The sequence below is a fragment of the Onychostruthus taczanowskii genome, unplaced genomic scaffold, assembly GCF_017590055.1.
Source record: "Onychostruthus taczanowskii isolate IOZ18803 unplaced genomic scaffold, ASM1759005v1 scaffold8, whole genome shotgun sequence".
Lineage (NCBI taxonomy): Eukaryota > Metazoa > Chordata > Aves > Passeriformes > Passeridae > Onychostruthus > Onychostruthus taczanowskii.
Window position 1 is genome coordinate 9,236,416 of NW_024505892.1, and position 71,587 is coordinate 9,308,002.

The 71,587-nt window shown below is 41.8% G+C and overlaps 2 protein-coding genes across 6 annotated transcripts; one reads left to right on the plus strand and one right to left on the minus strand.

Annotated features, from left to right (window-relative positions):
• The first annotated feature begins 7,008 nt into the window (after positions 1–7,008).
• On the plus strand, positions 7,009–21,231 carry TBPL1 (TATA-box binding protein like 1). 4 transcript variants are annotated; one of them, XM_041423792.1, is made up of 8 exons: positions 7,537–7,648; positions 9,318–9,417; positions 12,746–12,932; positions 13,561–13,643; positions 14,545–14,608; positions 16,343–16,446; positions 16,546–16,640; positions 19,535–21,231. In XM_041423792.1, exons 3-8 carry the CDS (start codon positions 12,798–12,800, stop codon positions 19,603–19,605), a joined length of 552 nt encoding a protein of 183 aa, XP_041279726.1. In that variant the 5' UTR covers positions 7,537–7,648; positions 9,318–9,417; positions 12,746–12,797; the 3' UTR covers positions 19,606–21,231. The 4 variants fall into 4 exon arrangements, with proteins under 4 accessions (XP_041279727.1, XP_041279723.1, XP_041279726.1 ...); XM_041423793.1 differs by lacking the exons at positions 7,537–7,648; positions 9,318–9,417 and adding an exon at positions 7,009–7,177; XM_041423789.1 differs by lacking the exon at positions 9,318–9,417 and having other exon boundaries at positions 7,370–7,648.
• A 5,344-nt stretch (positions 21,232–26,575) lies between these two features.
• SLC2A12 (solute carrier family 2 member 12) lies at positions 26,576–57,055 on the minus strand. Of its 2 annotated transcripts, XM_041423891.1 has the most exons (5): positions 56,775–57,055; positions 48,037–49,353; positions 30,541–30,663; positions 28,212–28,344; positions 26,576–26,945 (listed from the first exon to the last, which is right to left on the minus strand). In XM_041423891.1, exons 1-5 carry the CDS (start codon positions 56,887–56,889, stop codon positions 26,849–26,851), a joined length of 1,785 nt encoding a protein of 594 aa, XP_041279825.1. In that variant the 5' UTR covers positions 56,890–57,055; the 3' UTR covers positions 26,576–26,848. The 2 variants fall into 2 exon arrangements, with proteins under 2 accessions (XP_041279825.1, XP_041279826.1); XM_041423892.1 differs by lacking the exons at positions 26,576–26,945; positions 28,212–28,344; positions 30,541–30,663 and adding an exon at positions 40,528–41,635.
• Positions 57,056–71,587: the final 14,532 nt, after the last annotated feature.

The following is a 71,587-nucleotide window of genomic DNA, read 5'->3' on the forward strand; positions in this document are numbered from 1 at the left end:
ACCTTTTAGGCTTATCTTATTCTCTCACTGGGATAGAAACCTGCCAGTCTGAAGCAGCATAGCAAGAATCCCACTTTGCAGACACCTGCAAAATGCCGGGCTACTCTCGGTGCTGACTGGGGCAGCGAGGCCACAGTGCTGGTCGTGCCCTCAAACGTCAAGGTGCATAAGGAGAACATGTGCAAGATAGCCTATTCTTTAAAGTGACTCTGAGGTCAAAATTCCCAGCTCACCTTAGAAAATAAAAGACACAGAAAATTTGTGTGTTTTTTTTTCTGTAGGGAAGCTGGTTTGAATCCTAGAAATAATGATAAGATCACAAGCACAGCTTTGCTTGACGTATTTGTATTTGCAATCCCTCAGTTGTGTCTGCCTGAAAAAAGCTTGCTTCCTTTTAACAAATCACATATATTTTTCAAAAGGCAATTTTTGCCAAAACCCTGTTGTCTTTTCCTCTCATTATAATTTTTAGTTAAAAATTTTAAAATATGCAAAACATTGGCTAATTGCAGGTTATAAACTTCCTAAGAGAGAACAAAACTTACACATATCTGGTGGAGTGGAGAGTATAATCTGATACAATTAATGGATATTTTAATTTTTGCCTGGATATCTGAATGCAGATTAGCATTCACAGTCTCCAAAAAGGGACAGGATTACAAAAGAAATTTCAATTACATTGACACAAATTTTTATTTCAATGAAATTGAAGTTTGTAGCAGCGAACAACCAAGCATTCTGTAATTGCCATATATACACACACCTGGAAAATCCTCCATACAGAATTTCTCTAACAGTCAGATTCAAATTGTTTGTGTTCATTGCTGGCCCATGTAGCACTGACTATTCCGATATTAAGGCTGTGCTATCAAATGCAGGCCCACAGGGTAAATACCATCTTGTGCTCACTATTCAGCCATAGATTGCTTTATACTCTTCAGCCCAGCATAGTTCATGGATGGGAAGTGGCACAACCAGAAATAATGGCACTTTTCTGTTGCCAGTGCTGCAAAGCTACTGATGTGTTATGGCTTGGGGAATTTCTGCAATTCTGAGATGCCATAGGTCTGACCTAAGTTATGCTCCAAGAATTTATGCTCCAAGAAGGACGGGGAAAATCCATTTGGGATTTTACCTTTGGGAGGACTGTTGCCAGAAGACTGTGAAACCAGCAAAATTCTGCAAGTAACTGGTTTCAGTTTAGACACTGGTGTCTCCGAGTATAAAACTGACTTTGAGTAGGTCCAGGCATGGAAGTCATCCCATTTCCCAAATGCAGCACGGATATACCCTAGGGTCACAACAGTCCAGGGATGACGCATTTTCTTGCCTTAGGGTTTTGCCCTTAAACTGAAACTTGTAAACAGATGAAACGCTTTTTTAAGCCAACGCGCATGCGTGCACTCAGTTACACCATCCTCAAAGCCTCCTTGCAAGGAAAAAAAAGATTATAACAAAAGCAAGAAAATAAAAACCAGTGCAAATCTTTCCTTCACTTTAAAATTTAAGAGGTCCTTCTCTTTGAGCAAAGAAAAAAACCCAATCCTTATTTAGACCTCAGGCTGTTGTGTAAACTATTAGACCATATCCAACTGTAAATATGGATTATCTACAGTCTTGAGTTTTCTCTCGGTTGTTTACAAGTTGTTTAAGACACAAGGATCAGAAACACTAGGGAAGGAAAGCAAGGGTATAGCTACACAGCCAGGAGACAGGAAGAAAAGGAGAAAAAGGCATAGAATGATTCCTCTTCCTCTGATCAGTATAGCTCAGTCCCTGCAGCAGGATGGGTTCAGGGAGGGAGGAACTATCAGCAGCTCCATCACAGACGGGTGGAGCCAGACCACCGGGGAGATGGAAACCAGGAGGCTGAGAGCTGCAGCTGCCTTTTCCTGGGAGGAACATCTGTGAAAGCCTGAACGGCAGCAGCAGGGGAGGAGGAGTGGGCACATGCAGAGAGCGTTCCCAGGGATGTGCTCACACAGATAACTGTCCCTGGATGGTTTCCCAGGCTGCTGCAGCAGCACTTCCCTCCCCTGTCAGGGAAGAGGCAAAGCAATCGAAGTGTCAGCATGGCCTCTTGCTGCAGCATCCTGTTTCCTGTGATGCTTTTTGATGGCCGAGATGACCAGAATGGGAACAGTTCTTCCTTGCTGATAACATGTTTTTTTCTTACATAGGGACTTTTACGCTTTTGGCATCTCCGAGTCCATACACAAAGTACACAGCAGACAGGAGTCATCTTGCAGCATTTGGCTGTCCCCTCATGACCAAATGTTTTTCTACAGGAGGCTGTTGCTATTGTGATAGAGATGGGAAGAAAAAAAGATGACAAATGACTGGCTGAAGGCTCACACCGAAGTTTGGAATAGGCTTGCACCAGTGCACAAACCTGTGGGCTGTTCTCCTAGGCACACTGAAATCAGCAGGGATGTTTGCTCTTTGAACTCAGTACAAAGATAGGAATCAGTAAGGTGTGAGGAGTGATCCTCTCAGGTTGGATATCTGTATCTATATCACTTACTAGAACAGATAAACCAGGTTATTGACCAGGCTCTGCCTTCAGCAGTCAGTGCTGTGGCTGGGCGCACATTCACACACACCTGAGTTTTATTCTACTCACCAAAGGTTAAGAACAGTCCCTAGTATATGCTATCCCAAAACCATGCTTGGATACTTTGTGGGGAAAAGTCAGACAGGCCAAAGGCATAGCAAGGACCTTACTAAAACCCCAGCACAAAGAAAGATAAGCCTCAGCCTTGTTTTATTTATCAGTGTTACTGCAGCCTTAGAAACTACAGCAATTGAGATACTTGATGCCTTTTTCTCACTGTAGTCTCATGCTCTTCTCACTTGTTTTCTAGATCAAACTGCTTTCTTCTTTTATGGGCCAAAAAATTATTTGTGGGGACCCTCTTTGCTATTTGTATTTCATAACTAATATACATGAAGACTAAAGGTCACTGGGAGCAAAAGGCCAAGTTCAAGAACAAGCATAACATGAGATTTAAATATTATACCCTAAATTACAACATTGAAAACCTCTGTTCATTTGTTACCTAACTCTGCAGTACTTTTACTACCTGATTTGTGAGTTGCCTGACATCAACATTTGAATATATGCTCTCATAGTATCTCTTTCTCACCATTGCCAATTAGCATCAAGTTAAGCTCATTCCAAGATCTGCAATTGAGATATTCCTCTACTTAAATCCATGGGAATAATCCAGAGAGCAGTAGGTGCTGTCTGCACATGCTTAACATCATTCTGCTGGGGTAGGAAGCAAGCTGGACAGGGGGAGCAGAGGCCAGCACCCTCAGTTTGGCTGCAGATAGACACAGCACTGTAGGGAAGCTGCTGAGGAACCAATGTTACTGTCTTCCCACAAATTTTTCTTCCTCATTTCCCTCACACTCCGTCTTCTGATTCTGCTTTCACCACGTTTCTCTCTTAACTGCCAGCAGAAGTCAGCATGCATAATCTGTAAATACCATTCAGTCATAGAGGCTGAAACGACAGATATGCATTAAACTATTGCAAAGTTTACTAAAGAGAAGCCTCATTCTGATACTTTGACTTTTATGTTGAGGTACTTTACTGCCATTTTCTTAATATGCTTATTTTATATTTAAAAGTATACCTAGCAATATGCAATTATGCAATATACAGATATACACACTATGCAATACATATATACACTATATAAAAATGTGACATAAATATTTACATACTATGTAGTAACTATATTTATCTCTTCTATAAACAAACATAAAATAATACATATTGTAAAATTAAACAACGTTTTAATATTGTGGCACTAGTTTAAGTGCCACTTACAGCAGGGAGGTAACTGTTCAACAGAGCTGGCATGAGTTATCATGCTGTACATCATCAGAGAGGTGTGAGAAGGCACAGCAGAATTTACTGTTTCATCTGATAAACTAAGCCCTGGAGCAAAGGATTCCCTCCCTGACTGACTTCTTGCTCATTCCCTTATGGCTGCCAGCCTGGGAGATATCTCATAATTAACCTGCAGTATCATGTTTGCAGCTGATGACCATTTCACACAAGGTCATTTCCATGGAACATCCATGACACTGGTTGCTCCTGGTTACTTCCTCTTCAAACACGAATACTTTAATGCAGTCTTCCACTGAGACACCACAGTATTACAACACAGCTGCATAAAACTCTCCAGCCAGCCTTCATTGTGGGCTGCCTCAGGGGGCCATCCAGCTTTCTTCTCTCCCCCCTACACTTTTCCATAGTCTACTTTGCACAGGATTTTATCTGATTGATAGTTAATCCTGTAAAAATAGAAAAATTCAGATAACAAAGCATTTGCTTCAGTCTGAAGAGTGATTTCCTTTTACAGGAACCTGAAAATACAGCTGAACAACAACATAATGAAAATGCATCTTCATTCAGCCTTGCTGCTGTAATTACTGAACAAAAAACATGCGCAGTGTCCTAAAGTTCAGCTACCTTGGTTCTACTGCACTCTTACTGACAGTCCCAAGCAGCCCACAATTCCATCCTGCAGATTGTCCAAGCACGGGAAACACCCTCCCCACATCTCCATCTCCTCTTCATTTTCCAAACAAGAGATTGCAAAATAAAGGCATAGGAGAACGAAACCATGTAGTAAGGAAGTGACAGTATCAGAAATGGCCTCAGTGCCTTCTCTGTCTGATGTCATACAGCATCTGGTAAGTTAGAACCTCATGAAGATCCACATCCTTGGCATCTCAGTCATACTAGTGAAGGAAGCCATGCAGCCAAGTTAGAGTTGCCTGGAGGAATGGAGACCAGGAAGAGGAGAAGGCAAGCAGAGGACAACCAGTTTCGTAAACTATATAAGTACAGAATAAAATTGCAGCACAACTGATAAACTTACAAGTCAGGTGCCAAATCACCTTATTTGCATTCCACGTTTATGTGATCATAGCTACTTGCTTATATTTGCACATTTGCCAAATATATATCTAAAGATGCAATCTTCAAAACATGTCCTAGTCTAAACAGGAAAAGCTCAGGCTGACAAAGCAGTCAAAACTTTGAAATTATAAGGGTTCATCTCTTCATCAGCAAAAATAATTTTCCCAACATCCAGGAACGACTGCACTATTCTGAGGAGTATGTGCTAGAAAAAGTTATACCCTGAAAAGAGCAAGCATGTGAAGACTTGTGTGAAGGCTGTGGTAGTGTGTGCTTGCAGACATTTTGTTTTGAATTTCTGTAGACCTTTAAGTTTATGCTGAAAAAACATAAGCTTAATCAAAATTCAAGCAAAATCAGGGTTTATAAAGATTTTCTCCATAACTTGCCGATGTGATCAGATATTCAGAAAACAAAAAATCAGCATCTGTTGTGATACAGCCATCCAGATCCTGAAAGAACTGTCAGAGCAAAGACATCACAGCACTCTACCCCACTTTTGCTGTGTGATTGTAATGACTCAGAGCCTGAAGCCCATAAAGAACAAAACCAGCCTTAAGGCACTCTGTAAAAATGCTGGAGATACCGTGCAGAGTTATTGAACTATGGTAAATCAGAGCCCTGGTTTCCAAGACCATGCCTTGCTTGCCTGTGTTCACCCGAAGGCGGGGGATCGGTGTCTGTAGGAAGCCACAGGGTGGCAGCGCTGCCCCACGCCGGAGTGCAACCAGCCTGGGAACAGCAGACAAAGCATGTCCCCGCAGCCGATTCGAAGAACTTGAAATACTTATTTTTGACAAGCGAACCTAGTCATGCATTTCAAAGATTAAACTGAATCTAGCAGAAGAAAACACGCCAACTCTAAAGAATTCAAAATTTAAATTTCATAGTGTTCCTTCCTTCTATCCTAATTAAAGCTATTTTGCTACCACATCACATGAGCAAAGTACATAATTACAGAATCTCAGTTGCAGAAAATTTTCAATTCGGTGAATACTCTGCAGGTCACCCATATAAATATACAATTATATAATTTTCATATAAAGACCAATATTCTTTCTAAATTTGAAATCAACTTGACATCTGTTTCATTTCTCAGCCTGGGTGGTGAGTCCTTAATGGGACACATTGCAGGCACATTCCTGGGCTCCCATGTGAAGCACAACAGCTTTTCCAAGAGAAAATGTAAGTGTAGCTGAAAGGTAGCTCATCACAGGCTCTACTCCCTACAGACAGCACAGGTGGGACAGTGCCAGGTTTAGAGGACTGTCCTGGACAGAGAGAACCAGTGCTATCCAGGCACGCACACTGCATCCACATGTCCCATTCTGTCTGTTCTGTTCCTCTAAGTGTGCACCATGCAGTGACCAGAGTCCTGCTGCAGTGCAACGTGCATGTTCGGAGCAGCAATTGCTGCAGTGAGCCCTGCTGCCTGCTGGCTCCTGTCAGACCAAGGCTGACCGCTCGGGTCACTCAGGGTGTGTGCAGCGGCCAGGCCAGAGACCAGGGGGCTGCAGCAAGCTGAGGAGGGGCCAAGGCCAGCGCCCACAGAAATGCCTGGTGCGTGCCACGGGTGTGCACAGCGTCTGAGCCGAAAACTGCATCAGCTCCCCCGCGGCTCCGCTGGCAAAGGCGCTGCCTCGGACGTGGTCGACCCGAAGCCTATTATCAGTTCTACAAGCTTTAGGGCACGAGACAATGGCGGAAACTGATGCACAGTAAGTTCCAGCTGAACATGAGGAAGAACTTTACTGTGCGGCTGATCGCGCACTGGAACAGATTGTCCAGAGAGGTTGTGGAGTCTCCCTCACCGGAGATACTCAAGAACAGTCCGGACACAATCCTGTGCCATGTGCTCTGGGACGACCCTGCTTGAGCAGGGAGGTCGGACCAGATGACCCACTGTGGTCCCTTCCGACGTGCCCCGCTCTGCGATGCCGTGCGGAGCCGCTCACGGGGGCCCCGTCCCGGGGCGTACCGCGGCTCCGGGGGCGGCGGACGACAGCGGAAGCGCTGCAAGCGCGGCCCCCTCCGTCCCCTCCTCCCTCCCTCCCTCCCGCCGCCGCGACTTCCGGCGGCCGCTCTAGCCGCGCCGCGTCTATGCCCGCGGCGCTGGGGGATGTTTATTGTCGCGGGGAGTCGGCCCAGCACCCGGAACGCCGCCGGGCGACCGGCACCCACTGACCGGCACCGCGCCGCGCCCTGCCCTGCCTCCGCCGCCGCCCCTGCCCGGCCGAGGTGAGGGAGGCGGCGCGGGGCCTCCCCCGCCTCGTCGCGGCCCTGCCGGTGCCTCCCGCCGCGGTGCCGATCGCGCCTGGGGCAGGAGGGCGTGCGTGGCCGGGGCCGCCGGGGCAGGGAGAGGGAGGAAGGGGCAGGGCATCCTGCGGGGGAACGGCCCGTTCCCCGACCGGCCCGGCCGGCCCGCGCCCGGCCCCGAGGGCTTTGTGGCGGCCCCGTGCCCTGCGGCGGCCGATGCCCGCGCCAGCCGGCGCTGCCGAGCGGCGGAGCTCGGCGTGGCCAGGCCGCCTTGCTGCCTGCGCTTTGTTTGTGCCGTGCTGGTCGCAGAAGTTTCGGCTGGGGTTGAGGGGGGAGAAGAAGTAGTTGTTGGCCAGAGCGTTGTGACACTGGCGCATATAGGGCTTTGAGCGAGATTCCCAGCAGCGGGAGTAGGAAGGGTGCTCGTGCTTCTTCAGCTGGGACGCGCAAATGGTAAAAATGTTTGACTGGGAGGGAGTGAGAGGCTTACCCGTTGCCGTAAAATATTTTGTTACAGCTAGACATTTTTACTTTTCTTACGACGTTTTATCATGTTGGAATGGCCACCGAACTTGTTGGTTCAGACTTTTGTCGTACTTACGATGATTTTCCACACATTATAAAGACCGAAAGGATTCCTCTTAATGCCTGTCAATCAAGTATTCCTGGATGTTCTAAGGGAAAGATGGCACAAACTTGAGTTCAAGTGCATCTTGCTTTGAATATGAATGGACCTTTTAATGAGAGAAAGATTTGAGGAAAATGGCATGTAATTAATTATTTAAAATATGCTTTCTTGTCTTGTTTTATATACTCTTTGGTTTTATTCTTGCAAATGGATTTGTGTTGGACGACCCTACCGAGATGCAGTAGGCTTATCCAAGAGCAGGATTGATGTCCTACTTGCTCACGGTATAGCTGGTATTATCACTCTGTGCATGGATCTAATTGAACAAATCCCTGCTTTGATACTGGCTTTGCACGTATTTGAAAATTTTCTCCCCCAAAATATAAATAATTATGACTGCTCATCCTGAAAGATGAGAATAGTAGCTTCAAGATGGCCTTTTGCTTTAGGCACAGTTTAACTTGCCATTGCGACAGAAAGTAAAAGCATGCACCACTAGCTCAGTGCCTGGATCGAAGAAAGTTTTTTGGAGCAGAGGATGTTCTGCACAGACAATAGTAACTGTGTTGCTCTTGTTTTCGGAGAGTCATTCACCAGCTGTTGTGACCTTACTGTGTCTAAGGATTCAAGCAGATTTCAGAGGTGTGTCACCTCCAGCTTTCCATATGGACCTGTTTCCTGAGGGGCTGAACACAAATCTTTAAAATTATATCTTCAGTGGGAGGATGTAATCATCTCTCCCCATTCCTACTAGCAGACTTTATTCATTCTCCATTCTCATATGGAAACGTCCTGTAGAGGTTCATGTTAACGTCTTTAAAGATGCCTTTCAGGCTTTAGTTTGATAAACATCTACTGACACAGTAGTGGTCAATATCCCTTCAGCTGGGCTGTTGGAATTGTTTGTGGAGTTGGTCAGTTTGTGAACTGCTTTGGAGAAAGGTTAAAAATAACTAGTAAAAGTTGCTTATACTTAGGCTGATGGTGAAAAAGGTGTTTATTAAACTGTTCTGACATTAACATAACCATTGTTACATATCCCCCATCTACCTTTATAGCTCTTGAGTTTCTTGGATCAAAGGTAGTCAAGAGCTTAAAATAATACTTTGTTTATATACCCCATCCCAAGTGCCTTTCCTTTTTCTTTGATGATGGTACTGTGGTTGGTTTGGAACTTTCTGAAGATAGACTGCTGGCTGTTTTAAGATTGTAAGATTTCTGTGCAGGGTGTTTTGTCTTCACGTGTGTTTATAGAGTATCTAAAATAGTATGTCTGTGATTCTAACAGTGGATGTAGAGGTAATGCTTTAAGAACTTGAGTGTTCATTCCTCGTTCCAAAGTATTTCTTATTCTGTAGAGTTTCTCTAGTTTCAGTGTAGGATACATTACAGTGTCAAATATCCTTGCATTAGCTTTTGTTGTTGTTTTTATTTTTGTGTTATCATGCTTAATCTATCTACTTTCTTTTTTCCTTCATTTTTTTTTTCTCTTAGGGTAATATTCCAGATATATCCTGAAATCTATGTTGAAAAGAAAGAACAATCCTCTAAAATTTCCCTGATAAAACAAAATAATGCAAACTTCTGCAGAGAGGTATTTCAGCTTGTTTCCTCTGTTGGGATAGATTGTGTTAAGCTGGAGAAAAACAATTTGAAATCAAAGTTAGCTAGTTTCTTGTGTTGGAGAAAGTCAAGTGAAGTACATAATCTAAAAGAAATGCTATACATGTAGACAAATTATTTTCAAATTTAGCCTATTATTAAATTAGCATTAGCTGGCAAAGCATAATTTTAGAAATGAGTTTCAGACTGCCAAAATTCTACAGTTCAGATGAGAGAACCTTCAAAGGACAAAATTAATCAACAAAACCTGAGATGAGCTCAACTTAAGCATTTGCAAATCCAGAACTGGAAATAACCTGTTGTTTGGTTTCTACTCAACCTCTCTGTTCTGCAAGTGTAACTGCATAAGTATGGAATATTAATAGGCTTATAAGTAAGGAGCAGTGTTTTCCCCACTTTGCAGAAAAGATATGGAAATGCAGAAATTCAGGTTTTGGGAAATAACAGTCAGTGCTATGGTAGTGTGTATGAAGAGCAGAGAATACAAGAGACAGCTGGGAAAGAGGAGGATCAGAATGTTCCAGCTGGTCATGCTTGCTGGAGATATGTGTAAATAAGAGCAACATCGTTCTTTCTTGGACACTGTTAGTCCTTTTTTGCAAATATGTCCTTCAGATGATATTTTTTATGTAGCCCACGTATTTTTATTTTTTAAGAAAGTTTAAGTTGCTTTTGTTCTCGTGGTTCCTCTGAATTTGAAGTTATTCAAGGCTTCCAAAAGAAAGGTAACAGGACATTGTCTCTGTAGATTATTTTTTCCTTTGTTGTCAGTAAGGTGTGAGACATTAGTATGAATGCTTAAGTCAAAGATTGTGATATGTTAATGCTTGCTGCTTGATCACAAGTATCCAAGCCTAGAAACATTTTGGTTTTCCCAATCTTTCCAAACAATGCCTTGGAAGAGTTTAAACATTGTATTTGTATGCTTAATAGGAATGGGTGTGTTCACAATCATTGACATAATATATACAATTTCAAATTAAAAAGCCCCTCCCTTAGTATCTGCTGTCTTGAGCTTTCAGAACATTGCTAATTAAAATGGAGGCACACCACTGTAATCTGCGTAATTTTTCTTCTCTTAATATCTATGCAAGTAGATTGTACTTCTAACCAAGATACATTGTAATTGCTGGAAACATCCTTACTGACATCTCCACAGCCGCCTTTTTGCCTTAATAATAGATCTTTTCCTTTTAAATTGTAATTTTCCTCTCTTTTCAACCACTTTTGCCTTTGTTCTGAATGAGCATGTGACTTTTCTCCCTGGATCTTTTTAAGATAAGCCATCTTTTATGGGGACATTATCATACAATACTATGGTTTGCTTAGATGTTAGCAACCTTTCAAGGGTGTTATGCTCGACACTGATGTTCTTCCAGAATGTAGAGGCTGAGTGTGCCAGCAAATGCTTGCTGATAATTGGGAGATGCTGCTGATTGGAGGTAACTTGTTGACAATCTTTCCTGGGTTCCAGTAAGAGCCAGGAGTTGGAGCCAGGGTGGAAAACAAATGCCTCTCTGAAGATGCCACGAGTTCCAGCTCCGTGCTGGCCCTGCCTGCATGCCATTCAAAATCTGCACATGTGCTATCTTTGGATCTGGTGCCATAAATTACTTTCCCAATCTGTAGTAGTCCATCAAAACCAGATGGGATAAGTAATTTCTAACTTTGAGGATTCATGTAATTTTTAGTTCAATAAAAAGGATTAAAAAAGGGATCTGGGAGTACTAATTAGTCACTGTTTGTTCTCTTCTTTGCCTGCATTCCCTCCACCCCCACACATAACCTTTGGTTTTTATGTTTTCCTCTTGCTGTTTCTTCATCTCTTTTCTGTATTATCATCCATCTTGCCTTTTCTTATATTGGACAAGCCAACAATTACAGAATAATTCTTTCAGCAGGGAACAAGCTGCAGAGTGTAAGCAGTAACCACCACAGCAGCTGACGCAGTGCATGTGCACATCTGCTGGGTAGTTTGTTACTTCTGTGTTGTCAGTGCGCGCTAGTCGAAGGTGCACCTTGAGGTCTCCGTTACCGACTATGTCATGATGTTTAGGAAAGCATAGTCAGATGAAAATACTGATAATAGCATTAATGTTGTGTCTTGAAGATTTTTAATATAGAACATAGGGCTAAAACATTTAAAGTGATAAAAATACATCATAGTCTGTTAGGTATGTCACTGTTCTTGATGCACAGTGTCCTGCTTCTTCCATGGCAATGACCATGTGGAGCATTTCATATATGTGACAGTTTTTCTCTGGTTTTTTTCTTTACTTTCCTTTATTTTGGATGAAATACTGCTAAAAGATTTACATAAAGTCCTTTCCACTGTATACCAATGATCTTGCTCTTGTCCCCTCCCATTTCTTCACCTGAGATCTATTTGAGATGCCTGCTGTCTTGGCTTGGTATGGTTACAGAAGAGATATGTCGGGTGTTCTTGGGCTGGGATGAGTGGTAGCCCAGCTGCTGGTGTTAGGATTCTCTTTCCCAGCTGAGGTGTGTGTGAGGAGTGTCGCCTTTGATGAGCACGGACAGCCTGGATGCTTCCTGGGTGCCATAGGTTTGCAGTGCACACACTAGGCGGCCATCCTGTGCCTTCACAGTTAGCCATGCTTTTCCTCAGGAACATTGCATCTCACTCTGCCAGTGCAATGCCTTCCTGTGGGCAGTGCAGGCAGTCAGCCCAGGCTGCTGCTGCCACCAGGATGTTTTGTGTAGTTTGCTTTGAGCTATTATTGGGAGAGATAGGCCAAGAGTGCTGGATGAAGATGGGAAAGCTGTGGTAGCAGGCTGTCTACAGACTGCAGTTTGTGTAACCGGTGTTAGTTCAAAGTTACTCATAGGCTCATCCATTCCAACACAACTGTCAAACTGTTCAGAATTATCAACTTCAGCAGTCAGAGAAGTGTATTTTCCTGAGGTGTCTAATGACATCCTCAAACGAGCTGAAGAAAGATTATCCACTGGAGCTATGGAAGAAGTTTCAGTAATCTTTACAATGTCGCAATATACGTAGTAAGCATTGTAGCCTATTTAACTGGCAATTTAAAAAACTCTTGTATATGTGTGTGTATATGCACTTCATTTCTCTTAAGTCTTGCAATGTGGCTTTGAACAAGTTACATCCTATTTTCTAGCACAAAGGTACAGACCTCCCCCTCCCCTCACATTGTTAAATGAGTCAGAGTGTAGTGACTTCTGCTTCTTGTGTCTTTTAAGGGGCAAATGTATACAATGGCATTAACAGGCAATTTTCTATTGGTATGTTTAATTTTATCATTTTTGCTTCTCAGGATGTGATCTTCGTGGTGAGCTGGTGGGAAAATTGAGTTGTAAATCACCCCAATGGATGCGGACAGTGATGTTGCACTGGACATTTTAATCACAAACGTAGTGTGTGTTTTTAGAACAAGATGTCATTTAAACTTGAGGAAGATTGCATTAGAGGGAGCAAATGTGATATACAAGCGTGATGTTGGGGTAAGAGATTCAGCATACCTCAATTATATGGTTTTAGAAAGGTTCCTTAAGCTAAACATTCTTCTGCTTAATACCTGTGAATGGTGGATAGAGAGAAGCAGAATTTTCTTTCTCTATTTCTCTTGCTGTAGGTATTTAGTTACTAATACATTACTTGTACAGAAATAGGAGTGATGAAATGCTGTCTCAGGAGACAGCACTTCGTGAGGTGAATATTGGGTACAAGGTATGTGATGACGCTTCTTATACCTCAGAGTCTGTTTTGCCTCCCAAAATGTGATGGCTTTGTCAAGAAAATGTATCTTGATACAGAGTCAGCAATGTCAAATCACTGTAATAAGAAAAAAACCAGCATGGTGCTTGTAGTTTTCAGCTTTTTATTCAGTGAAAAATACTTTCACTTAATCTGTTTTGTGTACACTGAATCATTGGCTATTTCATGCTTATTTTGCTCTTCTCAGGAGCTAGGTTTTTTAATTAGTGAAAGAGATGAAGGAGCAGTTCAAGCCTATCAAAACTAAAGGGATTTTAGTGTAACTTTAGTTGATTTGGGTAACAGGGTTTTTTTTTTTTCAAGTATGAAATTTAATTACTGGTAATTACCAATTTTTCTACTTTTCTTTTTTAGAAGGTTTTAATGAAGCTTAGGAAACCTAGGATTACGGCCACAATTTGGTCCTCAGGAAAAGTTATTTGCACAGGAGCCACAAGGTGAGTTCATGAAGATTCTTTCTCTAGCTCTAAATCCTTGTGTATTTTAAAATACAACATTGTAAATGAAGAAGAGGTAGTACTTACTGCTGCTTAAATTGGCTCACACTGGATCATATGCAGATCCTTGTCATACTATGTATTTGGGAGTAAGTTTGCTATGTGAAGTTTTTGTGTGAATCAGTGTTGAAATCTTAAACAACATCAGTTTAGCCTTCTTGTAACAGCAGCAGGGAAAACTGCCTTGTTAAGAAAATCCTAAAGAGATTTGAGAAGCCTTTAAGAATTCTGTGTGTTTAGCTAGAAGTTGAGACTTGGGAAGGGATGACCTTTCCTGAGGCTATCTCTTTATTTTTTCACAAAACCCCACCTAAATTTAATCAAGTTTTACAGTGTTGAGGGACTGGAAAGAAGCAAAAGCAGACTCTCAGTTCAGAGACATCTCACACTCACTAAACTCTTAAGAGCTGAAATCCTTTAAGACATGTCTGCATTTCGAAGTAAGGATAAGGTAAGGTAAAATAGTAAATTTGCATACTTTCTGTGTCTGATCTCTGTTCCAAAATTAAAGAGGATTGTTCCGGATGTTAACTCCAGACTACCCATGATCTTATTTATCTGTTACGGGTACTTAAAATGAGGTATGATTAAAACATGTCTCTCACTTCAGCTTGAGCCAAGTGCCAAGATACCTGCAAATAGGCCATGAAGGACTCCATTGGAATGTCTGTCTAGTTAAAATGTAATACTTACAGTAGGCTGTCCATGAGATCATGGTTGATGTGCTACATTATATAATGGTTCATTTTGTAGTCTGAGTAGCTGTTGTGGTGTGTGTGTGTGCGCACAACTATATACTCTATTTCTGTTAATGCTAGATCCTTTTCTTTCTCCTTTATAGTGAAGAAGAAGCTAAATTTGGTGCCAGACGACTAGCTCGTAGTCTACAGAAACTAGGTTTTCAGGTAATTCTGATGGAAAAGGACTTGCATGACTCAAGCAATGCTAGCAGTTTATTTTTTAGAAAGAAACAAAGAAGAGGGAGTATAATGATTTAGCAGTTAACGTGTTTTCACTCAAATGGCCCTTTTGTGTAGGAATACATTTTCCAGATGCTGGTTAAAGAGAAGCTGTTTTGTTTTGTGGATTTGAGTTTTGTTTGGCAGCTCAAAGCAGTGCTTCTTCACTGGATAATGAACAAGAAAATTAGTTTAATGTATGAACAGATGTGTCTTAGATAGAATTTACAATATCTCCAAAGATTTATTTGGAAAATGCTGAAACTTTACTGTAATTTGAGCATAATTTTCACTCGTTTCTATTGGAATAGCAGATACATTTCCATCTGAATAAGGGCAAGTTTGAGCTTCTTAAATTAAAGAGAAAAGTGCTCCTGCACTGTCATGTTGCACCGCTGGAAATATGCCAAATAAAATACTTAGGACAGGAAACACTCTCTTTTATCTGGGTTTGGGTTAACATTACCAGTCAGAAACACCACTTGCATTTCATAGTAAGGGTTGAAAAACAGCAACATGAACCACTTAAAATTACACGATTTGGTGCTCTAAAACTTCCTGATAGTCTGTTGTGCTGTTTACACACAGGTTCAATTTAGGGACAGACAATGAAATAGACTCAGTAGCTGTCATTTTCAGGGAAAGACTATTTTTGATTATAGTATATAAAGGTAGTGGTGACAGCCTATGCTGGTAATGCTGAATCAGACCCCAGCAAAAATGTGACACGCTACTGTCACAAATGTGTACTTTGAACCCAGCCCTTTAAAGTAGGAATGGAATGTTAAGTCAGTAAGGTGCACTGTACTTCCAGCGTGGACACACCAAGTTTTGTCATAAAGTGAGCAGTTTGTATTTTGAAGGTTAAGTTGATTTAAGGCTGAGTTGCTTCTTTCTAGCTATCTTTCCAACTATCTTTCTAATACCTTTCTAAGAAGTATAGATTGAAGAAAAATGGCCATTTAAAGTTCAGGCAACCTGAGAAAATGAGCAAAAGTTTCCCCAGTGACATTGTCAACACTGACCTGTCAGCAGTGTGGTTTCTTTGTGTAGCAGTTATCTGTTGGCTACTTTGCTGTCATCTAAAGTATCTGTGGTAGAGAATAACTGAGTTATTCAAATAGTTTGACTTGGGTTTCAGAAAGTTACGGATTAGAAAACCAGTTTCCTCTACTGGCTGCTGGACATTTAAAGCAAAACAGTTGTCACCTTTTTTCTTATTCTTAGCTTTAATACAAATGGTATATAGCAACAAGGCATTAAAGAAGTTTGCAACAATATTTAAGCTTTTTATCTGCTTACTTTGATATTCCATGAGCTCTTAAATTTAGTTTATTTTCAGTGGGGAGGTGTTTAGTACAACAGTTTCAGTTGTTTCTGTGTCTCATCCTTAAACTGTACTCTAACCATACTGTGATAGTGACCATGATACAACTGTGAGGTATCTAGTTCAGCAGATAGTCCACCACAGAAGGATAATGTAAATGTTCTGAGTCCATTAAGTACTCTTTAGATGCCTATTAGAAAAGCATCAGACTCAACATTCTAATTTTGACTCATCAAATCATCAAAATATTCTATGTAGTAGCCTTGTTTTTTGTTGGTTTTTTTTTTTTGTAACCCATGCATCTGACTTGATGTAAATTTCTAATGTCTTTTTTTCCCATCTCTTTTGAAAAGGTAATTTTCACAGATTTTAAAGTTGTGAATGTTTTAGCAGTGTGCAACATGCCCTTTGAGATAAGATTGCCAGAATTTACGAAGAATAACAGACCTCATGCAAGGTACGTAGGATTTTAAAGAATTTTAGTCCTGGAATACTTCTTAAGATTTTATTTTTCAGTTCTAGATCTCTCGTTTTTACTTTTCATTTTGTTTTCTAGTTATGAACCAGAACTTCATCCTGCCGTGTGTTACAGAATAAAATCTCTCAGAGCTACCTTACAGATTTTTTCCACAGGCAGTATCACAGTTACAGGTATTTTAATGTCAAAAAATAAATATTTAACTTGTTGGGAATATTTAACTTCAGAGCCAGTAGTTTTGGGAAAGCAAGATTTTTAAAACAGTCAAACTATTATGTTGAAAGGATTTAGTTTCCCCATGCTAGCACCTAGTTTGTTTTTGAGTGAAAGTGCCAGAAGAGTTGTAGAGAAAGTATTATTATTGGTAGGTTCAAAAAATTAGTTAGACTGAGTGTACACAGTCTGGCTTTTTTAATGAAACCAAAAGTAAGGTGGCACTTAAGAATGCAGGCAATTATTGTTTATTTAAATATTTGAATTTTCTTACATTTTTCTTCTGTTTGCAGAGATGTTAACTACACTGCATTTAGTATTAACATCCCTTTCATAAATACCTATTTCCAAACTGCAGATTTATGGAAACTCTTAGGATATATAGCATTTTGTATAGTATAGCATAAATGAAGCTGACCAATATTTACAGTTCTTCAGACTTGTGCTCTCTTCTGTTAAAGCTCAGCTAAGAGAACCACCACTGAATCACAGGCATCAGTGATTTTTCCCATGTAATCAGAGACATGGTTGTCCTGGGTCTTGGAGAAGCCAGTCATTTTTTTCTTCTCTCTTCATCATTTTCATTTTTCATTCTCTTTTCTGTTTGCTTGTGAGATGTCCACCATCAGTGTCCAGATACGAGAAGTCAGTTTTTCAGAGTATACATGTTAAAATGCTATAAAACCAAAAAAATAATTTTGTTTCACTTTAGCAGGAATTATGTCTTGCAGTTGCTAGAGCTCAGCTACTGGTTCAGAAGCTGGGTAAAGATTTTTTTCTTTTCACATCTTAATTCAAATGCCTGTGTTTATGCAGAACATTTCCCACAAGATATTGAAAGCAGTGTTTTCTAAAGAAGACAAACTTCCATCAGATTCAGTAATCTAAAAATGAAGGGGTAAAAAGTATTTCAAGATTGCACTGTATGTTTGAAACGTGCAACTGGCCTAGCCAAAACTAGAAACTAAATTTAAAATAAATAAGAAGCAGTATCACTGCAGTAATAAAAAGCTCTCAGCATGTCTTGTGAGACTCCTAATGAGATTCAGCTTCTCTCTAAGATTCTTATTATTTCATTGCTTACAAAATCACTTCCATATTTTTAGAATTTTCCTTTCAAATAAGAAGGCAAATATGGTAAACATAGAAGTTTCACATCCTTCTAGTTTAGTTGTTGCAGTGAGTTTGAAAAATTAACTCAGACCTCTGTTGATTTTCTAGGCTTCTGCTTTGCCTCTCTTCTAGAGGAAAAAATGTCCTGAGTCTTATGCTTCTTATTCTAAAAATTATTTAAATTACTTTTCAGCCATAGTGCACTCCTTCTCAAATGTGTTCAGATGAAGTTTCCTTTAAAGATTCATGTTTCTGTAGTACTAGTACTTGTAATACCTCTGCCTCAGAGAATTTTGAGATACATAATTAGAAATGTTACAAAAAACCCAGGAAGGTGAGTTCTTTTCATGAGACAAGTATAAAAAGATTTTGTTACTTTCGTAAAACATAATAAAAATCACTAGCATGTAATAGAAAGAAGTATTGCTTCTTTGACTCCAAAATGAAAAATGAGGGGGTTGTTTAGGGGGGTTGTGTTGTTTTGGTTTGTTTTTTCCTTCTCTTATATGCCCTAGAATGAGGATCCCATTTTTACATCTGTTCAGCCTTAGAGAGAGTTACATTTTTTTGCTGGAACGATTTGCCTACTCAAAATCTCTCTATTTGAAGGCTCGTCCTTTCCTGTCTACTTTCTTTTCTAATAGCAGCCAAATTTAAGGAGGGTGCAATATCTACCCAGAAGACAGGTATCTTTCACTAGGCTTGTTTTAGCTGGATGCTTCACTCAACCAGTTTGAAAATACAGGAAGAATCCTATTCTTGTCCATTTGCTTTCTGACTGAGCACGTAAAACAATAATTACTTAAGCATCTTATGCTTAAGTTATTGGTTTTGGGAGTAATTTTGAACAGTTCTCTATACTTGGAAAAAGCTTTTGAAGTCTAAAGTGGGGTTACAGAAACCTTGCGTTCCTACTCATCAAAGCATGTGAGAAATTGCTGTTCTCCTTTACCTGCATCACCAAGCTTCTATCCAGAGTTAATATCTTCCAGCATGTTACTGCTCACTTATTTGCAAACTTAATTTTTCAGTGTGTGAAGTGGTCTGATACCACCAGCAAGCATTGCTAGGTCATTTTTCCTTTTCTTTGCCTGGATACTCACAGATCATGTTAGATAACCTTCATATGCTTCATCCTGAGATGATAAAACCATTCCCTGGCTTGCAGGTTTTGTCCTCAGATCAATGATGAAGCTATTTGCAAAACCCAGGATAGAAAGTAATAGTCTGTAATTTTCAAACCTATAATAACCTTACTTGAAATGTACTTCAGTTAAATCCAGCATTATTTAACAGTAGCTTTTGTTGGTAGGTTTTTAAAGCAAGAGCTATAAGTGGCTAGGCTTGAAGAAATACGAATTCCTAAAAGATTGACATAAGTAAAAGAGCTAATTTTACCTCTGCCACTCAGCCCCTTCTCTGGGCTGTTTAAGCCAGTAAATTGAAAATCAGCCAAGTTGTTATGAAATTAAATTACAGTATTATTTAATTGTAATCTGTCCATTGACAAAAGTAGAACATCTTCCAGATTTACAAGAAAAGACTTTCACATGAAAAGTGATGAGAGAAAATTTGTTAAGTTAGGAGAAATGGGGGAAAACTTGTTATTGTCTGTGGTATGAAGTTGTGATTGCTAATAATATTAAGGCTTTTTTTAAAGGTACTGTTGTTATTTTAATTTCTGATTCCCTGAATTTTCTCTTCCTACTGCCTTTTTTTTTTTTTTTAAACTGTGTCTTAGGGCCAAACGTAAAGGCTGTTGCCAGTGCTGTGGAACAGATTTATCCATTCGTGTTTGAAAGCAGGAAATAAATTTTGTAATTCACCACTTGATGGTTAGGGAACCTAACCAAGCACCTTCAAAGACTGCTGCACATTGGACTAAAAGCAAAAAGGAAAACTGGACCAACCATAGCAGAGGAATACAGACTCTTTTACTTGCTCATGGCCACAGTATAGACTCCAGTTCTTTTGGATTTTACTCTTAACAGTGCTGTATTGTAAAAACGGAAGTTTACAAGATATGAAATTGCTGCTTTTAAAAAGACATTCTATTTATTTTTGCAGTAATTTCTGTGTATTCATAAGCAAAGCTGTCACGATGTGCACTACCTTTAAGACATTTTTTTTTTAGCTTGAGCTTGTGTTTTATTTGTGAATAGTCTTTTACATTTTTGTATGCTGAATATTGGGCACCAAAGAAGCTGTAAAAGTTATCTTTTTCACCTGATGAATGTGCACAAATAAAAGTTTGGAAAATATTTCTCTTCATACCTGTTCTGTTATATTCCTTCCCTTTTTATATTACAATTAAAATTGTATAGTTGCAAATTAATTTGAAACAATGTAAGAATAGTCTTTTGCTGATACCTTCTGTTTCTGTTTGTAGTATGTGTAAAACTTTGTGCTTGGGCTAGACTGAAATCTATAGTAAATCTATGTTTATCTGAGGATGAAATTTGGTTTGTTCCCAGTTCTCTTAACTACATGCCAGACTTGAAGTATTTTCTTGTTGTTACATGAAGAGATGACATTTCTAAATATAAAGGTCTACAGCAAGTGTTTTCCTGTAGATGAATTGTAGAATATGCTGAGTTGGAAGGGAACCATCAGGATCACCGAGTCCAACTCCTGGCCCTGTGCATGACACCCCAAGAGTCACACCCTGTGCCTGAGAGCATTGTCCAAACGCCTCTTGAAGTCTGTCAGGCCCATGCTGTCACCACTTCCCTGGGGAGCCTGTTCCAGTGCCCAACCACCCTCTGGGTGAAAAACTTTTTCCTGATACCTATCCTAAACCTCTGACTCAGCTTCACGCTGTTTCCTCAAGTTCTCTCACTGGTCATGAGAGTGAAGAGATCAGTACCTGCCCTTCTGCTTCCCCTCGTGAGGATGTTGAAGACCACAGTGAGGTCTCTCCTCAGTTTCCTCTTCTCCAAGCTGAACAAACCAAGTGACCTCAGCCCCTCATAAGGCTTCCCCTCCAGACCCTTCACCATCCTTGTGACCCTCCCTTGGACGCTGTCTGATAGCTTAATTACGTTATCAACTTATGAAGCTACTGTAGAAAAAACAACTGCCTTGTCCACCTACTCAATGCAAAAGAAAAAAATTTAAATGTGAACTTCAGGAAAATTGTTGTGCTTCAACTGGAGAAGATGTTGTGGTCACTCTAATGCAGCCCCAGCCTATTGTTGAATGATTAACACAGACCTTTTCTACACTTCTTAATGTATACTGTTTTGTATACTGACAGGAGCTGCCAACAAGCAGTGAAGCTTGATTCTGGCATGTATTATTATTGGTATTAAACTTGGACTTGGAAGCCAGTAGATGTTTCTCTCAGTAAGTGCACATTTGAAGCAGAAGAGAGATGAATGCTTAAAAGTAACTGCAAATGCTACTTTTAAAAAGATACAATAAATATGTATAAATGTATGTATGTCTTTTTTCCCTATCTCACTGAAGAGAAATGTAACACTGCTCTTGCATGCTGCAGGTAATGTTCAGTCCTAGGGGGTGCTAAAAATAGTAAACTGAGCTGTTACTGTACCAGAAATCACAGCTTCCAAAGAAAGGTGGAAGAACAGCTGGAGGAAGCAAATGCCTGGCATGACGGATTTCATCTGCCTGATGGGGTGATGTAGAACTTGGGGCTGTCCATAGTGATTTTGTGCAGAAAGAATGTAAAGGAAGGAGTAGTATGGGAAATGCTTCACCAAATCCTCTCAGAACAAAAAGAAAGAAAACTTTGCCATAAGTTGTAAGTGGTATGTTCATAAAGGCCTTTTGGAACTCTGTGTAGGTGTTAGAGAATGGTTTGGGTTAGAAGGGGTCTTCAGGATCATTAGTTCCAACCCTTCTGCCATGGGCGGGGACACCTTCCACTACGCCAGATTGCTCAAAGCCCCATCCAACCTGGCCTTTAACAAATCCAAGGATGGGGCATCCACAACTCCAGGCAATCTGTTCCAGTGCCTCACCATCCTCACAGTAAAGAATTTCTTCCTTACGCCTAATCTAAACTTACCCTCTTTTAATTTAAAGCTGCTCCTCCTTGTCCTATCACCACATGCCCTTGTAAAAAGTCTCTCTCCATCTTTCTTATAGGTTACCTTTGGGTAGTGGCAAGTTGCAGTTAGGTCTTCTCTTTTCCAGATGAACAATTCCAATTCTCTCAGCCTTTCCTCAGAGGACCTTTCATCATCTTAGTGGCCTCTAATGGATTCTTTCCAGCAGGTCTGTGTCCTTCCTGTGCTGGGACCCCAGAGCTGGATGCAGCACTGCAGGTGGGGTCTCACCAGAGCAGAGGGACAGAATCCCTCACCCTGCTGACCACGCTGCTTTGGATGCAGCCCCTGGCCATACAATTGGCTCTCTGGGATCCAAGTGCACATTGCTGGGTCATGTCCAGCCTCTCAGCCACCAGAACCCCCCAGGTCCTTCTAGGCATGGCTGCTCTTGGTCTGTTCATTCCCAGCCTGTGTTGATACCAGGGTCTGCCTGGACCCAGGTGCAGCACCTTGTTAAACCCCTTGTTAAACCACATGAGATTTGCATGGACCCACTTCTTGAGCTTCTAAGAGGACTTATAACCATGAAATTATGAGGTTGAATTCAACAGTCAGGGAATTCAATACAGCACGCTATATGTAGCAAAGCTTGCTACACCTAAGTTTTCCAGTTTTTGTCAAATAATGTGGACCTTGGCACTCCTGACATAAATAAGGATTTTTGTGCATAGTCAAAGAGCAATGAACAAGCCACCATTAGGGAACACTAGTTATTATTATTATTACAATCTTAAAAAGGGAAAGGGGAAAAGCAGCAGGTATTTGAACAATGAACAAAATTGTAATGGGTTTTGAGGGACAAAATGTAGTCCCAAACTGATGAATGAGGATTTGGCCATTACAACTACAATAGCTGTCGTAGATTAGGCTTTCCTCTTTGAATCAAATTACAAAGCTCTTGAGTGCTACCAGTGAATATCTGGAGCTTTTATGAAGCATATGTGTCTCCTAAATTTATCTGTGGAGAAAGAGGAACATTTTGCTTTGTTAGTACTGTCACGTAGTGTGAAATCTGTCTCTTAGAACAAAAATGAAAGCTAATAATGAGCTGCAATACATTAAAATGGGCACTGGTTCTTTTGAAGTGCTGCCTAGATCCATGCTAGCAGTTTGAAGCCTTTGTAACAATCCATAACAGAGCCAAAAAGCACACCACCAAACTTGCAGGGTAGTTTTGAAGAGAATAATAGCAAATAAAAGATCCCTTGAAATGTGTGCCCACCTGTCCTTCTAGCTCTAAGGGAGCCTCAAACTATGAAAACTGCATTTGAAAACCTCTGATGATGAAGGGCATCTGGTGTATGCTTATTCTCAGGGATATCACTCCTTTTCCTACTGCTCTGAATAGGTAGGTCCCCACCTCAGTTTGGAATAGGCTTTGCTGCTGATGTTTTCTCCCGTGTGCACACACAGCCCCACTTTCCCATCATCACCAGTTAGCGTTTGGTCCTTTGCTGTGTTGTGCTGCCTCTACCCAGGCTCTTGCTACCAGCACCTGCATGCTCAGTAGGAGATCCAGGCCAGACAGTGTGTCCCAGCAGGATGGCTCTCACCTGCAGTGCGGGGAGCAGTGCTCTGGATAGACTTACCTGTCAATCAGTCATCTCTTCCTCAGTGGCCATGTTTCCTGGAGCACTGTTCATCTGCCCCTGGTTTCTCCATGTGGATCCCATGCAAAACTCCCCACAGTGCTCAGCTGTAGCATTGGCAGTGACATAAAAAGTTCATTTCACATTCTTTAGAGAGTAGGGTTGGTTCTATTTATACACCCCACTAAGGGCAGTAGATTGATAACTCTGACTCATTGCTGGCTTGTGGGTTGTCACAGCTACTGGAACTTTTCCTGCCATTTCTAGCACCATTTTATCATTCTCTGACTTGCAGTTAGTGTTACCAGAGAAATTTGTGCTTTCATTTTCAGAATTGTATGCTGCTTTTTTCACATATTTGCAAAGTTTTGAATTCCTACCCAGTCTTTCCCAGCTTAGTGTTGCCTGCATATTTAATAAGCATATTCTGTTCTGTAATCCAGTCCATTGATGAAGATACTGAGTAATTTTAGATCTGGGACAAATTTCTTTGTGGAGTGCATCAGAGATCCAGGGATATGATTTGTGAAATGTATCCCTTTTTTCCCTTGTATTTTCATAGTTGATGAAATGGTGAGTGCCAGCTCTGTGTCATCAGATGTGCAGGCTTTGTTATAAAAGACTGTACAATTATGGCTACGTTTATAGGTTATATAAGGCTAAATCTGTAGGATTACAATTGAGACTGCAGCTATAATGATTTTAAAAATCCTTGACTACAGCATCATCACTTGTAGGAGTTATCTGAAGGTCTATCACTGTCTCACTAGTATTGAAACTATCCCCTCTTCAGAAATATGGCATTTTTATTTATGTGTTTCTGCACTAAATAGGTCTGCATAGGAAAAGTTTAGAAGAGTTTGCAATGATCCCAAAACCTGTAAACTGGGGAGACAATTTCTATTGTACGTTCTAAGTTAAATTTGTTTTTGTAAGAACATTCAGAAAATTTATTACAGCAGAGGTTTTTCTGGGAAGCTGCAATGCTGAGAAAGATTTTGCAGAAGCTCCTTTCACTAAATACAATGTAATAGAATTTAAAAGCCAGTACAGGCTTGGACTGTGTGTGCAAACATCTGTTATCTGGAGGCAGCTATCAGAAAACAGTACCAGCCATAGCAAATGGGGAGGCAAAAGGAAATGCAAATAGTCCACTACCTGGTAAAGTCCAGGATTAGGAAAAAGATTAATTTCCTGCAATACAGTCTTAAAATACAGTAATACTAAATATTACTGGATTTAATCCCAGGCAGTTGTTAGTATAAGAATTATGTTATTTGGAAGCATATTTGGAAGACTACCCAGAGTCACCTTAATATTTCTTAATATTCTGAAATTGACTCAGTAGAATGCATGATACTGATAACCGTCCTCCAGCATAAACATGAAGCAGGTAAAGAGATTTCCATAGACATCAGTGATATAAAGTTAAGGTTCTCATCCTGAGGTAGCTAAATTTTCAGTGACTAAAGGCAAATAATGGCCTTGACTTCAATAGTTTTTTTTTCAGGTTTTGAACATGAGCTCACTGTCTTGACTAGACTTGTGCATATAAATCTGTGATGTCAGTATGTAGAAGTGTGACCATGTGAGAATCTGATCAGAACTGATCTGCTTTGCTTGGAAGTAAAACTTTATTTGTGTCAGTAAGTCACACATTTCCTTCAGTGCAGAACACAGTCAGATGGTTTTAATGCTATGAGAGAGCAAATAAAGTGGGATCATGTACTTAGTTCAAACAAGTATCTGCACTCCAGCTGACTCTGTCAGTCTTCCAGCTGCCTCAATGAAGAAATGCCACTTTGTGGCTACAGAGACAGCCAACATGCTTTTAAAGCATGCTTTGGGGTTTTTTTTCTTTAAACAAATAATCAATTATTTATCTGCTAAGATATATTTATGTACTGATCACTCTAACATCTATTAACCCACTAAGAAAAAAATACCCATGTTCTTTAATGGGAGCCATATGGATAACCCTTTGTAGAGACTTGTTGAGTACTTCAGGATACACTTGCTAAGTGGTAACCAAGAATTGGACATAATTTATGATCTGCAGTGATTATGGTTCCTTCCTGAACTCCCTGTGTGCTGCCATGTACCACACAATTTTCAGTTTCTGAGTCCAAAAGCCAAAGACTAGTGTGCCCTGTGTTAAGAAATAAAATTATTTTGGCATCAACTGTGGTACCTTCAGTTTCCAACTTCCCTGGAAATGAGAGGCCAAAGAAATTCTCTCTCCTCTTCTGTAAGGCCACCATCAGTTTAGATTAATTTATTATGCAAATCATAGAATCAATAAGGTTAGAAATGAGCTCAAATATCATCGAGCTCAGTCTTTGACTAAACACCACCATGCCAACTAAACTACGGCACTAAGTGCCACATCCAGTCATTTCTTGAACGCTTCCAGAGATGATGACTCCATCCCCTCCCTGGGCAGCCCAAACCAATGCTTAACTGCCCTTTCAGTGAAAAAATTCTTCCAGATGCCCAACCTGAACCTTCCCTGGTGCAACTTGAGGCCATTTCCTCTCAATCTGTCACTGATTGCCTGGGAGAACAGGCCTACCCCCACCTGGCTACAATGCCTTTTCAGCTAGTTGTAGAGAGTGATGCATTTAATGTCCCACATTAAACAATCTGACAATGTTTTCTGAGGAGTGTTTCCTAGGTCACTGAATCCTGACCCTATGGAGAAAACGTATGTAAAATTCCTCTTACAAGTTGACTGTACTCTGCATTACAAATAATTAAGTTCAGCTGAACAAGATAATTTTTCAAATCTTGTTAAGCTGAATCCTTAATTAATTTATAAAAAGTTTATATCAGTAGCTCTGCACTGATGTCATCCTTTGGATTACATAGTTGTCCATTTTTTGGACATAGCATTGGACATAGCATTTTTTCCATAGCATTATTTTCCCTAACTTACTGACAGAGAGTTGTTCACTCTTTTCCGACCCATTTTTGCTAGCTTAAACAGACCTGTCCTTGGTAGGCTCCTCCTGTTGAGACTCTTTCTTCTCCCTGGCACTCCGATTCTTCTTTGTACTTCTTCCAGACTGAACTGTCATTGAATATGAATAGGAGAATTGTGTGCAATATTCTAATTTCCATTCACCTCCTGTATGCAAGAGGTAATCTCAATGGGTCTGAGGGATGCTAGTTTGAAACAGACAGAGTCTAGATTTCCAGTTAGTTGTAAACTATAACAACCTTTAATGCTGGCTGTAAACTGCCACTGAAAGAAGTTCTACCAAGAAATAAAAGAGAAAACATCCCGTGTATAATAACAATACCGCACGTCCCATTAGAGTGTGATCATCACAGGGCATTTTACTTTTTTTTTTAATCAGTCTTGTGGTGAACGCTGCTTTGCTTGCCCCGCGTCTAGTAGAGCTGCTCTTTCTCTCTCTTGGCAAGTTCCACCGGCACCAGTTTCTCTCTGCGCTGGCTCACCCCGCACAAGGGCGTCCTCACGTATTTCCTGCAGGAGCACAAAACCCCGCACGCGTTGGCCAGGGCAGGGATGGGGGCGCGGCAGGACGGCAGAGCGCATCCCCGGAGAGCCCCCCCAGCGCCCGGGATGGCCCGGGATGCCCCGGGATGCCCTGGGATACCCCGGGATACCCCGGGATGCCCCAGGATGGCCCGGGATACCCCGGGATGCCCCGGGATGCCCCGGGATGCCCTGGCGGCTGCCGGCGCTCCCCCGCCTGCCCGCGCGGGGGCGGCCCCGCCGCACGCTCCTCCCGCAGCGCCGGCTCCGGCTCCGGCAGGGATGGGCTCCTTTCCCTAAGAGGAGGGGAAGGGACAGCCCGAGGGCCAGCGGCAGCACGGTGGTTAGTCCGTAAAATAATTAGTCTGTAAACAAGGTCCTTCAAGCCTGGCTGAGTTGCAAATATTCTCCTGTAATCTAAAAGATACAAATGCGGGATGATACTAAGACGCTCACACATTAATTACTTTTACTGCCAAAATAACGTATCTAGACTAATAGGTTCTTTTAGGGCAAAAAAGGCCTCTATAATCATCAAGTCCAGCTGTTAACTGGACACTGCTATCTTCACCATGAGACCATGTCCCCAAGGACCAGATCTAGATAATTTTTGAACATCTCCAGGGGTGGTGATTCCGCCACTTCCCAGGGAAGCCTCTTCCAACCCCTTACCACTCTTTCACTAAAGAAATTTTTCCTAATATCCAATCTATCCTGGTGTAATTTGAGACTGTTTCTTCTTGTCCTGTCACTTGTTGCTTGGGAGAAGGGACTGACCCTCATCTGTCTACAGCATTTAGTAAAGATACAAGAAAAGCTCATCTACAACAGCTATCAAAATCCACATGGAGCCTTGAAGTGACATCCAGAACAAGCCAGTTTGAAATACAGGATCTCTCCTTCCCTTTTCCTGCATGCAACCCAAAACACACAGTCCTAAATGCAAGATCAAAGTCACCCACCCATCCAGGAATGCCAGACAGCAAAAAAAGCTGTGCTCAAAAAACGACCTTGCTTTAGGGCCAGTCCTTCAGCACCAACAAAATGTTTGGTTGGCTGCTGAGATCAACATGTGCAAGCTCAAGCCTTGAGAGAATCAGAATTTTCTTTAGTTTCCTTTTTTTTTCAATAATTTCCTTTTTCCCAATTTTTTTTTTTTTTTTTTTTTTTTTTTTTTTTTTTTTTTGATATGTGGTGCTGAAAGGCTTTGTCCCTCTGGCATTTGGGGGATGCAGTCCCATGCTTGGTACTTACTGTTTAGCTAGTTCCATGGATATTTGCTCCAAAGAGCATCCTTTTGTCTCTGGTATAAACATGATAACAAAAGCCAGTGATGCTAGACTCATTATTGTGTAAATGAAGCACACCCAGGACAAGCCAATGAGCTCTACAAAGGAAGAAAACATGTCTTTTTTAATTTTCAAATACTGACATTCTTCTTCCTGTTGCTGTATTTTAGAGGATACAGCCCCTAATGCACAGGAGAAGTTAGAAAGAAGCCAGGATGCTATTCTTAGCTCACATATATTGAAAAAGAGGAGTGGCTTTGCTTTTTCTAATACACCTTAAGAAAGAAAATTAATGAGTTCCTAGTGGTCCACTTAGCATGAACCTATTGGTTTCTTTTATTTGCCATCACTCTGGATGAAAACAGTGAGTAGCCATTGTTATTGGTTTTGTGGGAAGGCACTGGGGATCATGAGTGCCTTGGATTTTTGCTTGGGTCTGGTTTTGGTGCACATTCTTTCTTGGAGTAAATCCAAGCATTTTTCACACTATTACAGTTGTCTCCAGCTAATCCTCCCCACCTGTCAGTGCCCAGCATTTCCACTGTGAGTCAGGGGTGCTGTGCCAGAAAGTGATCCAAGAGCGAACTCTTAATGGGGCCATCCAAGAACTAGTGGTTTTCTGGGCTTACAGTCCAGGGCCAGGTAGATCCTTGGGCTGAGGGATACACTCTGCAGCCCCTGGAAAGTAAAGCGTGTACAAACCCAGCAGCGTGCTGCAGCCCCCTTAGCCCTTTTCCCTGCTAAGATAAACCTGGGCAGCTGAGACATTTGCCAGCTGTGTCATGAGCTGAAAATTGCAGCTGAAGCTCCTGATCCAGCTGGTACCTCTGCATCAGTACCTAAGTGCAGATGCTGCTGGCCACTGTGACCTCCACGTGTATTCATTTGACAACAGAATTCCCAATCCTGCCTTTCCACCACAGACGAGGAATGCATATTTGCTTGTACTTACACTTTGATAAATCCAGATTAGACCCAGTTAAACCAAGGGAGTTACTGGGGCTTTACAGTCTTTGAAACTGAGACCAGGATAACAGAGGGATGTACATTAACAAGTAATGCTGCATGACGAGAGGGGACCTCCCGGTGAAACAGCTGACACTGAGCACCTGAGGTGTGCACCAGGTGGTTTTGGGGATATTTCCTTAGGAATAACTCAAGTCTGGTCCAAGGACTGAGCAAGTGTTGGCAGCCAGACTACCTACAATATGCATTTTCTTGTTTGGTTTTGTCCAAAAGCTTGTGCAGTTCAGGAGTGCAGTTCTGTGATGCAAAATGATGGGCAGTGAGTGGGAGTAACTGGATGGTTTCCTTTTGAAGAAGACCCTTGAGCCAATTAAAGTGAGACTGCCAGCACAGTGAACTTTACCTGTCATATTTTTCCTAGTTTTAATCAAAATATTACTCAGGATGGAGGATGTGGGTTTTTTCTTTCTCTCTCTCTTGCTTTTTTTTTGGAAAGAAAATGCAAATGTGAAACCCAGTTTAGTTTTAGTTTAGATCACATTCATTTTCAAATCTGTCTCAAAAAATATCTAATGGGATAAAAACTACCTTGACTTTTTGTGCATTGATTGTCTGCCTCTGGAGGAGAGTAATGTAGACGTAAGGAAAACCTGGAATTTCTGCTCTCTTATATATTTTGATTTTCAGCACATATTTTCCTCACAATAAGACTGAAAACTAAAATTTACAAAGCCTCATATAATTTAAAATTAGTGAAACAAATTTGCTAATCAATAAATTTCAGCATCAGCATTTAACCTTCCCCTTTGATTATCATCAAATTAGAAGTCATACATGGTAGTCTTCTACTTTCTTGCATTCAAATGTGAAAGACTTTTACCTCACAAAGACATTTTTTTCCTAAAGAAAATATTCTGAAAGCCGAGACATTCTTGTGAAAAGGAATTAATTAAATGGGATTGTGTTTTAAAATGTCTGATCAGAAAAGCTGTGGTCTGATCTAGAACAGAACTTGCATTGATTTCAGAAGATGCAGGACTTAATCCTAAACATGATGTCTTTTCAGCCTACCAAGGCAATGGTGTTTTTAAGGCCTGAGTTTCACAGCCTGTGCAGTGGATGTGCCGGCTGGTCTGACAGCCAGCACTGTGGGGATGAAGTCACTGGCACAAAGGTGTGGTGAGAATGGTGAAGTTACACCAACACCTAAACAGAGATCTTGTCTCCTGGGCTTTCACAGCTGCAATTTTAGCAATGCTGTTGTATAAGAGAGACTTATTTTGCCCACTAGGAGAATATCAACTTGGAAGGATACGGAGAAATCTTACCAGTTACAGTCAAAAACGTCAAGGAGATGAGGAGGTTTATACCCCAGTTCATGCTAGATGTCAAAGCCATGGCCCGTCCTCTGATCCCACCAGGGAAAATTTCACTCAGGACCAACCAGGACACTGAAATACAAGGAAAAAAATGTTTCTTTGGAAGAATGGCTCTCCTTGCTGTAATTCTAGGTAGTCCGTGGATTCAGGCGAAGCCACCTGAAAGAATAAGTTGATTTTCAGGGGGTTAGTTTTGTGAGGATCCACGCTCTGCAGGCAGCATGTGCAGCAATCAGCATCACCTGGGATCGCCATCCCTTCATCCCTGCCCAGTGGGTGCCTGAGCCAGTGACAGGTGGCACTGGATGGGGAGGTGAGCTCTGACTGCACATCTGGGTATGAAAGCGAGTTCTGACTAAATAACTCTCGAGTGACGTAACACTAATGGAAGTGGGGCAGCAAACCAAAGCAATCTTCAGCCTCAGAGGGGCACTGTGTGTTTATGCCACCTTATAAATCAACCTGCCACACTGAACTATGCTTGCTATTCCAGCTCTCTGCTCCACATAAATGAGATTGCTGAGGTATAAATGAAGAGAGAGAGACTGATTTTTGACTTCTTCATATCATGCCACACCACACCACAGGTGATCTAAATGCTGGTGCTGCTAGCTCCCAAAACCAAATTCAGACATGAAGAGCTGGCTGTGTAATCACCTTGATAGCAAGAGGAAAAAAAAAAAAAAAAAAAAAAAAAAAAAAAAAAGACATATTTTTCTCCACCCTCTCCGTTTGTTGATAAGCAAGATGCATTAGCAAGAGGTTGCCATGTGGAGAGGTTGTGGGTTTGCAGATGATTGGCACAAGAGCAGCAAGGTACACATGGGTGAGCTGTGTCTTCAGGCCCTTGGCCATTATAAATTGCTCATCTGTGCTGTTATTTCTGCAAAATGACAGATAGGAGTTTACCCAGAATACTTGCACTGGGCAATCTAAAAGATACACTTTAAAACCAAGCTCCTGTATGTCCAAGTGTGTTTCACTGGTAAAGGCAGGAAAAAAAAGGTGGTCCAGGAGGAAACTAAAAAGGACTAGCTTAAATGGGGAAAACCCCCCTGAGTTTAGTGTCAACACAGCAGATCTGAGCAAATTCTAGATTTCTTAGTACCACAGATTTGAATTAAATTTTTTTTGTGGACTTGGCCCAGATTTTTATATTTCTTAAAGAAAAATTAAAAAAGCTTCACTCCCACCACGGGAGTAACCCAGAAGAGTGATAATTTTGTAACAGAGAATCAAGACCACTCTTCATAATGGCCTAACCCTGCTGGGCGTAGTCAAGTGGCCATAACACAGCCGCCACATCTAACAGCAACCATAGAGAGGCTTTTGTTTCTTTCTTCTTTTTTCTTTTTTTTTATGACTTGGATCACATCAAGCTTTCACACACTTGCTGCTGACAAGACAAATGTTGGTGTAAAGAAGCACCCTTGGTGCATTCTGTGGTGTGCCTACAGACAAAGTAGGAACTAGAAGTGAACTGACTTCTCAGGCAGAAATCAGCTAGCCCTGAACCTGAGCAAAGTCATGGGGATGCCATGATTGTATTCAGCATGCCCTCAGCACCAGGGCTATTGAAACTAGTACTGTTAGACACAACACTTCAGGGCCTGAAAAGCAAAGCAGCAAGTAAGCAAGAGGCAAAGGAGCCACTCTGTGCATTCACAGCCCCTGCAGTTCATGTCCACAGGACAGCCTGCTAGCCAGCACACAAGCTCAGCTGCAAAAAGTGTTACACATCAAAAACTGGCAAAAGGGATATTTACCGTCACATTAGAACTAAAATAAAGGTTGAAAGAATCCAAACCCACTTTCTGCTGGGCATAAACCAACATCCAAGAACAAAGCAGTGCTCTGGGCACTGGAGGATGGCTCATGCTGCAGCTGAAATGTGTGGCATTGCAGCAACTCCAATACTCCAGTGCAGTTTTCTGATGACAGACTGGCCCTTTCAGCCTAACTGATAATTTGTCTGGAGGTTTCAATTGTGTTGCTTTCCTGTTAAGAAACCAAAATAATTGAGGATCTGCATCAGCTGTAATAGTGATTAGCTGCTTTTATTGCAATCACTTATTTAGTTTAGACAGATGCCACCAAAGCACCAGGACTGTTCTTCATGTCTGCTGATGGTAGCTACACCCGCTGGCATGGCCCTGACCTCTGCTTAGCCGGCAAGGAGTGGATAGGCTCGTTCCCCCAGGAGAAAGAGCAGTTGTAGAAATCTGACACTACAGTCTGTTTACTCCTTTCCCCAAGCTGAAATAGCAATAACCATCGATTCTTTGCTTTTAGCACCTCTCTGGGATTGTGTTTACTATTTGTACCTTTGCCAAAAAGCAGCAGCTGCTGAAGGTATGGTAGGGATGTGACTTGCTCTGGGGAAGCCAGCAGCTAGTTTCAGGCTCCCATTCATAATGACTGCCGCTGCCTTCTGTGCTGTGCACACACACTACAGAAATTTAACCTTCACGCTCCCAAAGTTGCTGCCAAGCCACCCATGTGCTCTGCCTTCACCAGCCTAAGCAGTGGCATTCTACAGGGGAAATCAGCCTGTCCTTGAAAAGAGGATCCAAAGACCACCCCCCACCCCCCATCTGCTGTGTAATCCAGCAGTATTTCCAAAGGATGCTGCGATAGCAATCACGCTGCACACACCCTGTAGGTTTCAGTGTCTACTCCGGCCACCCTTGGCTGGTGTCAGTGGAATGGATGGGAAAAGAGCTGGTGATCCTCAGGTGAGATGTAGGTAAGAGATGAGGCTATGGGCTGGGCAGCATGATTCTCTGTGCTGGATTCAACAACTGCGGGGTTTGTTGCTGCAGGCAGTAACTCACCTTTGCTGATCCACAGTGTGTTGTGTGCTGACAGCAGTTAAGAAAAATTGTGCAGCTTAATGGCCCTTTATTGTGGTACAATACAGAGAAAAGAACACACATTGCAAATGCAGAAAGGAATACTGCATTGACTCAGAAAGCTTAACTGTTTAATTAAATATCACAGAAACTAGATGGCCTGATATTCCTTGCCCAAGTGGAAAGAGAAGAGGATTCAGATATAATATACAGCCCCATGACCAGGATGGTGACATCCACCTCTAAACAAAGTCACAAGGGGCTATGCAAGCAGGAAACAGAATAGTAATGGAAGATTTCAGCTAGTCCCATTAAGATTGAATAAATCATGCATAATTGAGCACAGTGCTGGGAGTACATTTTACATACCAGACATGATGGTTCCTTTAAGCACTTTGTTGGATATTTAATGAGAGAAAAAAAGGCAAATCGTGCTTCAGTGCTGAGCCTGGGTAGTTCAAGATGCAACCATGAGCAAGATGCTCTGTTACACTGGTTGTAACATTTGAAATTCAATATTCTTGTAGAAAGGGAAAAGCCAAGAGCCTACCACATTTTGTTTTGAAAGGAGAACAATATTAACATAAGCCTCCTTTCTATAAAGATCAGGGTAAGGGCTTCTGTGGTGCTTCAGAGGATGTTTAAACTACATGGTTGAAGGCTTAAAATATACATACAACCAAATGAATGAGAAGTAGTTCAGCACAGATAAACTACTGAATGAAGAAAACTGTTAGAAATAGGAAAGTGCCTTTAGAAAAGGTGTACATTGTGCCCAGACAAAAAAAACCACAGTATGATTGCTGAAATGTTACTTGCAATATCATCATCAGGCAGCCAAGTGTTTTGAATGTTCTGGCTGAGAGGATGAGGGGCCAGGGATGGAGGCAGTGACATCCCAGTATTAAAGAAACACTCCACTGGGATGCAGGAAGGGATCACTCTGCTAGACTGTACCAAGATCCTAGCTGGAGCTGGGATAAAGCTGAGTAATATCAGCTGGAAAGGGGATGTGTACAGTGTCTTGAAGAAGAGTCCTAAGGAAAATCATGTCATTTGGAAAGAGTTAAGGAACACAGTGTTAGAAACATATGAGACGCTGTGCTTTTCAGTCTCAAAGAGCTTTGGTGAAGTGTTATGAGATAGAAGAGCAGTGGGCTTAGTCACATTCTAAAAGATACAAACCAAGAGAATCCAAGTGAAACTACCAGATACAGCAGTTAGGTGAGGCAGAAGGCCATGCTTTTTCATACAATGTGTATTTCAGCTGTGGAACTCACTGTCACAAGATACTTCCAATATGAAAAATATTGGTCAGTTAAATCATTAAATGCTGGGTGTCAAGCATTATTTCTCCATATGTGTGAGAAAAGATCCATCCACAACTATCATTCACAATAGTAAAAATAATTCCTCAATATTTTTCTTGAAGTTTTCTAAACTATAGATAGGCAGAAGGACAACTGTGCATGCTGTATTGACCTCTTCTTCTGCATTGTCTCTCAGCACTTGTTATTCGCTGGAGGTTATATGGGTGCAGGCAGGGTAACACACTGATTAAGTGGACTTTTTGTTTGAGCCAACACGGCCCAACTAATGAACTTTATACCTGGGTTGTAAGCAAAGAAACATCTTAAACTTCATGTGATGTCTTTCTTCCTTCCTTACTTCCTTATTTCCTTACTTCCTTACTTTACTGCTATGCAGTAAATAAATTTTAAAAAGAGAAATTAACATATTCATATCAGAGAGGCAGAAAAATCTGAGAATAACTGAGAAGTACCATGAGCTTGAGGGTGCTCAATATTCAAGTGACGTACATGAATGAAAAATGTCCTTGTTTTGACCTTTTCCTGCCAGGAGGTAGAAGCAAATTGGAAGCTGCTCAGCAGCTCTTATTAGTGAAATATTAGATTCCCTTGGTATTCATTTGTTGCTTAGCATTATTTTTCCTGTACCTGCATTGTGTGAGATCAAATTCTTTATGGTGAGATTCAGAAAATGGCCATTGCAATACTTGAAGGAATTCAAGTTTCTGAGGTATATAAGCTCTGGAAAGCAATTAATTGGACTTACAGCTTAGGAGGGAAGTGGGCAGAAGTACTTTAGATTTTGAAAAGGAGGACTGTGTTGCTAACAAAACAAGGTCCAAGCGAAGATAAGGAAGGGATTACCCCATGAAATAACAGACAGACCATCTAAGCGTGTGTAACAAATGATCAGTGCTCGGGAAGGATGCAAACAAGTCACTGCAAAGCTGCCATGAGATGGCAGGACTTGGCCAATGACTAGCTTTCCCAAGACTAGATTTTTATTCCAGGTTTATTAAACCCAACAGGCTTTTCATTTTCCTGGCTTCTGGCTTTTCTGGGTATCACCAGAAATAGCCAGGTGGCCACCACTTCCCACTAAAGGCCAGGTTCAGCAGTAGCTGATCTTGATATCAAAGGGCATGTTGTGCATCAAAGGGGACGGCAGGAGCCTTCAGAGTATGTGGTGGTGGTGAGGTGTGTGCCTGAGAGGACACTGGGACAGAGCTGGGCTTGAGGGACACATGCTGTCACACACCGGCACTGTCCCAGCACGGCTCCAAGCACCCACATAATGTAACTCTGGCAAAGGCTTGCACAGAAGATCCAGTGAAAGTCATCTGGGGGGCTGGCAAAAGTGAGGGATGCTTAAACTGGAAAAAGGAGAGGGTGGGAGGGAGCTGGTCCTTTTCCAAAGCAGATAAAGGAGATATGATACACAAAAAGTGGACTTACGCTCTGCCCCACAGTTTTGTGCAAGAGGACAAAGTAGACGATTGTGACTGGCGTTAAAAATCTATGACCTTCCTTAACAAGAGACATCTTTCTCTCTGGCTCTGCCCCATAATATGAAAATGAAATGGCTGCTCAAAATTAATAACTGGCAAATACAGAGGAAATGTGCAGCTGTATTGCTTTGGAGAGCATGTAAGCTGCCAGCAGAGAGCCAGCCTGACAGGGTCAAGTCCTACCCTCTGCGTGCCCATCAAAAGGAGTGGAATTACTGCATTGCTGAGAGATGGGGGAGTCAGGAGAGGCCTCAGCTAGTCTTACACCTCTGACTGCATCCTGATGTCTGCAGAAGAAGGCTATAAATATGTACTTTAATTCTGTGACTGCCAAGGTGCTTCTCTCCAAGCAGCAGACTACTGGCTGCAAGATACCTGATGCCATTGATGATCTAGAAGGAGCTGATGTGGTGCAGCAAATTTAAATTCTTTTTCTTTTCTTCTGGTACACCACAATTCTGTTTCTAACGGTTAACCCTTTAGGCTGACTCCTTGGAGTAACATTACTAGCACAAATGGGATTTAATCCTTTTTCTTCTCTGAGGCTGTATCAGAGTACATAACAATTGTTGCCCACTGTTTGTACTATTTGCATCACTATCTAATAGACAGGCTAAGCACTCCCATGTGTTTTTTTTAAGGAACCTTGTGGTGAGCCATTGAAATCACTCATGCCTCCTCCAGTTTATGACAGAGCAGCAGGAAGGGTTTGAGGGAAGACAGTGATTCCAAAACATTACCTCCATCATCTGTGCTCTGAGAAGGAGGGCAGTGAGATGCAATTCACATCAGATTTTCCTAGTGATCCTTCCTCCCTTAACCTTCTCAACACTGTAGGGCTGCATTGTAATGGGTTTTTTTGTTTTGTTTTACTATTCAAATTTTCATCTCCATGAACTCGAAAGAAATGCTATGGATCATATGGGCTTTCCTTTTAAATGCAAGGTGTTCAATATATTCTTAAATTTGTTTTCAGTGGTCCTCAACTGCTGTCCATTTTCATCTGGAAAAAATAGTCACAAATGAGACTTCTTAGAGGTCATCCCCATCTGAAGGATTACTGGGCAAGTAATGATAGATACATAAGGATCTAGAAATGGTAGAATTCTAGTTAACGTGATTTGTAGACCATCTTGCCCAATAAAAGTGCTCAGCAGAAAATCCATCAGTAGAATTGTCCTGATTCAGCTGGTAGAGAGTCCATTTTCTTCTGAGTACCTGGTACAGTGCTGTGTTTTGGATTTAGTATGAGAACAATGTTGATAACACACTGATGTTTTAGTTGCTAAGTAGTGCTTACCCTAAATCAAAGACTTTTCAGTTTCCTATGCCCAGTTTTCCATTCCCAGTGAGCAGGTGCACAAGAAAGTGGGAGGGAGCATGGCCAGGACAATTGAAAGGAACTGGCCAAAGGAATATTCTATACTATATATAGAATATATATTCTATTCTAGAGTATCATGCCCAGATTATAAAGTGGGAAGATTGGCTGGGAACCACTGATCACTTCTCAGGAAAAGTCTGGCCATCAGTCAGTGGGAGGTGAGCAACTGTGTTGTGCATCACTTGTTTCTCTTGGTTTTTATTCCTCTCCCTCTCTGCCTCTTCCCTTTTCATCACAGTTATTGGTGTTACTGTTATAATCATTGTTATAATTAGAATTATTTTTTGTTTGTTTATTTCAATTATTAAACTGCTCTTATCTCATAAGGTTCAAATTTTTTTTTCCAATTCTCCTCCTTAGTGGGCAAGGGGCAGGGGAAAGTGTTAGCAAGCAGCTGTAAGGTACTTAGTTGCCAGCTGGAGTTAAAAAAGAAGAATGCATCACAACTTGCTGTTGGCAGATATGGTAATAGTCTGTACCTCTTTTCAGGTACCCTAAGGAAAGTTGTTTTGAACTGATGTGTGAGATAACAATTCTGTTTGCAACTGGACATCACAGTCACCGTTTCTCTCACCCTGTTTTATGTAGACACTCAAATTCACCCATCAAGACAGAACAACGTGCAGAGTGGCAGAAAAGATTTAAAAAAAAAAAAAAAAAAAGAGAGAGAAAAAGGAAAAATTTTAAAAAGCTTTAAAGGGAGTATATGCTTACTATAATAAAACACATACTGCCATCCAAAAAAGGAATTTTAATTAAAACCTGAAATATGTATTCCTATTTTTGTGTGTTTATTTGTTCAGAATATTGAATCCAGGATAATCCTTTGAGGCATTTGCAGAGGAATGACTGCAGAAGCCAGAAGCCCTAATTCATGAGGAAGTTCTGTGTGAATTTGTTCAGCTTATCACATATTTCTCTTCTACAAAGTATGCAGAGGAGAAATTACTCAGTTGGGTGGGATAAGTGAACCTGTTTTTCCAGTACCCAAGGGCTACTGGTGGTCCTTGAGGGGTGGCACAGCAGAAAATACCTGTTGTGACACAGCAACTGGGGGCAATTTAGGCATTTGCTCTTGAAAAACAGAGATGTTATTTGAGCACATGCCTCACAAAACTCCCAGTAGAAAGGATAAGTAACGTTTTACAACAGTGACTTATTTAGTGAGAAGCCTGTAGTGATCCAGGTTTTTTTTAAGTTCGTGGTTGGAAATGGCTGTCCATTGGTTCCTGCTGGAGGAAGGTGTGAAGGCTCTGGGTTTAACCACCACAAAGTGTCTTTTAGTTCTGTATCTTCCATATGAGTTTTCTGCACTTAGGGTTGATTTTCCAGGGCAGCAGAAGCTGGGTGCCCTCCTGCATGCCCTTTCCTTTTGAGAAAATCTTTCTGGCTTTCCTCCCAGAGCTCAGTGTGGCACAGGAACTTGGATGCCATGGGAGAAACAGTCTCCTGACTTTATGCATTGACTTATGGTGCTCTCTGTGCTTTGGCTGACAGTCTCACCTTCCTCAGCAGAGCCATCAAGTTATGTGATTGATTACACATTTTTACCTTTTGAGCAAAACTATTTTCTCATACTTTATAATACCTGTTTTAGTTTCATGAACTTTACAAGTGAAATAAAAGACTGACTTTGCACTTGAAGTCCTACTGACAGTTTTAGTTTCTGCATAAAGCTGGTCCAAGATCATCTTGCCTCTAAAAAAATTCTTCCCCAGCCCTCTTTCATAAAGGAAACTGGATTTTAAGAAGCCTGACAGATGACCTGCAAACATTTTACAGATTTCAGTATCACAACGGTCTTGTCTCCTAGAACATGGTTAAGGAAACCTTGTATGAGCTAAACCTTAAAACTGGGCATAAGTTTAAGCACAGGCTCCATTTCTGTTAAGCAATTCCTTTGTGTCAATGGGTTTTCTAATACAGAACTATTAGTAAAGAGATATTAACACTACACAGAGCACCAAGCTCAGGATACTGACTCAAATCCCTCTTTAAGTGGAGCATAATATGCCAAACCACAGGAAGTCACCTACCTTTTCAACAGCAGATTGAACCACTGTCATTGCAGAGACACAGGAAGAGTGGCTGAGGCATGGTGTGGTCTCTCCCTCTTTTCACAGTAGCCAGGGCTCTGTCTCTCAGAAGGCAAAGCCTTTGGCCTGATCCACCAAGACTTTCCCTCATTAACATGTTAGAGTTACAAACAGGAACATAAATGTCAGTGAAAATCATGTTTCTGATTTCAGGTGCATTTCAATATACAGTTTAAATTCAGTGTTGGGGTTGAAATACAATAACATAATAAAACAATTAAGAAGCTCCCACTGACATTCCCATGTCTCATTCTCACACAAGTAAGAGACCTTTCTTATGACCTTTTTGACACTTACAAAAGCCCTCCAAATTTTTAGGTTTTATCAAGTAAGATAAGACAAATCTATTCATCTGATATTTTAGAAAGCATCTCCTGCAATTTGAAATCCTATAATTAATATCCAGCTATCCAAAAATATCTTAAATTGGCTTGCATTTCACTACTACCAATCAGCCTTTGAAAAGGCAAACCTATTCCTGGGATAGCTCAATGTGTTAACAAGAGGCTTCAGATGAACTTTATCTGGGGCAAGGAAATAGGGAGAAGTGGGCAATTTACAACCCTTGCTTTATTTTTCATTTTAGTATGCCTCGTCTTTCTACTGCAGCTGGGTAGTACAGACACAGTGTGAAATAGAGGCCATGTGAGGCAGCATTTGAATAGCACAGGAATGATGAACTAGATAAGCACGTGGAGTGTCATATTCAAACCACATGGATGCATGCATTAAAAGACGATTTAGTACAAATAAACAGTGCTAGGAATCTTGTCATAAAACAAAGAATCCAAGATAAACTTTTTTATTATCTGAAATAGGACTTTCTGTACTGTTTCTCAGTGAAACATGCATATTCCCAAGGTTTATTATCTTCATTAAATTCCAACATAGCATTTAAGCACTATCCTATTTTCCAGAGTAAACCACAAAAAATCATAAAATTGAAGCTTCTAATTTCTGTGAATTTTAAGGTCAGGCCACAGCTGCTGGGAAAATGTAGAAACTCAAAAATAAAACCTCGTAAACAATTATCATGCAAGGCAATGTTGAGCATGAATGTCTGTTAACATTAGATTCCTGTGCACTACAAATTAATACAACATGCTTTTAGAAGCCTGAAATACTGCTTTAATGTAGGAGATATTGAGGCAAATTCTAGGTATCTGGTTTTTTTACCGATGTTTTCCAAGATAGTGCAAAACCATTAAGCTTACAATATTTCAAAACACAGGAACAGCCAACTAAGTCCATGGAAAGTTCAGGATTTCCACACAGACAGTTCTCATTCCCGCAAGATTTTCCACTTTCAGATCAAACATTTGGTGGCCAAGATTAAGCCCAAGAGCATTAAGGGGCAGGGAAAAACCATCCTATGCAATCTGGATTGTCAGGATGGCAAGAGATGACCTCTGTGATCGAGTCCCTGGGCTGTACAGTGTCATGTGTCAAACCAGCTGTTCTGGGTTTTGTTACACATGCATTTAGTGACTGAGGTGAAACACACGTAAAAGGCTCCCCCTTCAACTGTGCTAGTGAATCATGCTTTAACTCAGGTAGCCAGTTAATCTAACAATTACAGGACCAAAGTCAAAGGAACTATATTTGCCTCCAGTATAGTTTTCTGGGCCTTATAGCAGTATTCCAGCTCTGGGTCTTGCCTTGACTAATCCAATAAAACACATAGAGAGAGACCACCACAAACCACTCAAGATTGTATAAGAAAGACAGTGATGGATTGAGGATGGATGTACTTCCTTCTTCACCTCCATGGATTTCACTTTTCTTGTGAACCCTTCAGCTTTCATCCAATCTCCTTGAGCTTTCTTGCCTGATCCTTCTTCCTTCTTCCCCACTTTCTCCAACACTGGTTTAAAGCTGCATTTCAATGCAACGGCTCACAATAAGACGCAGAGAAAACAAATGGATTTTTAGATTGGAATGGAATGGAATGGAATGGAATAGAATAGAATAGAATAGAATAGAATAGAATAGAATAGAATAGAATAGTTCAGTACAGAGGGACACACAATGGTCATCTAGTCCAACTACATGACCACTTCAGGGCTTACCAAAAGTTGAAACATACTACATGTGGAATGCTGTCTAATTTAGTTTCCCGGTCATCCTGAAGTTCCTTTAACAGCCAGTAAGGAAGGGAGCATTGTGCCAAAGGAAAGGTCACAGATTTCACAGGTTTCACAGAACATGCTGAGTTGGACGGGACCCACAAGGATCATTGAGTCCAACTTTTGAGTGAGTGGCCTGTACAGGGATTGAACAGGGGTTGAACCACAACCTTGGTTTTATTCACACCACGCCCTAAGTAAGAGAGTGGGGATCTGAAAACCCCCCTTGGTGGAGAAAATATTAGCCTTTTAGTTGATAATCTGAGGAATCTGGCTCCTGCATCAGTTGGATTCCCAAACACATTGAAACATCTGTTCCATTTTAGGTACAAATTATCTCAGTTTTAAAGTATTCATTCAAGCTGATATAAATTTAACTCAGATATACTCAATATGGCAAATCTGCATAGATTTAAACTAGAAATGGACATCTATCACCCTAAACTACACTTTCATCAGTAAAAATTTGCTCTTAAGGTGTGCCTTCACTAGGGACTTGTCTTTACCAAATTCTCTGCACAGGTTTTGCTCCTCCCAGGGCTGACAATCCACACAGAGAGCTCCCACAGCAGCAAGATGGTGCATCACAGTAAGGGTTGCTGGAAACCACAGTCCCTGCACATCTTGGGGGAACCCAGCCTGGGGATCACAAAGCCACAGTCCTGGGTCTTTCATGTGGGAGGAATTTAACCAGTGTGAAACTAGTAAAACACGAAAGCAGGCTTGGTGGCCTGCCAGCCTTTTCTGCATCAGGACAAAGATAAAGGAAGTGACTGTAGTGACCAGAAGCCCCTGGTTTGTTCACCTGTGTCTGTCCTCTCTTGTGCCTGCTCCAACAACTTTGAATCTGCCTGTTCTAAGTGCCTCTGCATCCACGCAAGGAGAGAACGGAGATGTTAGGGATCCCCAAATGCAGAAGGAGCATTAGTCTGAGGTGGCTACAAGTGGCTGAGAGTCCATCAGAGAGACATCCTGGGGGGAAGCACTGTCCCCAAAACTGCAATGTCCCCATTTTGTGGCTCACCCTCCCCTCGTACATGGCCATGCTTTGCATCCACTGGGAGTCTGGACCTCACAGCCCTGGGCACTGGTGTGCTGCTCCCAGGAGTCAGCTGGTCTCTTATTTTGTAGGTAATGTGATCACTTCAGGAGCTAAGAAGAAAGAGTGATGAGCACATAATTTTTTTCCAGTTTTCCAATCATCCACCTCACCTGGTGGCTGAGGCTAGCAGATGGCTGCAGAGGCCATTATATCCCAGCCTGAGAAGGCTTCCCGTGGAGATTTAATTTAATTCTTTAACAGGTATTTAGCAATACCAAAGTACTGCCAAGCCTACAAGCACCCACTCATGGGAGTTATGATTCAATGGGACTGCAACACTGACATGGAAAATTAGGGTTTGAAGTAAGCTCTAAACTCCTCCTCCAAGACCTGGTTATGCACTTAATATGCTGACCATAAGTATGGTAAAATTTTTTTTGATGTTTATATCTACATGGAAAGGTAAAGGTATTTCTTTGTGCCAAACCCTGAAACCCAGGAAACACTTCTCCAGCTGCAGACACTGACTTGCCTTGGGTGTGTTGTGGCCACAGCAATCTGTGTGTAAAGAAGGCTCTAAGTGCTTGGGTCTGGGGCATCCCTGCAGCTCCGAGCTGTCACCTGAAAGAGGAGTTTGTCTCCAAGAAAAGAGCTCTAGAGTTTATCCCTTGGCTTTGAAGAGGCACAGAAAGCTGGCAGCTGCTCTAGGACATGAAGTAATAGAACATCTTTGTCCCAGGCTGGCAGACATATAAGTACCTTTGGACTTTATACAGCTACATTTTGGAGTTTTTAGGATGATTCATGTCACAAAATTGCCCCTCAGTCTCACTTTTAGGTGTTTTTGTGGATTTTCATCTGCATGCTCAGCATGAAATGCCATGAAGCCAGCAGAGCTGATGTGATTTGCTCCAGCAGATTATCCCAAAGTTCACTGGCCAACTGCCTAAATGCTTTTGCAGTTACACAGAAATGTGTTTAAAGGACTCACAGGGGAAGAGCTCTTGTGCAAAGCACCAATGCCATACATGCAGTCCAAACGCACACATTTGACATCCCTCTGTCATTAAAGGTTTTCCTCATTCCACACCAAAAAATCCCTGAGATGTTCATGGATTTCCTTGAACTTCACTCCCACAATATGTGCAAAGAGGCACTGCCCAAGTCCTGTTTTGCTCACTTGCCTTTAATTTGCAAGAACAAATTCAGACTGGGAAAACAGACCCTCTGTTTGGTCCAGGATCAGTCTGCGTTACCTGCTTCTCAGCCTAGGATTTCTTGGAGCCACTCTGACTTCTTTTTGATAAAGAGCATTGCCTCTAGACCCCATTGCATCCCTGCATACCTGTGTGTGGTGCTACTATACTTCTTCCAGCTACTTACTGATGAGAACACCTCACTCAGGGGGATACACAAGAAATATCAGGGGAAGCTGTCCCTAGTTAGTATTTGATCATAAATGGTGCAAAAGGAGAAGGTCAAGGCAGAAAAGCAGATCTTTGGTAATGGGTGCAATCTGACATCTGAATTTTGTTCATCAGGTCTTTGAGGAGAGCAGCAGAGCTCTGGGCACCCACTCTGTTTCAGAGAGGCTGTAGCTGCCCTACAGTTGCTAACCAAGAGAACTCTCTTGCACATGCTCTATCCAAACACAGAAATCCTATACTTACAGCCTTATTTTGGAAAATAAGTCTGACATCCCAGGAGCATGGCTCTCCTTGTTCCGGCATCCCAATGTGTCATATCACACACAGTGGTAAATGAAGGAAGTGACACCTCTTTTTGAGAAAGGACCTCTAGTTTTTGCCCCTCAAATGGTTTGAACAGAGCAACTGGCAAATGAGATGCTCTGAAACTATCAATTCTATGCCATTTAGTAAGTGTTCATGCATGGTCATAGCCCTGACTAGATTATTTCTGTGTTTCCTTTGTGTTAAATTAATTTCCAAGGTCACACTGAGTGATCACATTTTAGCTTGGGTGATCTACTGCCACACCACACTTGTCTCATCAGCCTGCACTCACTGATGCCTGTGAAAGGCATAGCAGTGCTTCTGCCAGGCTCAGGCTTCTCCTGTCCCTCCCCTGTCCACATACAGCAGGTTCCAACGCTTCCCCTCACAAACATGTGCTGCAAACAACCAGGAGTCCCTCTCACACCCCTCACCCTTCACATGGCAGCCGGGAGTGGTTTCTTTAGGGCTCTGCAGGCATCGCTCCCTCGTGAGAACTGCTGATCCTTGCTTGTCCTTTCTGACACACAGACAAAGAGTAACCCAATACAAACAGGGGTGTCAATCAAGGCCCCTTAGCTAATGACTGAATGCCTTGAAAAGCCTCTGCAAACACCCCAAGAGAAATGGCATATGCTGTTCCGTGGTGTGATGCAACACTGATTTGTTGCATCTACAAAACCTCCTCATAATTGTGTGAAATTGAGTGTGAACAAGCACTTGAATTGCAGTTCATCAGACATAATTAAACTGAAACACAGCAGCAGAAATACCCCTTTTATCTTGTGTAAGGGCTGATAATATAAATACAGAGCACCCCAGAATCAAAAAATTGACTAAGCAGATGCTTGCTAGTCTGTGAATTCTTTTGTAATGCAAAAATAACTCTTATCTCTCACTGTCTATTTTTGAATGTTCATCACTGTGCTGCCTGGGTGTTTTGATAAAAGGCAATAAATATATTTAACATATGCTTAGTTCATTTAAAAAAAATCAATCTACTTTATGTAATTTGGCAACAAAAGAGAAATCATTTATAAATGTCTGCTACACTAATCTGGACTGTAACTCTCTTTGATCAGAATAAAAAAAAATAATAAAAAGGGAAAAAAAAAGTACAAAGTAGTTAAAAAGAAGATGATAGAGCTCAGATTGTGTGATCTGTCCTGTGAAGAGTGTGTCATCTCCTAATGGTCCCACATAAAGTCTCCTTTATTCCCACAGAACATAGTGCAGCATGGACTCAAAATAACATGGATGAATTTATTCCAGAAATGGCCTTGTGGTGTGGAAGGAAAAGAGCAAGATCTTCTGTGCTCTTCATCCAAAAGATGTCAATTTGATCTACAAAGACAGGCGTCCTCAACACCACCTTCACCTCAGCCAGCCTTTGCATGGAGGCAGGCTCTCATTGAGCATGAGAGTTTCCCACTGAAAATTCAGTGGTGCAGGTGTTACAGAGCTGCTGTGCCCAGGTGCCCCAGGCACAGCCTGGACACAGCAGCCAGCAAGTGCAGCCTCAATGCCTCCTTCCCACTGACAAGTAGACAATGGAGAACAGTCTGGTCTAGACCACAGGCCAGATTTACACTTTTTCTTTACACTAAGAAAGATCACTGAGGGAAAGAAATCTAGGCTTTGAAAACACATTCAGGCTCCAAACAGGAGATGTTGTAGGCTGTACATGAAACACAAATTATAACCTTGCATCCCAATCCAGACTATTCAAGCATGATAGATCCTTTGAAGATTCCAGCAATCTATTGGTTATCTAACCCTTGCATTTTCTACACTTTTTAACTGAAATTTTAACTGAACAGTGCACTTTCAAAGGTAGGAAAATGCCTTGAAACAATTTAGCTGCAATATGAAATGCCTGTATCTCTGCTAGATCTGGCCTTCACTTGCTAGGCAAATGCATCTGTCAGTATAAATTGCCTCACAGTGGCTTTATACATGATTTCTCCGTGATGGAGCTGAGAGGGTGCCTGTTCTTTCCCATTTTCTGTTTGAAAGGATTTGAGCTCTCAAGTCAGGAAAGAGGTCAAAAAACAACCACTGGCCTCAGAGACTTCTCAGATCAGCCTGGAAAACACATCAGTTTTTGTAGCCCTCAAGAAAATAGACACTGTTCTCATTAGCTGTACATTAGGCCAACTCAAATGACTAAGAACCCATTTACAGCCAGGTCACCAGGAAAGCAGACTTCAGCAGGAGGCCAAGACTGAACATGTGACCCCACTCTAAGGGTCATTAAATATATGTTTGAAACGCCCAAATAATAGTTCAAGCAACATTTTCTTTTCAGGGTTTCATCCCTGGTTTTGAATCTATGTCACAGAAAGCAGAATCCAGCCCAAAACAATCTTCAAGGGAAGGAATAATGCTGTAATAACACAGTCAAGCTTGCAATCCTGGCAATGAATGCTTATCTCACACTGTGAGCAATGTTTAAAATAAATAAATACTGCAGGGGAGTTGTTGTTAGTGCAATTGTTGGGTTGTATCCTTGTGGCAAGCTTTTTATCATAATAGTACAGGAGAGTACAGTTTGTTTGCAATGCAAGTTTGAGCCAGAGTGCAAAAGCACATGAAGTCTGTTAATAAATAATGGACTGGGCATGTGGGTTTTGCAGAGTGACTTAAAAAGTCAACCCCTTCAAGGTACAACATTGTGCAAGTGCTATTGAAACAAAACAAAAGAAAACAGAGAGATTTAATTTCTAGTCCCTTGGAATGACAGACATGCTCTCCTCAGGAGTGAGACCCGTGCAGGGGTGATGGCAGATGCAGCAGTACAGTGTCAGCTGTACAGGAACACACCTTTGTGTCTTCCCACTTGTGCTGTTCCACACAAGCAGTGGCAATGGAGCAGCTTGCTCATGAATTATGGTACCTTGAATGTGTTTTCTATATCTGAAGACTATTACACAGTCAGAAGGACAGATCCTCAGCCAGGTTGGTATTTTGTATATTTGACAATGTCATACCATACAGAGGTCCAGACCTTATTATTATCTTGGGTTTAGGAGCTAGCAGCAGCAAATGCCTAGATCCTAACCTTCCCAGTGGAAGGACACAATAGACTAGAAAGAGGAAAGATAGCTGGGGGCTCCATAATTTCGCTGTACAAAGCTAACAGCAGTTAATTACTGAAGAGGGACCAGTTAATTACAGTGAACAGAAGGGAGGTCAGGTCACTGGCCTTAAGTGGCAGGACCTCTTCCTAAAAAGTACATGCCAGGCCTACCAGGATGGTGTGTGACAATACCAGCGCATATTGACAGACAACACTGCTTTGCCCAGCTTAAGAACTGCCTAATGCCAAGCCAGGCATGTCATCCCAGCACTTAATAATGTACGTTACAAACAGTTAGAAAAATTAAACACTTACTTGGTCCAAGACCTATGGAAAATGCAGCAACATACACAAGCAGGCTGGCCAGTGAGAGCCATTTCAGGACAACAGGAACCTCCCCACTCTCCACGTGAGACCCTGTTGTGCTTTTGCCTCCTGCCGGGGCAGTCCTGTTCAGTTCTCCTGTCCTGGCAACATCTGGGCTTTGTACATCAAATGACAATCTTTCTGTTGAAGCCATGCCAGCAAAGAGGTCTTTGAGACTCCCATTGGTGACACTGAAGTTTCCTGATCTCTGGAGAGAGAAATCCTCTGGAGACTGGCTTCTGCAGATCTTGGTTAAATTCACATGTATGTTACGGTTCACTACGCCCATAGTGACCAATGATATTGCCATAACAGAAGAACCAATACACAGAAAAGTTTTACTTCCAACTTGATCCACAAAAAATGTGGCTGGGACTGTGCTGACCACTTTAACCACTCCAACTCCAGTGGAAGCCAAGCTGGCAGCTTCATTGCTCTGGAACCCAACTGACTTCAAAACAGTCGACGCATAAAATAAAATGTTGGGTTGCCCAGTTGTTTGCACAAAAAACACTAGAGTGAGTCCTACCAGCATTCGGGCCCTCATGTTGTTTTTTGAACGAAACAGGTCCAAGAAACTATACTGATGTTCATCTTTCAGGGAAGACTTAATCACAGTAAGCTCTTTAGCAGCATCTGATGTTTCCCGTAGCCTCTCCAGGACTTTTCTCGCCGCTTCATCGTTATTTTTCATCACAAGAAACCGAGGGCTTGGAGGAAGGAAATACATGGCAATAGCCTGCAAAGCACCTAATGGAATCACCAGGCCAAACATGTACTTCCAGCCATGAGATATGCTGGCAAATGCATAATTTGAAATATAGGCAAAGAGAATGCCTATCACAATCATGAGTTCATTTAATGATACAAGGAGGCCTCTTCTGTGCTGTGGGGCGATCTCAGCGATGTACACACACGTTGCAATTGATGATAATGATATGGAAATACCTATGGCAATCCGGCCGACAATGAGTATCTCGTATGATTCATAGGGCAGCAAAATCAGACTCCCCAGCACAAGTAAAGAAGATGCAATAATAATAGCAAGTCTCCTTCCAAATCTGTCTATAAGAAATCCACCAGTAAGGGATGCAAATAAGGCCCCAAAAAGCAGGGAACTTACAATGACTTCCTGCTCTTTGCAAGAGAGTGTTAAAATGCTGCTCATCTGAAGAAGAGCTCCGGAGATAAGGCCCAACTCATAGCCCATCAGAAGTCCACTTATAGCAGCAATGGCAGAAGATAGAAAGGTGAATGTTCCACAACCTGAAATAAGAGGATAAAACAAAAAACCTTGAAAGAGTGATTTCTGCAACATTCTGACAATTAATAATAACTTTGTTTGATCTACCAGTTTTAAAAAATTTCTCTGTAACTTTTAGGCAAAGCAGTTAGGTACAATACACATCCAGCAGCAGTGATGACATGGAAGCTATTTACATAAAAAGCTATTTCTGAAAAGAAAAAAAAAAAGTAATGAATATAAAATCTTTAGTTTTAATGCCTTTGTGTCCCATATCTTTCTGATCAAAAGTCAATAAGGTTTTGATCAGGTCCTAAATAATTAAACCTTCTGCTTCAGAATATTATTGCAAAAAGAAATGGTGAGAAAGCAATTTTTGCCTTGAGATTTTTCAGTGTTTTTCCTAAACTGAGAATGACTCATCTATCCAACTAGACTACCATGAGCAAGGAAAGCATAAATTTCTTAGCCAAACTGCTTCAACCTTGAGTTAAATAAGTAACAAGTTTTCCCTCACCACTTATTATTTCCTTTGTTTTGCCTGAGGACGACATGAAGGCTGCTGGTACCATTGTTTTCACTTTGCCAAACTCAAGACTTATTCAGTGAGCATCAAGCTGATGCAGGTATCTGGGATATTCTAGGGAAACTGATCTTTGAGGTAAACTCATGAACTCTCTGGGCTTTGCTCACATCTAAAGTCAGATTCTTTGGAATATCTTGATCAAATATTTTGCATTGCTTTTGATGGCCATAATGTCAGGAACAAGAAACAGATGATGAAAACAATGCAGATCATATGCCTTTGAATCTCTGCTTTAAAACAAACTCATTTTATACGATTGTGATTCATTATTTATTGTTACAAGATAGATTTGACTGATCATATTCTACTAACTGTGAAGCCTTTTGCACCCTAAACCTTGAAGAATATATCAATTTGTTATTGTTGGTCTCGTTCTTCCTCCCAGCATGATTTTCCTTGCATCATGATGTTGGCTGCCACACAACTAGGAAAAGAGTAAATCAACTTCTGATTTTGCAGTTAGTTAGAGAGATGGGATATGTCAGAGGAGAGGTGGCTTTTGCAGCATAACAGAGTCTGTATTTAGTTAATTCTCCTGGAATGAGTGGTATATGGTCTAATTGGAAATGATACACAGAGTTTGTTTATGTTTAGCTCATTTTTCTAAGGCGTTAAGGCCCTTTGATCACACTGGTTGCTCAGAGTTCTTTGCCAATAATTTTGAGCGCATTGGTGAGGATCAGCCCCATTTGATAGAGGATATTACATTTCAAAAGCAAATGTTGAATAGAGAAAAGGAGAGCAGCCCTAGCAGTACATCTGCACTGCTAAAGTAAACAGTGCCAGAGCCCTGGCATGTGGCCACATAACCTACTAAATTGCTGGCAGGATCCCTGCCACATATGCAGCCCAAGTTACCTTGTGTTGTCTTAACAACTCCCAGAAGCAAACAATTCCACCACCCCACCCTGCAGCCACTCCATAGGCAGACTGGTTATTATGGAGGGTAGCACAGTACAACTGTGAATATAAGCAATGCCTCGGGGGTCAGGGGAGATAGTTAAGCCCATTAAGTCTCTTAAGATAAGTATCACCTATTAGCTCTCCTAACTTTGAGCCAAACAGCAGAAGCCAAACAGCAGCAGCCCTGAGACACTGCGTGCAACAAATGCACCTCAACTCGCTCAGCCACTGAGCTGGTGTGGCTGGCAAACCAGAGATAGACAAGAGATAGGGGAGAAGCACATGGTTTTATCTTGATGGGCTATAAGGACACAGGGGGAATGCGATTATTGTGAAAAGTCCTTCAGAAGGTGGGGGGGGTGGTAGATTTATTGGGAATGGAGATGGGACATCTTGAAGAAAGTAACAGAAACAAATACACAAAATGCTCCAGTGATGGAACAATCTTTTTTTATATTGTTGTTGTTCAGATCTGTTAATATTTCTAAAGCTTTTTCTTCTTTTATATCTGCAGTATCTGAGACCACTTCACTTATTTTAAATAGAAGCATGGGTTAGGTCCTGCTGTACTTCCTTCACCCATTGAACAGTAATTCAGTGGAAGTACTGCTGACTACAGCCCAGCTGCTTTGTGCTGCATCCTGCAATGCACACATGCAGTATTTGTTTTATCATTGCAAAACATAATTTCTCCTTCCCATTTATACTTTCGAGTTGCCTGCTTACTGTATATTATTGTATGTGGAGAATATACCCTTCCAATGAATCCTGGCAGGGAATCTGGGCTGATAACAACACAGTGTTGTGCTGAAGGAATGAGCATATCAGAAACTAAACTGTTAATTTGATTGCAGTGCTCTGCCCAAACTACACTTCAGGACTGATGTTTGTGCTTTCTTGAATATCTCTTGAATATTTTACATCATTGAGCCACATATATTTAATGTAGGAATTTACCTCAATTTACATATTATGGATAGAGAGCATTGTGTTCATCCAGTCTAACACTCACAAACAGCACAACATGATCCTTCTGACACATTGCAATTACATTTTATCTGAACCAGGTGATTTAGAACACTCAGCTTTGATTTAAAAATGTCTAGTGATTGAAAACCAATGACTTTGAGTCATAGGTCATCCCAATGGTTAATTGCTTTCACTGTAAGTTATCTGTAAATAATTTCTAGACTTAATTTATACAACTTCAGCTTCCAGCCATCCGATCCCATTCTCCGTTTCCCCACAGTTAACTGTGTTCACTAAGTACAAACTTATAGCCTGTCATTGGGTCATCTCACAGACATCTCCTTTTTTAGCTACTTACCCTGTGAGGCTTTACAAGTTCACCAATCCCTTAAGTATTTAAACCTCTGTTCTCTGAACTTTTTCAGACCACCAAGTTCTTCAGTAAATTGTGATCTGGACCCAGTGTTCCTGCAGTGATTACACAGTGTCAAAGAGAAACTTGACATAATTTTTTTCAGTCCTGGTGGACACTTCCCTCTCTACTTGTCCAAGGATTCTCACAGACATGTATAGAAGCTTATCTTCTGGTTATCATTCAGGAAAACCTACTTCTTTTTTGACTGGATTCTTTCCAAGGCACTGCCTTGCCTTTAAATATGGCCTGCCTCGTTTTATCCTAATGAGGAATGCAAATCACATTACATTTGTCTGTATTAGGGTTCAGCTTACCTTACTGTGAGACACCTACATCATCTCTAGATTTCTCTTGTAACCACTGGAGAAAAATAGGCACTTCTAGACGTCTGAATTAGGGCGGATGCCGACTTCCCTCCATTGCCTATAAAAGGCAACTCTGCGGCTTGCTCAGATGCAGATGTCTAAAGTTAGCAGAGAGGAACCCCAGACAGCACATTCACTTGCAGTCAGCAGGCCAAGGCATCCAAATTGCATTCAGCCAGTGGCATGTCCCATTTATTGATCACCCATCACCTTTATCACCCTGTTAAATAATCTGCTATTATTTTCTTCCAAGAAACTGAGAACAGTAAGTAACAGAGGGGTAAAAACAGAGTTTAAGGCTCTCCAGCAGAAACACAGCAGCGTGGACAGTGTACTCTATTGATACTTTGAAGTCTGTGTCCTGCATAGTTCTTAATTCTTAAAATGTTGGGAGTGTAATATTTGTTTGGTTTCAGTTTCTGAATGAGAGTGTCATGTCAAATATCTTGATAGAGTCCACCACCAGCACTGTTCTTTACAATCCAAACTGTGCTCACATCAGCCTGTGGTCCTTAGATCAGAGAAACTGAGATGGTTATTTATTTTTAGTCTGACAGTCTGTGCAAGCTGGATGTAGAGCTTGGACACCTGGGAATTGATAGGGAAGCATTCAAGCCCATATATTTACTGCTTCTCCAAGTAGAGCAACTTGATCAATGTCTTCATGTTTATTTTTTTTTTTTTATTTTTACTGGGTCAGCTGGTATCCTTCTTCACGTGTCCAGTGACACATACCCACAGTTGTACAGAAATAGTGGAGGGCTGTAACTAGAGCACCCCTGAATGTGAAGCAGATCCTGACATGATGCAGAGGGAGACACATTGTCCTTCTGCATTAGCAGCAACAAAGTCAGTATTTCACTTGGTGTCTCTTGTCCCTCACAGGCACTATTCCACTGAAAAACATTGTTATATCACCATGAGGTTTTGTTTTAACTGGGGTACCCAAAACTTGCCTGCTCACCACTGCCTGCTGAGTTAAACCTTGAAATCTGCTCAGTTTCCCTTCATGACCTTCCTCTAGGCAAAATTCCCTCTGACTTCAGCATATGTTTTGCTTTAACATTTCCAGATAAAAAATGTTGCAGTAGTTGTACTCACAATCCTTTTAAGTGTCACTTTGAATGATGCTGCTGGCACTTCTTAGGCATTCCTTTTTTTTTTTTTACAAAAAGCTTCTTTATATATTTATACATATATTTCTCTTATTTTTATGAGATGCCAACAGAACACATGGTAGTGTACAGCCCAGGGGAATAAAATATTTTAATGATAGCTACCAGAGAATTTTCTCCTTCTGTCTGCCACTAACACCATGGCTAATGAGTGTGTGGCTGGTATGTGACAAGTGATTGGAAAGTCTATTCTCTAGTTTCCCATGTAAACAAAGTGGTTTCTCACAACTGTTGTTCTAGTCAAGAGCAGCCCTACTTGGCAAACAAACCTATCTTTACGAACATTTGTTGGAAGTGTTTATGCTTGGTTCCTGAAAAGGAGACCAACTGCAGTTGTAGTACAGCAGCACAGTGTACTGACGATGAGGCTGGACGGGGCCAAGTACTAAGGGTGTGCCCCTTTACTCACTTTCAAGCACATATTTGGGAAAATACATTCATTCCAAAGCCACAGTATTTGGTCTGTGCATGTATTTTATAGGCATTATGGATAAATGATCAGGGAAGATATGCAAGCAGGCTGATTTGGGAAACAGCACTCTTCACCCACCTAATGGGAGAGAGAGATATGGGAAAGGAGCCCTTTCCAGCTTAGTTTGGCAGTATCATGCTCCATGTTAGTCCAGACAGAGACTTCTATGATGTAGTTTTTCTTTGCTTTCTCCCAAGAGATCATTCAGGGTGCATAGAGAAAACTGCTGGGAAGGGGGTAGGGATATTACTTTATGAAAGCGGTGCAAATATATCTATTTTGATAGGAGGAGACTCAACAATCTCTTCCACCATGGTACATTCTTCTGTTTACTTTGATTTAATCTGAGATGAGAAACATCTCCGTTTGGAAGGGAAGGGAAGTATTTTCCTGTCAGGAAAGTTCTTTAAGTCCTTGCAATTTCTTTGATCTATTTAGACCTTTGGAAAGTGAATTCAAGTTCTGTCAACCACGGGTTAATAAGCACAGGTTAGAAAACCCTAATGAGCTGAATGCATTGCCTAGATATAAATCCGCAGCATGGAATAACTCTTTTTTTCAATAGAATGATATCTACTTTTATCTACAATAAGTTTTAAAACTACAGCATCTGTATTTGAAAATTTTAAGCTGTCTCTAATAACGTATTTGCTTTCCACCTGAGTGCTGCCTGACATACAAAAAGTATGTCTTTCAAGGGATATAGTATTTAAATTTCCCAAATTGTCATGAAATAATATTTTGCTGAAGTGTATAACATGAGGATAATTTTTTTTTTTTTTTTAGGATAAATGTTTGATGGCATGTATTGGGAATTGCCGCATCATTAAACCATGGTTTTGCTTCTCATAAAAGGTAATTTTCCCATTTTCATGTTATCATGGTCTTTGCTGTGCTGCCACAGCCACTTTCTCTGTCTCATCCAGTTGTTGGGTATAAAGAGATATATCTTACCCTGTTGCTCTATTCCAACACCTGAGGTTTCTTTAGATCCAGTAGCTGCTCAGTAGGTGCATTTCTCCTATTAGCTAGAATACATCTGACCTACCAAAAATAATGTCAGGGCCATGTGGGATCACAATCATTTGACAAATGGGAATCCTCCCACCCAAGTGTGAAAGGCAAACCCAGAACAAATACTTTGTAAATTGAACTAAAAGAGAAGGTCAAAGGAAACAAATGTACCACTCATCTAAACTCCTCCAGTGGTGGGAAGCACTGAATACTTTGTAGAGTATAAGCCATAATGTACTTTGTAAACAATATTCAAATTTCATGAACAAAAGCCCCCTAAAAATGATGGAAAGACAGGGAACGCAGATCCCAGACAGACCCACCATGGCCATGTCCCCTCTTACTGCTCTGCTATGTAATTTCACTATGTCAACAGACAGCCTGTCCCCTCATTACATGAAATGGCATTTGGGTTTTGTTTTGTTCATTTCTAGTAAGAATCAACAAGTTATTTTAATTTCTAACTATGTAATTATATATTCCTCAGCTACTGCTTTAATTTTTGAGGGTAAGGACAGATGTGCAATTTGCATGTACTCTTCTAACCTTAACCCATGTGCTGCAGAAATTTTGCTATCTGTTTATTGCTATCCTATAACCATCTGCACTGCTCTCCTCAGTCCCAATGGCAATGTTAAATGTGTCTGTGCACCTACTGACTTTCTGTTCTTAGCTAACCTCTGATTCCAATATCAAGAGACATTGCTTGACAGATCACTATTACACTCCAACAAAGTATTTGTGCTATGGTTTCTGAATATTCTTGTATTAATCAGTTCATTCAGCTCAAAGTGAACAAAATCTCCGTGGGACATTGTCATTTCTGACTTATTACCATGCTGTCCTGTTTGGGTACAGCTTATAATAAGGCATAATAAGCTTTGTGGCTGAGAAATATCATGATTGTGGGGCATTATCCCCTTCATCTTATCATCTAGGAAAGAGTTTGAAAATGCAAGACCATGCTGCAGTTGAAAAAACCGGCTGGGTAGGACAGCAAAGATGAAGAGCTATGAAATTCAGTTTCTGCACTTAAAAACTTATTGCAGAATAAATGTTACAGCTGATTTTTGAGGGTGTCAGCACAGAAACCCTGTTTCTTCCTGAAACGCTAGGGAAATAAAAACAGGAGGGAGACCCTGTCCCCCCACCCTGACCTGTTCCCCTGCAGGGACAGGTGCAGTGCTTGCCTGGACTCCCTCCACTCACTCCGGTGAAAGGGATGAGTGTGCAAGGACCAGATCACTGTTGTTAGAGGGCAGCAGGTTCTCCTATCTTTCAGATGGCTGATCTTCATAAAGGAAAATTATTTACACAACAGACAGAACCTACACGAGCAATAGGACCAAGGCCTTTTAGGGCAAGTATCACACAAACCTTCATTCAAAATTCAAGCTGGCAGTCCCCGTCCTTACTCACATGTTCCCCTCTCGCACTTTTGGAAACTGAGAAGGCACGTCCCACGAGTCCCTGGGCTTTGTGGGGCCGTTCTCCCCCGGCCCCGAGCATCAGCCAACAGCTGGCACTTAGCTCCTGCCTCCTTACCTGCTGCAGCCGGGAGCCGGGAGTGGCCGCAGCCCCGGCTGCGCTCCTCATCCTCCCCTGCGCTCATGGTCTGCCTCTGCTGGCTGAGGTCCTCCGTGCTCTGCCCAGGTACCATCACTGCCCCTTCGCACCTGGGGCGGGAGCACTTCACAGCGCCGCGCTCCTTCCCCGGCCGGACGGCAAAGGGCAGGTTGTTTTCCTCATGGCAACAAGTTCCTGAAGCTGGCTGAAACCAAATGCAAACCACAAAGTGGTTCGTGAACAACTTTGCTGCTATTTCAGAAGGCTTTGCCCTTTGCAGTGACACAGGCTGTTGCTATTCTGGGGAGCCTATTGCAGGCGAGGGGAGGGCCGTCTGTCGGAAGTATTGCTTTTGCCTTTGAACAAATAGTTGAGACATCAGACATCTATCCATGCACAGCTCCATGCACATTCCTTACCCATTCACTTACAGGGTCTCTCTCTCTTTTCCTGTCTCTCTTTTCCTCCTCTCCCTGTGCTCATACACACAGGTTTTTAGCAGAGAAGGCACACTGAAGGGGAGGGTTTCAAGTGTTTCCTCTGTCAGCTAAAGTTAGGGCACTGAGCACACACACACTCACACACACACGGCATCACTTCATTCTTGCAACTTCTGAGCAAATTATGGTGAGAAGTGGTGGAGAGGAAAACAACCATGGCAGCCCCTTGCAGCCTGTGATAGTAGGAACCAGGAATTTACGTGGCAAAGATGCACATGACAATTTACAAGCAAATGCAGGGCAAGCCACCCTCTTTTCCATGACAATTATTTGAATCAAAGACTTGATTTTGATCCCTGCTGGGAGTCACTCCATCCTTGCTCGCTTCTGTGGCAGCAGTGGCCAGGGGCTGGATGGCAGTGGGGGAATCTTTGTGGTGGGCGCAGGTGAGCTGCCTATACAGGCTGCCTGCCCTGCTCTGTCCCAGTCCTGGGAGAGCCTCCAAGTGCTCTCAGCAGACCTGCTGCCTCCGTCAGGCAAGTTGTCCAAGTTACCCACAGTGGTAATCCCTGTTGTATAATCCGGCAGTGCTGCAGGCTTCTTGATTGTGCTCTCTGATTGCTTGCTTGCTTGTTTGTTTTTGTTGTAATACACTCATGCCTGCAGATAGCATGGGAGGGAAAGGTAGACATAGAAACTCGGTAGCTTTGCAGTATTTCCAGACAGGAGAATTCCTGAACATTTTTTTTTCCTTATACAGAGCAGGCATAATAAGCCCTTTATCGATGTTTGCTTAACAAGAAAAATGTGATGAAAGACATTGTAACTGCTCCATCTGACAGCTGCCTCACTGTCAGCTTCAGAAACTGGACTGCCAGGGATGCCACAGGGGCATTGCTTCCATTAGGCAGTTTGGGCTTTGGCAGTGCCTTTTACATGTAGTTACACGAGTCAGTCTAACTCTGCTCTCATGTGTTACACACTTTCCTTGTAAAATGTCTACCTGTCAGTCCTTACAGGATGCTGTCGGCACTACTAACAATTTCTTAACACATCCACAGAGGTGTTGTTTCTTCATAGTTTATGTGCAAAAAGTAATGTTAACTTTTAAAGAAATTATTTGTATATTTTGGGAAAAAAAAAAAAAAAGAGAGGCTGTTTAGGCTGGGGAAGGAAAGGAAATGTTTTCATAGATCAAACTCAGCTGTGATAAGATTCCTCTGTGATAATGTGGTGTGTAATAGACCTCCTCTAACAACCCACACCTCATATAACCCACAGCTCAGTTTCTCTGGAAACTCAGCTGACTCCATAGGTGCACAGCTGTTCCCACATCCCAAGTGCCTTTACGTGTAATGGTCCTGGAGGTATCAGAGAATGCCAGAGGTGCCTGTGGCAACTTGACAGGGAGGAAAGAAGAGATGCAACACAACTGTTCAAAAACCCCCTAAACTAAATGCCGTCCTCTGACTAAATGTGTTGACTATACACAGCCTGCTGGCATGTAGAGACTTTAGGAGGATTTAAAAACTTGTCAGGAACTGCACCTTCCCCTGAAAAAGAAGCATATTACCCCCAGGAATAAGTAATAAAAACACTGCATTACATTGAGTTCTCAAAACTTAGGATTAATAGATTTTACTAAATGAGTGTTAAGTGAATACAATAGTGAATTTCTTTTTTGTTTAATAGGAAGAAAAAAGTATTTTAGGCAAACAGTAGGATTTCATGTAACTATTTGCACCTAGAGTTCAGTCCCCTCAAAAGCCGAAGCCTGCAATTATTTTAAATATTTACCTCCTTGTTTACTAAGAAATCTAGTCAAATAATCCATTTTTCCTTTCTAGTTCTGCCTTTATGTCATGGTATCTATGCCAGCTGCAACACCGCAATGGTTTAACTTTGCCCCCTGGGGTAATCTCAGAAGGTATGTACCTCGCTTGCACGGAGGGTAAAGCAGCCAGTAGACACAGTACAAACCATAACAGCCAGATAAAATATGAAGGAACACATCCTTATTCTGAGGGCTTGTATTTGGGCTGCCCAAAGGATAGCGCACCCTTGCCATGCTGAGCTGTGGGTGCTGCTGAAGTGCCAGGAAGGTCCTTGGGCTTTGACCTGCTCCCTCAGGTATACCCAATGCCTGCAAAAACTGTATCAGTGTAATATGGTCTTTGGAAAAAAATGTTCCCAGTAAGTGGAAATATGAAGTATTTTAGCCTGAGATCTGCTGTTTGCATGGTCTTGTTATGAGGGATGGGCTGCAGTGCCATCAGTTTCAGCTGATAGTGAAAAGCCACATCTCAGCCAGTGTGAAGATGTCTTATCACAACTGTGGCAAAAAATCTGAGGCATTGATGTTATTGGTGTTTACTGGTGCTAACTGGGAACCCAGAAAATGAAGGAACCATAAAAAAGCTGATTGCAGCCAATGAAAGCAAACAGAGAGAGAAAACAAACAGCCTGTGCTGGTTCTGCAGTCAAGCCAGTTGTAGAGGGATAGTGTGAAATGCAGCAACTGAAGCCCTTGCTGGTGGCCACAGGGCCACAACTCCCTCTGTTTCCCACCAGAAATAAACAGCCAAGCAAGCAAGAAAAACTCTGGTACAACAGACATGACTGGGATAAGGAGGAAGAAAAAGAAGTGTGCTTTGATGCTTTTCAGTTCTCCGTTGTTTTCCTGTTACTGCCTTGCCTGTGCACAATGCTCAAAACAATGGCTTGGCTGGGCTCTGTGCCAGGAGCAAGGTGTCCCTCAAAGCAGGGGCAGGAGCCTGCCAGGGTGCCTGCTCTGCCCCTCTCATGGCTACCCAGGAAGGGAACCAAAGAGCAGGGAGAAATGTTGCCAGAAGGCAGCCCATGCAAAATGCTGAGATGGGCAACAGATGAATGATGCTGTGAAGAGCAGGAGCGCTGGGCTCATAGCTGTGCTCTGGGAGGCTGGGCAGGAGGTCACACCCTGCAGGAGTGGGAAACAAGAGTGGGAAAGATTTAAAAGCTCAAAGCAGGAGAGGGTCAGGAGGCAGGCAAGGGGTATGAGTGCAACACTCTCATGAGATTCCCCTGTTGGTTTTATCCATGTGCAGTTGGCAAGAAATCACCCTTTCTGCTATCTTCTCAGTTCCTTGTTTTCAAAATCAGCCAAACACTTTAGTACTAGTGATTAGGCTAGAAAAAGAAGATGATAGTCACATTAAATTGCTGAATAATCTGTCTGAAAAATCTGTGAGGCTGATGTGGGGATTTCTTCTAAAATCTTTGGTCATGGATTGTATTTGCATTCCTGGTGATCTAATAACTCAAATTTGGGACTGTCTAATAACTCAAATTTGGGACTGTGGAGAGACAGGGAAGTTGGTGATAAGCCAATATAAATTAATTAAGAGTTGAAGAGTTTTCTGAACCAGTTTTCATAGACCACTTTTGTGAGAGTTGGAGTAAAGAAGGTCATCTTATTTCTCTGTAGACTTCATGATTCTTAAAAAGAAGATAGTGGACGTCTCTCAGTTAATTTTAAAATGTAGAAACAAAGCTTTTCAGCAAACTATGAAGAGCATTTCTTAACATATCAACTTAAGTTTGCCTTCATCTTTGATTGTTGCTTTCATCTTTGATTGTTGAGATTTGTTCTCAGAACAAATAGTTTGCCATTTGCAGAACATGTTCATGAGATAGTTGGCTTGGAACAACAGGAGGAAGGCTAGGAAGAAGAAAGAATGGAAGTGACATGGAGAGAAGAGACAAGGAAAAAATGGAGAAAAACCAAGTGAAAACCATACTATTTATTAAAAAAAAAAGTGCCAATCTAGTAAAGCATGAGTAGCCTTTACCATTAGTGTTGACACATTGATACCCACACACAAGGACGAAAATATGCCAAAATTCCAGTTACTGATCAATGAGAGCTGGATGAAAAAAAATGAGAGCTGCTTCAAGAAAGTAAAGTGATCTGTCCTTCAGGAACTTTGAATATAAAGATAATTGTTATTACTGTTGTGCAGCAAAATAATTCCAATTCACCAGTCAGTTTTGCAAAGAATGCTTTTTATAAATGTAAGGTATATTTCATTAACACAATGTTTAGGCTATGCCATTTGTGTAATTTTGCAACTGAATAAAGTACAGATGCATCAACAAATGGATAATACTTAGTAAGTAAATAAATAATATAGTCTGATGTCATATAGAAAATTCATGACAAGTGAGAACACAAATTATTTTCACTCTAAGTCCTGTGGTTTCTTACTAAGTCATACTCTTTCTGTCATGTTCTTACTCACACTCAGAGGCAATGATTTATACCAATATATTTTTATCTGGCTTTAAAAAACTCAATCATAGACATAGTCCAGAGCTCATCACACTTCATGACTCCCTCCAGAGTCCCACTGACTCATGGCACAAATATTTAATCTTTTGGTCTTCTGTTAGTGTCTTCTTTAAAAGTACTCTTTAGAAGTACAGTGTGGCCTTGGTCAGCAACGCTGAGAGTTATGTTTTGGCAGAAACTTGAAATCAAAATGAAGGTAAGAACTGAAGACTGTGGAAAATACAATACAAATAGAACTGAGGTGAGAAAACAAAATAAAATATAAATTTTAGTTCAGGTTTCCACATTCATGGCTGTGTAGCCTTTCCAACAAGCAAAAAGAAAGGTCTTTTAGCTTCTGAGTAATCCAAAGGGGCCACTTGTACTTTGTTGCTGAATAACATGTCCACTGTTTGTCATCACACAGTGTTCTTTCCTGTTTGCTTCAGATATTTTATATTTACCTTTTCTTTTTTAACAAATCATAGAAACAGCAGCCCTCACATTTGAAAGAAAATTGTCCATCTGAAATAAAACTGGGAGGCAGTGCACATTCCCAGTGCAATGACTGAGCCCAGAGAAGCCAGTTACCCACGGCTTGAAATCAGGTGGTTTCTAGGAATTTCCAAGTAGGGTGCCAAAAATGGACTCCTTTAAGATCATTGTACAGTGGAAAGGGGAGTTTGTTCTTTACTGTTGTGATGAATTGTTAAAAATGTGTAAGCTGAAATTCCCTTTGCCTGTTCCAGTTAAGGAAAGAGGTGTACATTATTAAGAAAAGTTTGAGTTGCTGAAATGTATTTTTTTTTGTTGCTGGGAAACATTTTCTCCCACATGGAATTTGTCAGTTACACAGGAAATGCAGTCATTTTCATGGTTTTAATTATTTTCACTGACAAAGTGTTTTGTTTTCTCCTGAAAATCTTATTGTTGCAAAAATAAACAACTAAATGTCTTTAATGCTGTTCTTCGCCTTCTTGCTGGTTTTTGACCACAGCTGGCAATCTGAAAGCAGTTTTACATGCACTCATTAAAACCAAATGTCTGGGTAAAGCTTTCCAAAGTGCATCCAAATTTTCAAGTCATTGCAGGCAAGCAGGAAATGAAGCCAGCCTCCAAAGCACAGGTCAGTTTGTGTTCACCCAGCAGTGCTGAAGGAATGAGCAGTGGGCACTCCTGCAATGCCATAAGTGCTTCAGGTCACTCTGTCACCTGAGTCCATTAACAGGTAGCAAAGGCAGTCTTCAGTGGACACTGTGCATCTGGAGGTGTCTCAGATTTATTTTGAGACTACCATTCCCCTTCAGAGGTGGAGATAATGAAGGCTCAGTAGGTGGAGTGACAGATCTGTTAGAACCCAGGACAATACAGGAGAGGCTCTTTGGAAAAAAATTGAGGGTTTCTGCCCCAGAATCCTTTCCTCTGCACACACCAAAATCCCATCTTTTGAAATACAGGTACGGGAAATGCTATGCTGGCAGCACTTTGACAGAGAGGGGACAGTTTCCTTTCTCCTCTGTATGTCCTGGAGGCACAGGTAGGCACTTTGCTGGCAGAGAGAGGCCAGGGAGAAAACATCTCATTTGCTTCCCATTTAAATTACATTTTCATTACATTCACCATGAGCAGAGAGTGGATGCCCTTTAGGCACCAGGTCTCTGGCCCCTCACACCATGTGGTGCAGCTCCTGGAGGCAGGCTGTGCCTGTGTGGGCAGGAGCTGCCTGGTTATCCAACATAGCTGGGTGGGCAACCATGGGAGCTGCAGGGAGCCTCATCAGGGAAGAAATCTTCAGCTGGGCTGGGGCCTCAGAGAGAATCCCTGACACACATCCTCCAAAAGCATTTGGTGGGGATTGCAGCATGCTGCAATTCAGGGGCTGGCATTTGCTCTTCTGGCGTTTGCATTTTTATTTGTTTGTTTTTTTGTTTTTTTTTTTAAAGATCAAGATACATATCACCTCTGGCAAATCTGATTTTGTGAAGAAAACCCTCTCTTGTAATTTTCTGTTTAGTTTACCAGCATGATTTGTATTGAAGGAGCTCCCTGAGCAGCTGAGAACTGCAGCCTGCAGGGCCTGCTGCTGCCACCCTCCACGTCCCTGGTAAAGGCAGGCAGCCTCACAAGAAGGCTGCTGCCACCTGTCACCAAGGTTTCTGTCATCCCAACACGGCTGCTTGGCTGACTTACTTCTGTGCAAGAGACTTTAGCAATAGGATTCGGGCCTCTCTGAAGACTACAGAAGTCCTGGTGCACTCATTTGCCTCCTACACTGCAGGGGCTGCCAGCCTATGAGCGACTCCCCTCAGCAGACACCCTCCTCCCGCCCTTCTCATTCAGATTCAGACGCTGTGCTGCTCAGCTTGGCTTAAACCTCTCTCTTGCAGACTAATCACTGAAGCATTAGTTGTTTAAATTCACACTGATGAAATAGGTGCTGGCAAAGCCCAAGGGACTTTCAGTGGTACAGCATGTGCTGTGCTGGGCACACACAGTGTCCTGAAGAGCACTGCCTCTGAGCAGGAATGCCCCAAGGAAAGAATGTCTGAGATTGGGTTCACAGCAAACAGGGTGCACACAGTGCTTTAGCCTTCCAATACAGCTTCTAACTTCAGCTGGTCTTGTCAAACAAGAAAGAACATACCATAGTTTTGGAGTTAGCTCAGATAAAGTTTAGCTCTTGGAAAGGACTTTCCTACCATGGATATAATGCATGAGGAAGATTTTTGGGTACATGGAGTCAATAGGCAGAAAGCTGCTGACTTGGCTGAAGGCTAATTTCACACCACAAAGCAGAGCAGCACTAGACTTGCTGCTTACTTGCAGCTACTCTTACGAGAGCAAGGAAACTTGCAAGTCTCTTTCTGGCTCCTCTGGGAAAGTGAAAGACCCTTTTTCCTTCTCCAACCTCATCTCACTGATTTTTAGGAGAGCTGGTGATGAGTTTTGGCAATGCCTTCAACTTCTCCCCCTTCAGACTGGGAGCTTTGAATACATCTCTCATGTTTCACCTTCTTTTCCAAATCTTACCTTTCCTAGGTAGTTATCAATGTACTCCACCTTTCAAAGGAAACTCTCTCCTTCCTGGTCTGTGGCTTGCCTGAGCTTCATCTTGGCTTTCTGCAGTGGGTATCTACTCCTTCCAGATAGCAGCTCTGAAATTTCAGTTGTTCTCAGTGAATATGACCTCACACTGTCTACCATATACACACTCGTCATTTCTTACTCCAAGCTCTTTGACCATGTCCTCTCCTCTACCTGAGCCCACCCAAAAGGGCAAAGCAGTAAGAAAAGGAAATCAGGCCTTCAGTACCCTATTGAAAAAGGTCCCAGTTCACTGCAAGACATCTGACTCCAAAATGGCTTTCTATGTTATCTAGAGACTTTTTTCCTGACTAACATGTTTAGACCTATATATCCATGTTTACCGCTGCGGGGTTTGGATCCCTTGCCAATTCTAGAAGCTAATACACTGGTGCCAGCTCTCAATCTCTTGGACACATGCCATGGAAATCAGAGGCAACATATTAAAGTGCTTAATTCCCGGAGTCTTATGATTATCATGTCTACACAACCCACCCTCTTAGCTGTAAAAACTTAAAAGCCTGAGTTAGTTAAGCTTCATTCATAGAAACTCGAGAGTGAGAACATGAATGAAATAACCCAGCACTTTCTATTTCTAAAAGCCATGTTTTCTAAGCCAGTATTTTGATTATGTTCTGAAAGGTATAACATTTATATGTTTAACATTTTATCTTCAGCTTGAACATACAAGACATTAAAATTGAGGAGAAGAATCAGTTTTATGAGTAGAAGACATTTAATCCTTCAGGTTTATGACTGCAGGATAGTTGGAACAGTTCAGTCCTTGCACCACTGATAAAGATGGGGCAGCAGTGGGTAGGTACCCTAGGGACAGTGCTCAGATGTACAGCAACACACTCCTGGTCCCAGTTTTGGCTGGGATAGAGTTGGCTGGGAAATGCTGATCGCTCTCAGGAATGGGCTGGGCATCAGTCAGTGGGAAGTGAGCAGTGCTACTGTACATCATGTGGGGCTTTTTAGGTTTCACCTCTTCCTCTCTCATTTGATGATGATGATTATTATTATTTACTTTGTTTCAGTTATTAAACTACTCATACCTCAACCCACCAGTTTTACTTTTTTTCCCTTTTTCTTGCCTTCATCACACTGGGACAAGCTAGGGGAGCGAATGGGAGGCTGCATGGTACATAATTGCTGTCTGGAGTTAAACCACCCTAAAAGGCAAGTTTTCAATTTGCCGCTTAAAAGGGAGGGCCTGAGCACACCTTACAAATGCTTCATTCACCTGAAATCCTCCCTGCCAGGGGAAACACCTGTGCCAGTGGCAAGCTAGAGCAGTGAGGGCTGGGCAACAGAGCTGCAGTGGAATTCCCCTTAACTATTTGCCTATGTCTTTTTGCAGGTGTTGGGAGGTCGGGGCAGGAGCAGAGCAAGTTATCAAAATCTCCACCTCTTTATTGGATGCGGTTCCTCAGAGATAATGAGTGTCATGGAGCAAGTGGGATTTGGAAGGAACATTCTGGAGAAAAAGCAGAAATGTTACTGCTTTGCATGGTAACTGCAGCTGGCCAGGTGCTTGCAGCCAACAGATGGGTTTGCACCTTCTGCATGGACCCTGCAGTCTGCTGGAGCTGCACAAGCTGCTCTCAGATTTGGCAAGTGTACATTCAGACAGCTTTCAGAGATTCCCACATAATTCCATCCCTCCAGCTTCATTTCCAAGTGACTGCCAGATCAAATTGAGGTTTGATCTCTGTAGGTTGCTGTGAGTTTAGACAGGAGAGATTTCTGGGCAGCCAAACAGGCTAGGGGCCACTTGGTTCCCTGTAGATGGGGCTCCTGCCTGGACTGTGCCACTCTGGGAAAGAGGAAGCTAGGGAGCAACTCACAACTATCTCAGCAACAGCTTGTGTTGTGCCACCGTGCTTAAGTGAGCAGGAAATGAACCAAAGAGCTTCCTCTTGAAGACAACACAGGTTTGTCTCAACGAGTCATATCCCTGATAATCACAGATATTCTGCGTTGAAAGGAACCCACAAGGATCATCAGGCCCAACTCTAAAGTAAATGGCCGGTATGGGGATCAAACCCATCACTTTGGTGTTATTAACACCATACTCTGACCAGCTGAGCCAATCTCAGGATCCTATAAATTTGTTCTTCATGTTTGAGTACTGCATAGGTTGATTTCAGGTATAGGGGCACCTGGAAACATTATTATGAAAGGCAGCTGTGTGCAAGCTGGTAAATCCCAGAAGCAGAGGGTATTCATGCCTCTGTTACTCTGCACTTTTGTGCACATGCACAACAGATTGTTTAAAATCTGTACTGCATATGGGTTTTTTCACACACCCTCACCTTGTTCAGTACACAAAGAAGATAATTATTAGCTAATAATATTGTGGAAGTCTGTGGTACATCAGAACTCAATCTGCAAAACCACAGCTATTGCTTCTTCCTTTATAACCTAAAATGATAGTGAGCATTATGATGTTTGTTTTTTCCAGCCTGTGGTATTAGCCTTGGAAATGGAGATAATCTGTCATGGAAATATAGTTAACAGTTTCCCCATAAAATGCTACATGGTACAGTAATAGATAAAAATTTCATAAGACTGAATTAATCCACCTTTACAACATGACAAAAAGATGAACGGATAGCATTAACTCTGCATTGGAGTACAGGAACCAATGTGTCATTTTAAAGCCCAAAACATCCTTTATATTTGGACACCCAGTTTGGGAAACCTAGACTCTGTCCTTGTGATTTAGTATTAAGCAAGCCTTAAAATATATAAAGGCAGTTAACGTTCACTTTGTTCACACTTGGGAGTCTGGAACACAGATGAAAATAAAGCTTAAGCATTTCAGAGCACGCCAAGGGGAAAAATAAGTCTGACAGCGTCCCCTGTAGGCCGTATAGTCCATCTTCCTGCTCTAACAAAAGGTCAGCTATCTCAGTCTTTGCTGGTTATCTTTATTGCTAAATTTTTCCTGTCTAACCTGCTCTTTAAAAATGCCTAAACACAGAGGTTTCACTGTCTTCTGAGGCAGGTCTCCCAGTGCCTAATTATGTTCGTTGTTAGACTCATGTTTATCTTAAAACCTCTGTACAAGAGCTAGTCCATCTTTCCTTGCCTTGTCCCCAGGGTACATGAAGAACTGTATATTTCTCTGCTATTTGAAGACTCTGGATATCTGCCGCTGACTCTGACAAGACTACTCACTGAATCACACCCTCTTTGGGGAATGCTGCCCAGAATGGGACATGAAACACCAGTGGATGCCTCAGGGCTGCTGAGTAAGGCAGAAAAATGTCCTTTTTCTTGTCTTCATGACTCTTATGTGTTACTTTTTCTGCTTATACGTCACAGACGTGATGCTCACATTTCTGCCCAACAGGGTCAACCCTGTTGCTCATTAATAACATGGGGTATGCTACAACCTCAATTCCATTTCTAAAGAACTGTTAGTCAGCCTGCCACATCCCATGTCATAATTCTGCCGTAAATTACTCCTATTTAAATGTATAATTTTGTGGTCTGACTTATTACTCACACTTTTACAACTCTCTATACTAATTTGTCAGTCTTCTGCCCTCCTGTGTGCCTGCAGCTCCCCTCCCAGCTGGGTGTTGTTTGTGGTCTCCCACACAAAGTCAATAAACACATCTGCTAATGACATAAGTGGTGGAAGAGGAACCAAGAAAAAAGAAGTAAACCCGGGAGAGACCACTGTAGAAGCAACCACAGATTTTTCTCCAACTTGACAATTATTTGTTAATAATTCTTCATATTTATTAAGAATTAATAACAAATAACTGTAGTGTCCCTACTGCAATTATTTTCTACACATTTAAGAAACAAGGCATCTACCAATGAACAAACTCACTTGGAAAGTCTGATGTAAGCAACTTCCCTTGAATCAGGTGCCAAACAGGCAGAGGTTGGAGCTCTACTTTTATCTACCTCCACCATGGGGCAATTTTCTTCATGCTGTTCAGTTAAAAACTCCCTGGGGTGGCTGGATGGGGGCAACTCTCTTTTCCTGAGGAGAGTGAAGGGCAAAGTGCAGCTTCTTGGGCATCAAAAGCTGGGAAGAAAGGGCATGACAGACTCCCTGAAGATAGCACCTTCAGAGACTTCAGCTTTTAAGCTCTAGCAAGCCTGTACATGCCCTAACTCCTGATTTAACCAAATCAGGGGTTAGGAGGTTTTTTCAAGAAGTAGGGGTAGGGGTTCTTTTTCAAGAAGAGGAAAGCATTCTTGGTACAAAGACTAATTGTCAAGCTCATTGGGTGTCCACTGAGGGTCTGCTTTTAAGAAACCAATTGCCTTTTATATTCTTCACCCTCTGGTGACAGGAAGAACAACAGGAGAGCTGACACAGAATTCATAAGAGGTTTGGAGGGAATTATCCATTGCAGGTTCTTTGCCTTTTCTCAAAATCCACAGCTAAATGCATTATACCAACGTCATGTGCCTTCTTTATCAGAATCATATCATAATCTTTGTATTACATAAATCCATTAGAACTGTGAGCTCACAGAAGCAGATTTTGTATGCAGATTTTCTATCTTGAACATAGACAAGCAAAATAAGCTTCTGTTTTATTGGTTACCGTTTAATACAGTTTGGAGGGGAGAAAATCCACTGCTTTTAATTTTTAATGGGGATTTTTTGGAACAATGTTAAAAAAAAAAAAAAGTATATTTTTACTCCACCCACTAGAGGTCACCAGCAGTTTATTTTTCAAAGAATACTACAGGAAAGAACAAGCTAATTTCACTTCAAGAACTTCACTTGGAACTTACCAATTGACCAGCTAATCATTCCAGAATAGCTGTACCAAACTACTTTGGAGAACCACCTCACACAGATTTCTGCTTTGGTAGCTGATAATTTTTCTAGGAAAAAATCCCAAACCAAATTAAATCAAACCACAAAAAAAACATCCCACCACCCCTCAACCAACCAACAATACCCCAGCACTTTAATTCTGTACTAGTTTGATCATACCATAAAGGATAGCTTAGAAAATTAGATCATACCAAAATAAGTGCACTCAGCAGTTATTTCAAACTGCTGAGACCACAACTATAAAGGGGAATACTCTCTAACAGCAGTGTAAATTAAAATAAGGATATAAAATTAGATTCTGTGCTCCCCCTTAGCCAGCTCAGTAAATGAGGACCAGACAGGATATTTTATGTCAAGATACATTAACCCAGACTTGAGACTAGCCCTGTGGTTACTCCTGAGTCTGTAACACTTTGCAGTAGGCTGGCTGATACCCCTACCTGTGGCACTTCTGCTGCCTCCTCACTGCAGCCATATGAGGACCTAGTCTGGGGTCACAGCAACAATTGAACTCATGAGGGACACACTCAGGTCAGGCACTGCTTTTGCTGCAGTGCTGTGCTCTCAGCTGCTTTGCCTCTTCTTGGGGGCTTGGAGCTGAGCTCAGCAAGTGGTTGTCGCATCTCTATTGTGAGTGGAATCACAGCTGACTAATACCAAATTTGTTGTGATAAGTTATACAACACCCTCATCAGAGCCAAGGGTGGCAGCAACAGTTATCAAACTGGTTCTCTGTCCCTCACATATCTGGAGATGAGAGTATCCCAAAGGGAGCACCAAAACTGGCCTTCAACTGCAGCAATCTGAGGCTTCTCACAGCTCCCCTCTTGTTTCCCTGCAGCAATGTTGCATCCATTTTTCTTCCCCCTAAGGTGCTCTGTGCAGTTTTCTCTCTCCATGTCGTTGCAGCAGTGTCAAGTTGAAGCCCTCCTTAACCTGTTACCCTAAGGCCTTAGCATGGCCTTGCCTTGATACCTCATCCTTTAGAAAGGATCAGGTCCTACAGCAGAGCCGCAGCCTATCTGTATTGGTCCAGGTTGTATTTTCCCATGGATAATGCAAACACAGGCCTCAGCATGCTTTTCCAGAGGGGAGTAGGGCCATCACACATCCTGCTGCTCCAGGAGATAAGGGTGCACAATAGCCCAGTCCATGATGCACAGCCCATAGCATACCAAAAGGAACTTCACCTTTGCTGACAGACCAGGTCAGAGGCCAGGCAACGGGAAACTGAAAGAGTCTCTTCCCAGAAAGTTGTGCCTTACTCATGAATCAACAGACATCAACGGCAAATACAGCTGCCAAACATTGTGCAGCTCCACGAGCAATGGACTACACATAAACCATTTAATGAGTTCATATGTACCTTTGCAGAAATCTTCCCCTTCTATGTTCTGTCCCCAACAATTTTCAAGGCCTTACCCCAGTTATCTCCACGTTCTCTTGTCCGCTTTTGGGTCTACCCACATTCCTAACCTCAGCCCTCCATGGACATCACCTTGTCTGCGCTCCACCAAAGGAGCTCAGGAGACAAGGAATCATCCTCCTGCATGAAACTCTGAGCCCCCACAATACCCATCAGCAACAGAGCAGTTCAACTTCTGCTTGTGAGAGAGCAGCAGGGGTCAGGCAGGGAGCAATTCATGACAGAGCACTAAATGTGCTGACTGTATTGTTTCTGGGCTTTTTGAGTGCTTACCAAAATGTTACTCCTTGCAACACCCAGCTGTGGGAGGAATATGGCAGAGAGACAGAGAAGGTAGCTGCAACCTCCTAGTGTTTCTAGCAGCAAGGAGTACCGTAGAGGTATCAGGGACAGCAAAACCCTCACCTGCTTAGCTCAGCCACTCATGTTTGGGATGGCTGGAGCAGGAACTGAAGTTCCAGTGCTCCATTGTGAACTACGATTTTGGAAGAAACAGCTAGGCCACTGTATATGTGACCACTTTTATTCCATACTTTCACAAATATCAGTTGTCTTTATTTCATGGTAGCTAGTGCCTCTCAGTAGCATTGCCACTGCAAAGAAGTCTGTGTGGTTTAGGAAGTTCTCCTCTTGGTCATTGCTAATATCAATTTTGCCCTTTCTTGTTCAGGGTAAAAGAACCAATGTGCACAGCGTAACTAAGGCTCTTGGATGG

Bases quoted from the DNA above. Each gene is read 5' to 3' on its own strand.
- TBPL1 (XM_041423793.1), top strand. From the start codon at position 12,798: ATGGATGCGGACAGTGATGTTGCACTGGACATTTTAATCACAAACGTA. The intron at 12,933-13,560 runs GTAAGAGATTCA...TTTCTTTTTTAG, and splicing joins TATACAAGCGTGATGTTGGG to AAGGTTTTAATGAAGCTTAG. The intron at 14,609-16,342 runs GTAATTCTGATG...TCTTTTGAAAAG, and splicing joins TACAGAAACTAGGTTTTCAG to GTAATTTTCACAGATTTTAA.
- SLC2A12 (XM_041423891.1), bottom strand. From the start codon at position 56,889: ATGGTACCTGGGCAGAGCACGGAGGACCTCAGCCAGCAGAGGCAGACC. The intron at 49,354-56,774 runs GTAAGGAGGCAG...CTCTTATTTCAG, and splicing joins CCGGCTCCCGGCTGCAGCAG to GTTGTGGAACATTCACCTTT. The intron at 30,664-48,036 runs GTAAGTGTTTAA...CTTGTATTTCAG, and splicing joins TTCCATAGGTCTTGGACCAA to TGTCCTGGTTGGTCCTGAGT.